The 72,089-nt window shown below is 40.8% G+C and overlaps 2 protein-coding genes across 2 annotated transcripts; both read left to right on the forward strand.

Annotated features, from left to right (window-relative positions):
* The first annotated feature begins 40,019 nt into the window (after positions 1–40,019).
* On the forward strand, positions 40,020–46,059 carry LOC110724380 (protein sym-1-like). The gene is made up of 5 exons (XM_021903799.1): positions 40,020–40,028; positions 42,676–42,930; positions 44,817–45,045; positions 45,418–45,542; positions 45,764–46,059. Exons 1-5 carry the CDS (start codon positions 40,020–40,022, stop codon positions 45,845–45,847), a joined length of 702 nt encoding a protein of 233 aa, XP_021759491.1. The 3' UTR covers positions 45,848–46,059.
* Positions 46,060–53,372: 7,313 nt separating this feature from the next.
* Positions 53,373–54,732, forward strand: LOC110724381. The gene is made up of 2 exons (XM_021903800.1): positions 53,373–54,570; positions 54,725–54,732. The coding sequence occupies exons 1-2, from the start codon at positions 53,373–53,375 to the stop codon at positions 54,730–54,732; spliced, it is 1,206 nt and encodes a 401-aa protein (XP_021759492.1).
* Positions 54,733–72,089: the final 17,357 nt, after the last annotated feature.

Here is a 72,089-nt window from a genome sequence, read left to right on the forward strand (position 1 = left end):
TAACAATGGAGCTATTGCTCAGGCCAGGGAGCCAAGGGAACATGAGAAGGTCAAACATGTCAAGCGGCGATTTCACATGATAAGGAAATGGAAATCCGAGGGTGAAATAATAATTTGTAAGATTGGAACGGACGACAATGTAGCTGATCCTCTGACTAAACCTTTGTCTCAAGTGAAGAAAAACAAGCACCTTGAGGCAATGGGAATGAAGCATATTGGAGATTGGCTTTGATTTCCCTGTATAGATGTTTTAATTAAAACTCGATGTCTTAATGTAAAACACTATGTTGAACCATTCAATTATGGAGCAATTAAATTTTCTACAAATTTATGATTACTCTATATCTATTTAATTGTGGTTTAAAATTAAATAATGAATCCATTCAATTTCTGAGAATATTTAAAACACGGTATCAAGACCATGTCTTGGATAAAGAAACACCTGTTAAGTGAACATTGAGTATTTTAATCGAAAATTATCCCTAATCGAGGTCATTTAAACGATGGACGATTAATGACCACTTGAGATTAGTGTGTAGTATGATTTATAGCACCGTTTCTTGTGCTACAAGGACATGATAGTCATAAATAATTTGCACAGGTACTAGTTTGGAACTGTACCGGATAGACCTATGAGAGTACTTTAAGAGATATCAAATCGTCATAAGTATATTTCTCATTATAGCTATCGGAACTTTTTTCCTTGACCATGAGTATTGCAAGTTCTCTTGTTTGAGTACTTGTCGTTTTGATGTTGTCAAACGACTGCCGTAAATGGGGATTATAACGGCAACACTCAGGCGACTAGGTCCTCTTAGTGAGGGAAGCTTACATTACAAGACTGGGAATATCCCCCTATTAACAATAGGGAACATGTCTTTGTTGTTTACAACGCCTCTCGAAGAGCGAGACTATGAAAATGCATGGTCATGCTCAGATGGATTTTAGAAATCATCTGTTTCTTGATAGTCAAACTCAGGAATCGAGAAACACTTTTGGACGTAATAAGGACGACGAAGAATCTTACCTTATAGTTCATGAAGAGACATTAAGCGACATAGGAAAAGGGCTATACTCAAATTGCACACTTCTCAGAAAGGACAAGTGGGAGATTGAAAGGAATGGGGTCCTTCCAATGAGTGTATTATTTTGGTAGAGGGTTCAAAATTATTAGAAAGCTATTTCTTCAATAAGGGCAAGTGATTGGAATGCCTAGGTGGAGGCCGCTTCCGATCAGTAATATTAATGTATAATTAATATTGCAGCTTAATCTTGACTAAACAAACCCTTCGGGTCGAACCCAATCGAATGACCATTCCGAGACGACGAATTAATCCGAATGATTTGATGAGTCGTCAGAGTTTTACGAACAAAGACGTCAAATATCGAGCTTAGAGCGTCGAGACCGAGCGTCGCAAGTCGAGTCGAATTTAGAATTCGACGAGACGTGAAATCAATCAAGTTACAAGTTCGAGTTAGGTCGTAGCCTCGCATTGTCCTAGCCATGCGAGGGCTAGGCTATCTCGAGCTAGCTTGTGCATCGCAATGGTAGCCGCAAGCCTAGCATGCTAGGCGTGCTAGGGCCATGCATACTAGCTAGCCATCGCAAGCATCATAGCCTTGCGTGCATGCTAGCATGCCATGCGCCCAGCCATCTCAAGGCTAGGCCTTGCTAGCATTCTAGGCGCTGGCGCACAGCTAGCCAAGCAAGCATCGACATGATAGGCCTTGCTAGCATGCCAGGCGGTGGCAGCAGCAGCATCGCAAAACACCACGCACCAGCCAGCAGCGTGCTAGGCATGCTGGGTTGTGCGTTTGCTTCGCATAGCAGCGCCCAGCATTGATGCACCAAGCAGAACGCTATGCTTTGCCTAGCAGCAGCGCCCAGCATGCGTGGCTCGCTAGCAGCACACATGCATTGGCTGGTTGCGTATGCTTGCAACTGGCTGTGCGTGTGTGCTTCCTGGCTGGCCAGGCTACCCAGCCTTGGTGCTAGGTGCCAGCTGGCAGCCTTGCCAGCCAATACAGGATGCCAACCAGCCACTTGGCATGGTGGTCTGGTTTTGCTAAGTGAGGACCAAGGCTTAGTCATTGCCTTGGGGAGAAAGGTGGGTTGGTCTACTCCCTTGGTGGTCCTCACCTTCTCCTTCTCCTCCTATTTCCACTTGTAACTTGGTGATTGAATTGCAATTTTTTTATAAAAATAAAATGGGAAAATTGCAAATCTCCCACGTTGATTGAGAATGGGAAATCAAGGTTCATTTCCCTATAAATACCATGGTTTTGGGATTTGGGAAGAACACTTTAGTGGAACTAAAAAGGCATCTCCTTAGAAAAGTTAGAAAACCTTAAGTTGGTAAAACTCTAGTTTTTATTGGCCTAGTCCCGACTAAGATAGCCGTAGAGTTTAATTAAGAACCTAAGGCCATAGATGATTCACACAAGAGTATCATTCATCCTCACACTGATAGAGTTGGATTGAGAAAGATAGTTTCTCTATCGACCTCAACTTCCTTACAGAATTCAAGGAGCAACATTAATAGGAACATCCCCATGTCAAGTCCCAGAACAAGATCACAATCTGCATTTAAGACAGAACCAGAATTAGAAACTACTAATATCCCTCTTACCAGTAAGTGCATTAGCTCCAATTCATCCAAGCTTCTTTTAAATTGTACTCACTATAACTTCCTTCATATTAGGTCTGGCTCCCAATATTTAAAAAAAAAAAAAAAAAAAAAAGTCCCTAGAGAAGACCACGCCTTCTAACCCTGTTTCGATTGAAAGTGATGAAAAAGAGTTAGGAAATACAATAAGCCATCCAAATTTCTTAGAGAAAACTAATGCCTCTAGCTTGCTGTCATTAGAGAAGTCACCACCTCGTGATCCTGCACCTTCCTCTCTAACAAATCATGGGCCTGATACGAAGAGGAAGAAAGGTAATGTGGATTCTACTAAGAATCAAGATGTTGCTTCAATTCAACAGCCATTAGGGTGTAGTTCATTATGTGGTGGTGAACCTAGGGTTTCGCACACTAAAAGTGGTTTGGGTACACAAACAAATCCTTGTCAATCAAACCTTGAAGCCTCCATTTCAATAGCGGCTCCAACTTCTTCTCACAACTCAAAACAATCCAAAGTACCTGTTTCCTAACAAACAGCCCAACCTACCCAAACTGTCGATGCTAGTGTTAACGTTGACTCCCCCCTAGCTTCTAACCCGTCGCTTGTGACATCAAAGTCCACACTGGAGCCGGAACAACCTTATTTAATGACCATCTCTCCCTCCTTTAATGATCTCTAATATATCCCAGCAAGTGTCCTAATTAAGTTTTTCAACAACGAGATCTTTTAAGGAAGAAAGACCTTGGACTAGATGTGGAGATGGATCACTTGCGAACTGAGATTGATGAGCTTATGGAAGAAGAGAAGAAACTTCAGGCCAAGAGAGCTTTGGAAAAACAAAAGCTCTTGGATCGCAGAAGAGAGAAGAAACAATTGAAGTGCCAGATATCTAAAAGTGCTTCAATTGTTCGAGAAACTTTGTCGCAGTTTGATCACCATGACAATCAAATGGCGTGAATGAACAAATGCAAGATTCTACTAGCTGAGGTCAAACATAAAGCAATTGCTGAAAAGTCTCTTCGTCTGTGAACAATATATTTCATTCATCAAAAGCCTCTAATGATGGATGATTCTGTTGAAAATTCTTAAGTTGTTCCCATATACTTTAGTTGTATTGTTTTAAGAACTTTCCATTAAGTGCTTTTGGAAATATTTCCCCATCCTACTCTTACAACAGGTAGGCATACCTTGATATGACTTTATGAACTCTAAATGGACCATCCCATTTGGAAAACTATTTACCAAAGATATGATCTGTATAGTCATGCTCTGGAAGTTTCATCTTCCACACTAATCTCCTTCCAAAAAGATTTTATGTTTTACCTTTTGTTATAAGTTTTTGCTACTTGTCTTTTTTGGGCTTTGATTTTAGCTACCTCTTGGAGCCTTTCACCCTCAACGTCCATCAATTCAATGGAAATATAGTGTTGATAGTCTTCCAGGCTTATACCCATCTGTTTAGCTATCTTGGTGGACTTAGCACTTAGTTCTGCTGGTACAACAGGCTCATGTCCATACACTAGTTGGTAAGGAGTAGTGCTATTACATCTCTCTTTGATGTTCTATATTCTCATCTACCATCTTAGCAATCCCTTTAGAAATCACTTTATTAGTGGCTTCGCCTTGTCCATTTGCCTGGGAAAAATAAGGGGTTGAGTAAATCTTTTGGATCTCGATTTTCTTCAAATAGGAATTGAACTCATGTCCTGTAAACATGGTTGCTTGATCCACATCTATAGATTCTGAAATCCTGTATCCTGTAAAGATTTTCTCTTCAAGGAACAAGATCACTACTCTTGTATTTAAGCTTTTTAAAGCTTGGACCTCAATCCAGTTAGTTAAGTAATCTGTAGCTATCAGGATATACTCATGGTGAGCTGATGAGGGAGGCTTAATGGCCCAATTGCATCCATTGACAAACCTCTGAAAGGCTAGGGCTTGATAGTGGGGTGCAATTCTGTCGCTGGTGTCCTACTTAATGTTCTAAAGCGTTGACATTGTTTACAACCTTTTGCATATTACAAACAATCTTGTCTAATTAAAGGCCAATAAAATTCCATGTGATGGATTAACCACCTCATCTTAGTCCCTGCTTGATGTGACCCACAGATTCCATGATGAACCTTAGCTAAAATGGTTAATCACAAGCCTAAAGAAACAAAGAAAATAAACAAATAAGATTAACTTGAGAATCGACGAAAAATCAAAACATAAAAAAAACAACACATACTTCAAGAATACGACCATGCCATGAAATAGAGATCTGAGGCACCTTAGTAGCTGCCGCGGAATCCATCACTCTTGTCGCCTTGCCCAAAGAAGTAAGAATACAAGCATACAACACCTCCTCCTAACTTAAGTTACCCATCTATCCTAACTTACTAAGGCATATGAGAAACCTGATCGCGAAACATTCTTCCTCGATCACCCAAAACAGTGACGGAAAGAACGTGAACAATGTATATCCGAGCCAGCTGCTCAGGAGTACACTGTCGATCCACCTCATCAGCCAATAACTCGTTGGCAAAAACAGAGTAAGGACAAGACTGCGCATACACGTGTAGGGTCGTCGCAAGACGATCCCCCACGAGATCAAGCATTCTTTCGTCTAACCCTCTTACGTTCCCCAAAACCATAGGCTTGCCTCCAAAAGGAAAACCTGTGATCATGGAGAAATAGTAATGGGTAACTGTCACCTCTCCCTACGGAAAGTGAAAAGTGTTGGTAGAATCCTACCAAAACTCCAACAACCCACGAAGGAAAGCCAGTGATGTAAATTGACTCGATAGATCCCGAAGAGCTGCTAGGAGAGGACCGAGCCCCGAAAACTTGATTACCTCCTTCACCACCTTGGGTAGAGAGTTATACCGACCTCTCAAGTTGCCACAACTATATAGGCGCATGCAGAGCTCACTCTCAAAAAAGAGAGAACGAGAGAAAAACTCGATCATGACAGGAAAGAAAGAATCTAAAGATAAAACAAACAGACCTAAAGAAACTCACTATGCTGTGCTAACCCCGAATCGAGGGATGGTGATCCTAATCCCATTTAAGGACTTGTGGAACCCCTGTTGGGAGTAGGGATGTTCAAAAATACCCGACATGTTGACCCGTTAACCCGCAGAATATCCGACGGGTATTTTTTAAAATTTTCCAATATTTGAGGGTCGGGTACCTAGCCCGTTAAAAAGTTAGAATTGCGAGTTGGGTAATGGGCCACGCTATGAGTGCAACGGGTACCCGCTTAATACCCGAAAATTATTTTTCTATCTTTCTGGATGGCACTTTACTCCCTTTAGGGTTACAGCTCAATCATTCCCTTACTATGAGTAGCCGCATTCACTTCCTTTCTCTTTCTTTCTCTCTCTCTCTCATCCCAATCTAAAACACTCATACTCTCAACGCACCTCTTAGACCCTCACCGTACCACTCACTCTCTCAGAATCTCATCGCACCACTCACTCTCTCAGGCACCATCCCACCTATCCATTCTCATTTTCTGGCCATCTCTCACTGTCACTCTCCTCTCCACTCAATTTTTTTGGGTATATTTATTTGATTTTACGGGTCTCACCTCCTTGGATATGTTCAATTGTTCACTCATTCTCTCTTAATTTTTGTCCATCTCTCACTATCACTCTCTCACTCTCAGTTTATTAATTTTGCATTTTCTGGCTAACCCTTGTTCACTCTCTCACTCACCATATGCAAATATGCCGATGATTGTATATTTATTGTGATATGCATTCTTGAAATTGTGTTGTGCAATATGCATGTAGTTTATAGAACTTTGTGTTGAAGCTACTGTCTTACAAATTTAACTTCCAATTAACTTTAAATGCTTTTTTGGAATTTTATTGTTAATTGAGAATGTCACTGGAGCATATAAAATAAAAAACAGCAAATTTTCAATAAAAATAAGAAATATGCAGCACTACAACATGTTTTTTTTTTTTAAAGTAAAAGGCAAATTTTTTTTTTATTTGAAATATATATACATGAGTTTATATATAAATATAGCAGATTAGCAAATATATTACCTTGAGGAATAGCATATTAGCATGCAAACTAGCCTGGGATTTTAAGGAAAAAGTTATATAAAAAAAATATTAATATACCGAGTACCCGGTGACCCGACCCGGTAAAAACGGGTACCCTTTAGTCGGGTACTTAGTTTTACCGGGTCGGATAATGGGCCGCCTAATTCCTTACCTGCAATTTCGGGTACCCGCACTTCCGGGTATCCAAAAACCCAGGTACTCGATTATGAGCAACCCTAGTTGGGAGGAGCCTCCCAAACCAACTCTTCATAACGACGTCGCTTTGTACTGACATCTTGCTCCCACACTTCCTCATGAGCACATGTCATCCTGTTTCGAGGGCAAACCGCCTTGTCGGGAACCGACCCCTCCAAAATGTCGTTGGCATCCACGAACGGAGGAGAGTCCATGCCATAAATGACCAATTGATAAAACTTCAAAAAAAATATACGATTGAATGTGGCTCCTTAAATCCTAAAGTATTATCGAAAAAGAAAAGCTTGAGAATAATTTTGGACCCATTTTAGCAGCATAACGGCTGCAAAAGAGCCAAAACACTAAGTTAAATACCACCCAATACCTAGGGGCTACGCTATCTACAATTGAACTCAGTAACTGGGGGCTTGAATACCTAGAAAGTCAACCTATACCAATTCAACAAAAATTTTGATGACTCTTTAAGAGAATCTTACAATTTAACAGTTTATGGGTGAACAATAATTTAATAAACATAATTATCATCCATTAAACACCTATTTTATAAACTCGAAATGGCAAAAATAAGAACATAACACACTTTGTGTCATTTTCGAACTCAAAATTTTTCAAACAATGATTCATGTGCATAATTGTAGTCATCATGCTATAATTTATCTCATAATCAACAAGTATGATCAAGTGAGCAAGCAAAAACAGAAATTTAAACATGAAAATCAAAGAAAAAGTGCGAAAACGAATAAAAATCTAAACATGCTCATACAAGGTTCAATACTCAACCATTTTTCATAAAATTTGTAGCAAAACACTCCTTAAACATAGCATAACTACATGGAACAAACAATTTCTAGAATTCTGGACCGAATTTAAAACCCCCAAATTCGAAATTTAGGGTTTTTGGTTTGAAATTCCCCAATTTTGACCAAAATTAGCGAAAATAGCAAGAAAAACTCACTTTAGATTGTGGGAAAATGGAATTGGAGGCAATATTTCCTTTCTCTAGCTTCAAAAGGAGGCAAAAACCGAGCTTTGTAGGGAGACAAAGGGTCGATAATGGTGAAAATGGCGAAGAAGAGAAGTGAGCTGCATATCACAGTCTTCGCTTCTTTTTACTAATTTAAATGCCGCGCACAACTCTAAAGGTTGTGTGTAGCAGCTCAGGGAAACTCTGTCTCTTGCACGCGCCTAATCAATGCGATTTCTAGAGTTGTGCACGGATACTGGTCATTTCAAAGATTGGTATACGGATTTTGATCCATTTTAAAAATTTTCTAACGGTTTCGTGCGTTGTTAGACGTAATAATGCGCGGATATTCAAAATCCTTTCATTTTGTAGTTTATTTTCTTCTTTGATAGTTTTTTACATCATCCCGCATGCACACCGTGCTTTGTGCCTTTCCTAGTATACGTTTTGGATATTTTCTCTGAAGACAATGGAAAAATATCACGTAATGGAGCTTTACGTTAAAGCTCCCATAGATAGTTTGGCATTTTATTTGTACTGCCCTTTAAGAAATGACACGTTTTCGTATTTTTGTCATTACTTGACAAAAATACCGCGTAACATACTGCGTAAAATTGTATAGTGTAACATACAGCGTAAAATTATATCGCGTACATGTTGCGTAAAATTGCACTAGCAACGTGATCTGCCTCTCGTAAAAAATGGAAGAATCGTTTTAAGGTGTTAGCTTATGAGTCGACAAAGCGGCCGACTAACGGGGTAATGTCTACCCCCCGTTGGGCGAATTCGAAAATACGGTTAGCTTGAAAAAGATCTTGCTTCACCAGACAGTTAGGGTGTCCGTCCACCCCCTGTATAAAGAGTGGCCTATGTTGAAGCTACACCCATTTAGACACGTGCCCCAAATCTGAGATGGGTGTTTTCATCTTGTTGACAAAATTGCTGAGAGTGTTGTTGATTTTCATCTCGCGCACTGGAATTGGATACATGCCTCCAGTCCTAAGACTTGTATTTCTATCTTGGGACATCAAATCTTTGTTTTGACAACAAATGGCAATCTTTTATTCAAGTGTTAGGCTACGAATGCCGAATCACTACCCGTTTTATCAAATTTTTTCTTGTTAAAATCATGGACTAAAGTTTCAATGACAGATTGAGAGGCTTTACACCGCCAATGCCATAATGAGAGGGTATTATTCTTTTTTAATCTTTTTATACCTTAATACCTTTTCATGACATGATATCACCCAGGACAACCTTTACTTGTAAAGGGTCAATCTAGATTCTTTAGTACAAAAAATATTTTTTTACCTTAGTAGCTATTTGTCTCGAACATTTAGCGAACTAAGGATAGTACGTCTCGACACTCTCAACGCCACTAAAAGATTCCTTATCTCAAAGGAACTTCGCAAAATGAGTCTAGAATATATTTCCTTGACTACTTTGATCAATGTAGGGGCTAACTGTAGACATTTACTTTTGGTCCCGTGGCCTGTCCCGACCGAAAGTGCTATGACGATAAATAATACCATCTTTGTGCTGAATTGGAGTAAGGAATGCCATTGGACTACTGATTGAAGCCTAAATACATAAAAACAGACTAGGTTGACCCAAACGAAATGAACTAAAGCTCAATAAGACTAAGCCTAATCAGAAATTAGGCCTAATTTAAACCTAATTTTAGACGTATTTAGAGCGCCTAGGTTAAAATCTAGGGTTGCCGCAGGAAAATCTGCGTGCAACTCAAGAAGTCACGCTCGGCAGCCATACGCAACTTACATAGTTGCGCGCAACAGCCCAACGCAACTCTTAGTGTTGCGCTTGCGAAGATCTAGAATTTCAGAAAGATACTGAATCAAAACTTAGCATACAGCCACGCGCAAGACCAGAAGTCACGCCGCCCTGTGCAGTGCAACTCTCTGCTTGAGATAGAATCTCCGAAACCCTAATCTCAACCATTCCTATTAATAGAGTTTCAAAACAATCTTTGAACACACAGAAAAATAGCTACAAAGTCAGCAGTAATACTTTGTGAATTTATGCAATAATCAAACCCTCTTGTCCTAAACACTCACCCCTTTATTACTTTATTCTAAAGGTGGAGGTTCCCGAACAAGAAGGAGCCCATTTTCATTCTAAATGAAGATCTAGCAAAGAAAAGAGGTGATTCCCGAGAACTTAGATAAATCACCTTTCTTTTCTTGTCTTAAATCACTTAAATCGACTATTAGTGTTGCTTGGTCACTTAAAAGAAAATTTTAATTAATCGATTGACCATAGTTTTCTTTCGTTAAATAAGACTAGAATTGAAAAAATTAATTGAATGTTGTATCACTTAAGTTAAGGCGAATCTTGTTTATTTTGTTCTTTTTATGAATTTGAATTAAATAAGAAAAACGACATTCTTTGTAATGATCTTTTTGCGATTGGAAATGTAAATAAAATCAACTAATTTAACTTAGTTTTAGGTATCATGTTGCATATATTGCTTGGCAATGAAATTGTAAAAAAGGAAGATCAATCTAGTAGAGTCGGCACTAGGACTAGAATGGCGATTTCCCTTAAAAAGGAATGTTATCTTAGTACCCTCGCTCCCGAACCCATTTTTGGTACTAGTATACCAATTTGGGCATGAGAAACTTATGATTTGTGCTAAATTTTAGTTGAACTCTACTTGGGAGAAAGGCATAAACGAAGTTTAGGAGTTTTCCTAAAACTCATTGACGACTCTCTATTGGTTTCTAATAAAAAAAAAGGAATGATATACTTGTTGGGTTTTGCAGTGTCCGACACCGCGCGGAAACCAAACCCGCAAAAGGATCGCATACATAATAATTACTACATAATAATTACAACATAACAACATAGCATGCAATTAATGAAAGTATAAACACATAAAAGGAAGACAGAGAAAGTAAAGATAAGAGTATCTCACCCTTGATGCGTGCTTTGCTCATGTCACGAGATCGGACTTAGAAAACCTCGAGACTTTCAAGTGCAAGCCCTCCAATGTCTCACACTCTCGTGCCCGAACCGGCCCTTACCCCGTAGCTTAGACGGGGCTAAACCAAATAAAACTAGAGTATTACGAACTTAAAGGCTTTCTCACTTTAGGGAGATACCTTATTGAGTTTAACTCAAGTGAGAAATCCCACTACCCAAGGTGGGTATTTATTGGGAAATGCTCCCTAAAGTTTCCATCAATTTTCCATGAGGGAGATTTGTTGAAAAGAGAAAAATGAATTAATTAATTTAATTCTAAATTAAATTAAATGACACAAGTAATAAGCAAATGACAAGTGGCAATGCAAGGGAGGGGTTATGTAAGGACCACAACCCCTTACCTTGGAGAGCAAGCAAAAGCCAACTCACCAAAGTCGACAAAGAGAAGACCACCCACATGCCTTAGGCCTCAAGGCTAGCTGGCGGCCTTGCCCTAGGCTAAGCCTGCTAGGATGCCGCAAGCCCACGAGAGCTAGCGGGCTGCAGCTAGCCTACTCGCTTGCTTATGGGCTGATGCTAGCTCGCCCAGCAGAACCATGCTTGCGAGGCCTTGTGCTGCAAGCTAGCTAGCTCGGCCAGCATGCCTAGATAGCGCACATGCGTGGCTGCTGGGCTAACTGCTGAGGTTAGTCCATGGCTAGCAGCCATGCTAGCAAATGTGACCTAGTCCTCGGTTGGCAAGGCCAATCCGAGGCTAGGTCTGATGACTTGTCTTTTGACTTATTTTCTCGTCTCGTCGATTCCTCGAAACGACTCGACGTTCAATGCTCGGCTTCGACGCTCTAAGCTCAGAACTCGACGTCTTAGTTCGTAAAATCACTATCGACTTATTTAATCCTCTAGATTAATTCGTCACCTTAGTTTGGTTACACGATTGGGTGTGACCCGAAGGGTTCAATCAAGAGCAAGCTGTAATATAAATTATACATTAATATTATTGATAGGAAGCGGCCTCCAGCTAGGCGTTCCGATCACTTGACGTCACTGAATAATTAGCATTCCTAATTAGTTCCGAACCCTCTATCGGAATAATACACTTGTTCGAAGGACATCATTCCTTTCAATCTCCCACTTGTCCTTCTGGACAAGTGTGCTCTATGTGTATTGCCTTTTTCCTATGTCATTTAATGCCTCTTCATGAACCATAAGGTAAGATTCATCGTCATCCTTATTACGTCAAGAAGTGTTTCTCGTTTTCCGAGTTCGATTGTCAATAAGCAGATGATTTCTAAAATCCATGTGAGCATGGCCATGTATTTTCATAGTCTCGCTCTTTAAGAGGCCTTGTAGACGACAAAGACATGTTCCTTACTGTTAATAGGGGGACATTCCCAGTGTTACATTGTTAGTTTCCCTTACTAAGAGGCTCTAGCAACCTGAGTGATAGCTTTATAATCCCCTTTGTACGGCAGACGTTTGACAACATCAAAGCGGACTAGTACTTAAACAAGAGAACTAACAATACTCATGGTTGAGGAAAAAGGTTCTGATAGCCATAATGAGTAATATACTTATGACGATTGTTAAATCTCTTAAAGTATTCTCATAGGTCGATCCGGTTAGTTCCAAACTAATACTTGTGCCAATGATTTATGAAAATTTTATCTTTATAGCACAAGAAACAGTGCTATAAATCATACTACACACTAATCTCGCGCAGTCATTAGTCATCCAACTTTTAAATGATCTTGATGAGGGATAGTTTCAATATGATTTTCAATTTTCACTTAATAGGTGTTTCTTTATCCAAGACGTTGTCTTGATACCCTATTTTGAATATCATCAAATCTAATGGACTCATTTTTTAATTCTAAACCACAATAAAATAGTTTTTGGAATTAGTAAAAAATTTATTCCACTATGAAACTTTTCAACATTTCATTTTATGATAAATGGTTTTCCCAAATGTTTTAAAAGTAATACTCTTTACAAAAAATTTATAAAAATCACACCCATATCTAATATGCTTGATTTCTTTTGTGCAATTGTGAATGTTGTGGTTTACTTATTGCATAGGCTTAGTTATCATTACTTTGAAAATCTTAGCATCTTCATTATCGAACACTTTTATAATAAGATGATAATATTTGAGTGTGTTATGGATTACATGTGATATGGGATTTATTGCCCAAGTGATGGTTCCCACTCATTTTCATGATTTGAGACCTTCAACTTGGCAATCTATAATCATCAAAGTTCAACAACGAACTATCCATTGATCATTATCCCTTTTATTGCCTTTAAGGCAACAATGTTCTAAAGATATATATTTCAATAGATTTTCTAATGATGCTTTTCTTGGATTTTATTCCAATCAGTTCACAATGATTTGGGATCATTTGTGATTATGGAATTTTACTTGAAATTTCTACTCAATACACATGGACATAAGTCCATGTTGCCATTCTCAAGCCACGACGCATCTTTGCTCGTGCTTATAAATGGCTTCCTCATTAAGGTCTAATCTTTGTTAAGGTTGTGCTCGCAACATCAATACTCAAATTATATTTGTTTCCATGCATCAAGAACTCATCTTCTTACTTAAACAAGTACTTAAGATGTTCTTGATCATAATCTAACGATCCATTGCTTAGATTCAAGTTAATTGGTATTTTATACTTGTCATGTTCTAAGGATGCAAGTCATGTGACGATTCCATATCATAGCATACATGATGGATTCAATAGTAGAAATATTCCCAATTTCATCCCATTCATGTGACTTTTAGCTCATCCAGTTTCACTGAGTCTTGCTAAACTGTTAGCTATATGATACGATTGAAAGTCTCTACTAGAGTCTTTCATGCTTAATTTAGTATTTTCCTAGCTTATACTTACATCATATATTTACTTAGTCTTATACATATGGGTCAAAAGCCTTTTCAGGTCCTCCATGTTTAGCACGATAAATTCCTTTACCCGTTCAAACATTTCATTAAGTCTATTCAATAGATCTTAATTCCCACTATATACTAAGTGTCGCCTTTAGCTTGGTCCATTATTGAAAAATTATTTTCAAATCTAAGCATTTACCATTTGATAGTTATTTTACAAAGTGTTCGTAAACTTCTTATTGGACCTTGAAAAATTGAATTTAGCTCCCACTAAACTTCTTTATTCAAATAATTTCCATGTTTCTTAACAAGCCAAACCTTATATTAACTTTATGAGAAAACCCATTCCAATTCCTACATGCTTCCCTCAATCCATTAATGGATTTCTTGAGCTTGCTTTCAAATCTATCATTATTTAGATTTCAAAACCCTTACACTATATCCATATTCTTTTCCAAAATCCCATTTTTAGGAAGACGGTATCGATATCTATTTTGTCATATTTCATATGCGTAATTTTGCTAGAATAATCACGAAAAGACTTAAGCATTCTGATTAGTGAATAGGTTTTATTAAATCAACGCCGTGAATTTAATTGTAACTTTTCAACCAATCTAGCTATGCATGCAAATACATTTCCATATTTGTTAGTTTTTGCCTTGAAAACTTATTTGCGATTGATAGGCCTTTATCCTTCATGGAAATTAATCAAGTTTCAAACATGATTTTCAAACATGGAGTCTGTTTCGGATTTTATGGCCTCTAACCATTTCCAGAATTCGGATTAGTCGTATCTATCTTACAAGACACTATTCCCTTATCATCCAATAGTAAATAGTATACTTGTAATTTTTAGGTTCATTTCTAACTTAATAGAAACTTTATAGGATTCAATCCAAGCCTTTTGGTGAATTCTATACCTATACGGGGTAATTGCATCAAACACTAAGTTTCAAGGTGCTTCAAAAGCCCTTTGATTATTTTGATCTTACTCCAACACTTTTAAAGTTTTATAAGTAATGAATTCTCTTTAAGGCACTTGTAAAGTCCTTTGAGTATTCTTGATCAATCATTCTCATGAAGCCTTTCTAAAGTCTTATGAGATTCTCATTTCTGGTTTGTTGCTCGTCTCGATGGTCATCGAGTTCATTTTCCTCCCACTTCTCGTTTTGGATATGTGTTACCTTCTATAAAGACACCACTTAGAGAAACAAGTACTATGTTTCTCAATTTTGTTTGTGGAAGTAATGCCCCTAGTCTCACGTGAATGTTTATAAAGAGACTTGTATATTGTCTTTGGGTAAAATTTTGTTGTAAAACAAACAGTTAGCTCCCACTTGAGTTACCTTAGCCCTTATTGAGCCGCTTAGCTCCAACTGAGCCAATGAGCTTCCAATGAGGCTAAGATCCCTAGACATATACTTGAAAAAACGCTAGAAACTATTTCTATCCATAACTGAATATGGTGTCTTTTCTTAACTTTGACAATTTTTTTAGTATAACATTAGTCATCTGTGCATATCTCTAAGAACGTCATAGGAAGGGATGTGATTCATCATCGTTCGAGTCATTTCCAAATGGCTTCGAGATCTCCGTCAAGATATAATATATTCTTTGTGGAGCTGATTATGACATTCCAATTTCATAACCTTGAGATAATCACTCTTGGCTCAAGCAAACATCGCTCGATCTAATCTAGATGGTTTGATATCTTGCCAAGTTGATTTTGTACTTCACTGAACTTTTGAGCTATTCAAGATCCATTTTGTTCACATTTGATGTATATAGCCATGTTCTTTTAAATTCTTGTGAAAACGTTGAAGTAATGTAATTCTCTTTAGCTTTCGGAGTCAAATGTCTATACCAAGCACAATAGCTCCTTTCTTTATCGGTTTCAACAAGTAAGACTTCATTGCCTTAGAACGTTTCCGAATCGATCAACTTTCAAGAGTCTATCTAATAGAGCCTAGAGTATGTTCTTGTTCAGTATGTCCATTACTTGAACCTTGTGAGTTTATGTTAGGGAAATGTTTGTTTATAATCAAGCATTCGTGACTCATGGCTTAAACAACCATTCCATTCAAATAAAACCAAAAACTATTGTTCTTTTACTTTGAATGTGAGTCTTTCCGTGTGTAAACAAAATGTTTGCTAATTATGGAACATAATAACTTTTATTTGTTCCAGCCTTAACTTTAAAAGGTCTTTATAACAAAGCAGATGACCTTACAGCTGATGTAGCACCACTTGCTTTATTCCCATCTCATAAGTCAATAATTTATCTTAACTTCATTTGTTTTGAGGTCACTTCGGAAGTGAAACTCTCAAGCAGTATCTAATACTTGTGAAGATAATAAGTTGCTTAGTTAACTAAAGTAACATAAATTCTTAGGTAATATTGGAAACTCATATTCCTCTTTTATGTTCCATGTTTCCTATATTTCTTATCATACATCATCTCACAACTTTAAGAACCACTTCTTTAAGTGTTTTGACTTTTATACGTTGTTAGGCATAATTAAGCATTAATGCGCTGTAAAACAAAGTTCTTTTCTTTTAATTTGTGCTTGAATAATTACATTAATGAGTCCTACTCATTAGTGTATAGAGCGAAAAGATATGTTGGTTGTCAACCTTTGATAAATTGGCTTTTCCACTTAATACTTCATGTTTATCAAAACTACCTAGGATTTTGAATACATGATGTCCAACCTTCCGTTCAGACTTAGCCATAAAAGTCATTATGAGAAGTTCTATTTTAGAAATGCCTTTTCTATCTTTGAGAACTATTCTCAAAAGATTTCCTTTTACCAATCGTTGGAAACATTATAATTCGATTTTAGAATTCTACAAATATAAGTGCAAAGTATAACCATTTATCAAGATAAAATAATAAGCTTTGAAACACATGCAAACAAGCAATTCAATTAACTTATTAACGTTCCAATTACAAACTTATAAATTGTCCCAATTAGGCGAGAATAAAACGATTCCAAGATCCCAAAAATCAATAAGTGATTAAGCATGCTTTGGCTTATCTTAACACTTAATTACTAATAGCTCTAAACAATTCTTGGTTCGATAAATCGTCGCATCCAATGCTTCTTTAGCAAGCCCACCAACATACCTTACTTCCCTAGGAAAGTAGTTACGCCTTGCTTTGGAATAGCCCATTACTATTCTCATTAGTTCCGTTAGTGTCATTTTGAAATGACAATTTAACTCAATATTCTTTGGGACTTAGTGACAAGTGCACTTTAGGGCGCGCTTTAGAGCATATATTAGGATGATTTTGGATGTATTTGGGGCCGTTTTTGCCGATTATTACCTTGTTATGCTTATGTCCCCTATATTACGTGCTTCACGGGTTTTCATTTTGTTTTTTTAAGTGTTTTCAGGTAATATCAACCGAGTTTAGTCGGATCCCGAGCCCTTGATGCGTAACCGAGCTAGCCTTGACCGAAGTCCGAGGAGTTAAGGAAGTTCAAGTGTCGTGCATTGATTACATAGCACAGGCAGCACGGCCGTGTTACCATAGGCACACCCGTGCTGGCCTATGAGCAAGCAACCCCAGGCAAGGCAGCACGGCCGTGCAAGCCAATAGCACGGTCGTGTTAGTATCCACACACCAGCACGGCCGTGCCAGATGTTGCCCGTGCCCGTGTCAGCTTCACTATGAGCCTCGTGCTAGAGCATATTCAGCACGACCGTTTCATTTTTAGCACGGCCGTGCCAAATTGAAGAAGAAATCCGGTTTAGCTACTGACAAGCTAGCACGGCCGTGCCAAATATAGCACGGCCGTGCTGATCCAGGGTTGACTGCGCGCTTGACTTCTCCGAATTAGAAGACGTATATAAGGCCCGACTTTAAGGGGCGTTTTTAGACAGATTTAGGGACGTATTTTTCAGAAAGACTTTGTAGAGAGGTAGAGAGCACTTCCGTAGTTGAGATTCCATAGATTTGATCTAGTTAATCGTAGTTTTCCGGATTGATTCGAAGCAAGATTCGTTGGGATTATTTGTATTATTCATTGACATCGGATATCATAGTTCCAAACTTTGTCATTGGTTTGCATCAATACAATTGGTATTTTTCATTCTTGTTTATTAATCAAGCTTTATTATTCCTTAATCAGAATTCATGTTTAGATCTATTATGCTTTTGGAATTCATTATTGCTTTGATTATGAATATGTGTGAGTAGTCTCCTAGCTAGGGTTTTGGGATGAAACCCGGCCTAGGTAATCTATGTAATTGAGGGTTGATTTTGATAAACGGATTGTGATTAAATTGATTATCTGCGATTGCATGTTAATTCATTATAATAGGAGTAGCTAACCTAGAATCTTGAATTTGATTGCATGATATTCTTGATTTGAACAAGAGATTGTGAATTGAGTATTTCATTGTTGAATGTGGTTTGATTATGTATCGAGTAATGTTAAGTGCATGAGAAATCCAAGCTTAGTATTGCCGTTGTCTTCCTACCACATGATATAGATCTGACATGTAGTCTTTGCATATCCCGTTTGTCTCTGTGATTCCTTGTTGCTTAGTTACCAATGGTTAGGCGGATTCCCATTCTCCCTAATGTCTTAGTTTATTGATTATTTCATCTTATTAGTAGTATTTTAGAACACCATCTTCCATTGATTTCGAACTAGCTTAGGTTTTAGGATTGATTAGCAGTTACTCCCATTCTTCGTGGACCGAACCTTTATTTGCCATTATACTGGTTATAGGGTGTTCGTATAAGTATTGTTTGATTAAGAGTTAGATTGTAGAGACCGATTTAATGCTTGTCAAAATGGCGCCGTTGCCGGGGAACGGTGATTGATAATTGCTTTTTGATTTCTTGAGTCTAGTTCATCATAAAAAAAACACAAAAAGATTTTTCCCTTTTGGGTACACTTGTAGCCCTGCTATTTAATTTGTTTGGTTAGTGTGTATGCGCAGGTCTAAACAGAGAGAGTTAATACACTTCGATCCAGAAATCGAAAGAACTTTGAGAAGCAACCGCAAGTCCCGATCGAAGTCATCAAACTCTCACGGAAAGGAGACCGAGCCAGACAAAGAACCGATTCCAATGACGGATATGAAAAATCAGCGCCAACCTAATCGGCCAGCACCACGACCCCTTAAGGAGTTGGGAACTCCCGGGGCGTATAGAGCTTAAAGTGGGATTGCTCCACCCACTACAGAGGCCAATGATTTCGAGATCCGGCCGGCTATGATCACCCTCATCGAGAGAAGGCAGTTTAGTGGTGCCAAGCATGAGAGCCCTTTGGCTCATTTGAACGAATTTGAGAAGTACTGCAATACCATCAAGGTTAATGGGGTGAATCAAGTGTTCGTGAGATTGAAGCTTTTCCCCTTTTCACTTATTGGGAGATCTCTCGAATGGTTAGAGAAGGAGGTGAATCCGAACTCTCTACACACTTGGGATGATGTCACGACAGCATTCTTGGGAAGATTTTATTTCCAAAAGAAGACGGCCGATGCGAGAGCTTTGATCCAGGGATTTCGGCAAAGGAGTGGGGAGTCAATCTACGAAGCATGGGAAAGGTACAAGGAGTACCAAAGAGAGTGCCCACACCACGGAATCCCAACATACCAAGTTCTACAGATTTTCTATGGAGGATTGAGTCCTCAAGGTAAGACTAGTTTGGATGCAGGAGCAGGTGGCCCTATTATGAACAAGACCGAAGAAGAGGTCATTGATATCATAGAAGATGTGGTACGACACCACAAGGATTGGCAAGATGGAGAGCAAGAGGCCACGAGCAAGAGTGGAGGAGCGGTCTATTCGGTAGACCACCTTAATGCAATAGGGAATTTGACATCGCAAATTGCAAATCTAGGTAAGGAAATGTCAATTATCAAAGAGAAGCTCGATGCTCCACCGCATCAAAATCTTCCATCCCATTCTAAGGGAGCAGGTATGCACTCTAACTCTAATAATATGCCTGCTGGATGTATATTCTGTGAAAATTGTGGGTCTTATGACCATGATACCTCTACCTGCAACGTAGATTCCCAATTTCAATCTAACTATAATGATGGTAATGAGTGTGATAATGAACAAGTCAATACCTTGTCTTATGATAATAGACCTAGGAATGACAATAACAGATATTTACCACCTAATCAAAGAGGGAACAATTATAATCAACATGGTAATAATTCTGACTACCAACAACAAAACCAGTGGGGAAACAGGAACCAAAGGGACCAAAATCCCCAAGGGTCCTATAATCAACATGGTAATTTTGATAATCAGAATAATTACCAACAAAATGCAGGTAATCAAGGGCAATACAATCAGAACATGAATGCCAATAACAGGGAAAACTGGAATAACAATGGTAACAGGAACAACTTCCAAAATCAAAATCCCCAACAGTCTAATGCGCGTGGTTCCCGAGCCACTAATGACAACTACAATGCTCAAGGACCATCGCAAAGGACTAGTTTGGAGGAGATGATGGAAGCACAGACCAAAATGTTCAACACTTTCATGGCCACCAGTGACAAAAATTTAATGAAGTGATGACACATAATAAAATGCTTGAAACCCAGATTTCTCAGTTGGCTAGTGCTATAAAGGACGGGGTTGGAGTGTCAAAACTCCCACCTCAAGGTATTGACCCTAAAAACTCTGTAAATGCTATCACCACTAGGAGTGGAAAGACATTGAGGGGGAGCGATGAAGTAGTACCACCTAGGAGTCACTCTGTGACTACACCTACCACTGATACTGTTATAGAGAGTGAGGAGGAAAGGACCGGAGAGAATGATAAAACTGTTGAGGTCCTAAAAGAAAAGGAAGTAACACAAGTCAAAGAACCTAATCTATTGCAAAAACTTCCTTACCCCCATAAGTTTGTGAGACATAAGTTGGATGTTCAATTTGGTAAGTTTTTAGAGACTTTGAAGCAAATTCACCTTTCCATACCATTCACCGATGCTATAAAACAAATGCCTAACTATGCTAGGTTTTTGAAAGATATTTTGAGTGGCAAGAGAAATTGTGATGGGGTGGAAACTGATAACCTCACCGCGAATAGTAGTGCAATCATCATGAACAAGATGCCTCCCAAATTGGGAGATCCAGGTAATTTCTCAATCCCTTGTGCTATTAATAAAATGAAAATTGATAATGCATTATGTGATCTTGGGGCTAGTGTTAGTCTTATTCCATATTCTGTATATCAAAGATTAGGGGTAGGAGAAATTCTTCCTACCAACATTACCCTACAGTTAGCTGATCGTTCGATCAAATTTCCTAAGGGTAAGGTAGAAGATGTTCCCCTACGGATTGGGAAATTTGTGATACCTGTGGATTTTGTAGTTTTGGAAATGGATGAAGATAATCATATACCTATTATTCTTGGGCGAACTTTCCTAGCTACCTCTGGTGCTTTCATTGATGTGAAGAGTGTCAAGATTTCTTTAAAGGTAGGAGAGGAGGTCCCTGAATTTGATCTGAACAAAAGCATGCAATATACTTTGTCTACTTCCGAAAACTGCATGATGATTGACACTATTGATTCGATTGTCTTTAGTATGCATACACAATTGCTCTCTACTAACCATGATCTTGAGCCAAGTGATACCGATGAGAGCAGGTACATAGAGGAGCAAATGCTAGAGGAAGATGATGGTGATGACGGTTTCAAGGAAATTACACCCATGTATGCACTTGCTATGGCCACTACAAAAGAGGTAAATGAGGCCCCTAAGGTAGAATTGAAACCTCTACCATCACATCTAAGGTACGAATTTCTTGGTCCTAATTCAACTTATCCTGTCATTGTGAATTCTTCTTTAGATGCGGATCAAACTCGGAAGTTGTGTGATGTATTGAGAGAGCATCAAAGTGCCATAGGCTATACCATTGATAACCTTAAGGGTATTAGCCCCGCTATATGTATGCATCACATAACTCTCGAGGATGATGCGAGGCCTTCTATTGAGAGGCAGAGGAAACTCAATCCTCAAATGGGGGAGGTGTTGAAGAAAGAGATCACCAAACTCCTTGATGTAGGTATCATCTTCCCCATTTCAAGCTCTAGATGGGTTTCCCCTGTACATGTTGTCCCTAAGAAGGGGGGTATGACTATAGTTGAGAATGAGAATGGTGAGCTCATCTCAACTAGAACGGTGACCGGTTGGCGGATGTGCATAGACTATAGACATCTAAACGCATCTACCAAAAAGGACCATTTTCCCTCCCATTTATTGATAAAATGCTCGAAAGACTAACTAGGCACAAGTATTATTTCTTTCTTGACGGTTATTCGGGGTTTTTGCAAATACCTATAAACCCGGATGACCAAGAGAAGACGACTTTTACTTGTCTATATGGTACTTTTGCCTACAGGAGAATGCCTTTTGGACTTTGCAATGCATCGGGCACCTTTCAAAGGTTTATGATGAGCATTTTTGGGGACATGTTAGAGGCCGAGATGGAGGTTTTCATGGATGATTTTTCTGTTGGAGGAGCGTCCTTTGATGATTGCCTAGTAAACTTGGGGAAGTGCCTACAACGGTGTGAGAAGGTGAACTTAATCCTCAACTGGGAGAAGTGTAACTTCATGGTTGAAGAAGGTATTGTCCTCGGTCACAAGATCTCAAATGTCGGCATAGAGGTGGACAAAGCAAAGGTTGAAGTTATAGCAAAACTACCACCACCGGTCAATGCAAAAGGGGTAAGACAATTCCTAGGGCATGCGGGGTTCTACCGGCGATTCATAAAAGATTTCTCTCTTATAGCCAAGCCTTTGAATGCCTTATTGCAAAAGGAAGATGACTTCAAGTTCGATGAAGAGTGCCTACAAGCTTTTAACACACTTAAGGAAGCTTTGATTTCGGCCACGATTGTGCAAGGACCACGGTGGGATCTACCTTTTGAGTTGATGTGCGATGCTAGTGATACGGCTATTGGAAGTGTTCTTGGGCAACGAGTGGAGAAGAGGCTTCACGTGATCTATTACATGTCCAAGACCTTAAATGAAGCACAAAGGAACTACACCACCACAGAGAAAAAGTTCCTAGCCATTGTTCATGCATTTGAGAAATTTTGGGACTACCTCATTGGTTCCAAAACGATTGTCTACACCAATCATGCAGCCATCAAGTACCTCATTTCGAAGAAGGAATCCAAACCACGCCTCCTCCGATGGGTCCTCTCTTTACAACAATTTCATGTGGAGATCCGGGAGAAGAAGGGAGCCGAGAATGTGGTTGCGGATCACCTTTCGCGCATGGAGAGAGAGCAACAAGAAGATGATGGGATGCCCATTTATGATGAGTTGAAGGATGATGTGTTATACCTCCTCAAGGAGAAGATTCTACCATGGTTTACGGATATGGTAAACTACTTGGCTTGTGAGGAGTTTCCCCCCGATTACTCCAAGAACCAACGGAAGAAGATTAGGAGAGATGCAAGGCATTACATATGGGATGATCCAATTTTGTTCAAGAGAGGTGTAGATGGTCTCCTAAGAAGGTGCGTTCCGGAGAAAGAAGTTCATAGTGTGCTGAAAATGTGCCACTCCGACCCTTGCGGAGGTCACATGGGGGCTAATAAAACGGCCCAAAAGGTTTTGCAATGTGGGCTATGGTGGCCCCATATCTTTATGGCTGCGTGGGCATTTGTGAAGACTTGCGATGCTTGCCAACAAAGTGGAAACATTTCCAAGAAGAATGAAATGCCTCAACAACCCATACTTGAACTTGAGATCTTAGATGTGTGGGGCATAGACTTCATGGGACCTTTCCCTTCCTCCCGTGGGAACCAATACATAGTTGTGGCTGTGGATTACGTGTCTAAGTGGGTGGAAGCAATTGCCTCCCCAACAAATGATCACAAGGTGGTAGTGAAGCTCTTCAAGAAGATTATATTTCCAAGGTTCGGGGTTCCTAGAGCGGTTATAAGTGACAACGGGTCACACTTTGTGCATGGGGCCTTTCAAAGGATGCTTCGAAAGAATGGAGTACATCAAAGGTTCAGGACAACCTATCACCCTCAATCTAGTGGGCAAGCGGAAGTCTCCAATCGACAGATAAAGTCCATCCTTGAGAAGACAGTGGCGAAGAATAGGAAAGATTGGTCCGATAAGCTTGATGATGCACTTTGGGCATACCGGAATGCCCCCAATAGGCACCACCCCATACCGCTTGGTCTACGGGAAAGCATGTCACCTCCCGGTCGAACTAGAGCACCGCGCTCAATGGGCTATCAAGAAGATAAATTTTGATCTAGCAAGCGTGGGAGAGCAACAAATATTGGACCTTCATGAGTCGGAAGAGCTTCGGATGGACGCATATGACAGTGCGAGCCTATACAAGTCCCGATCTAAGGAGTTCCATGACCGGAAGATAGAGCGGAAGGTGTTCAATGTTGGTGACAAAGTCCTCTTGTATAACTCTAGTATGAAGCTCTTCCCCGGTAAGTTGATGTCAAGATGGAGGGGTCCTTTCACTGTCAAAGATGTTTTCCCTTCTGGTGCGGTTGAGCTTTATGATTCTAGTGGGTTACAATCCTTCATGGTTAATGGGTAAAGGTTGAATACATACTATGAGGGAGCCCATGTTGGTGAGATAGATGTGTTCAAATGCGGTCACAAGAGTTGAATGTGACCACGTCAAGCTATACTAGAGTAGTTTCTTTTGCTTTACTATTTTGTTGGTTTAGCTCCTAATTTGTGTGAGTTTTGTGTGCTCTTGTGTGTTTTTGTGTAGGTAGAAGATTGGTTAGAAGTTGGAATGAAGAGAGTGATGCGTGCTTTGAAGGAAAAGAAAGCCTGCAGACTGCAACAGTTAGCACGGTCGTGCCAGCATCCAACACGGCCGTGCCAAATTTTGCACGGCCGTGCCAAGCAACAGCACGGCCGTGCCAATTTCAGCACGGCCGTGCCATGATTCTGTGAAAATGTGCTAAGTACCCAGTTTAAGCACGGCCGTGCCAATTCTAGCACGGCCGTACCATCTGAAATTCGATTTTGCAAAGTAGCCTGCCAAGCCAACACGGCCGTGCCAAATTTGGCACGGCCGTGCCAAATTTCAGCACGGCCGTGCCAATTATAGCACGGTCGTGCAGCGTGGGTTCCGGACAATATTTCGACTCTTTTAAACACAATTTCACTCAAACTCTCTCTTTATTTCCCAACTCTCTAACACTCTTTCCTACCCTTTCCCTCTCTAAACAAACCCTAACTCCCAAATTCCTCCCCCAAATCCTTAAATCAAACCCTAATTCCCCAATTCTTCTTCATGATTTTGGCATCCCCCTTGCATTGGAGCATTTTTCAAGCGATTGGAAGCAAAATTCGGCCCTCTTTGAGCTTGACACAACTCCACTTCGTGGAGTCCTCGGTGAATTTGTTCTTAAACTCATTGATTTTCGCAATTTTTGTCCAATTTCATTAGTTTTATTGAATATTTTTTGTTGAATTGTGCTTTATTGTTGCAAGTTTGGGTGAATTAGTAGTGTTAGGGTAGTACATTACATGCTAGGATAGTTTCTTGCTTGTTAATTGGTATATTGTGCTTAATTTCTTGAATCAAACATGCCTAGAACAAAGACATCGACTAGGAGGCCGGGTCGGGACGATGCATCCTCATCCATGGCTCCACCCACGGTGGACACCATGGGTATTGTTTTTAATAACCCGTCCTTTTTGGACAAATTTGTAGGCTTATCCCACCGACCGATCCGGCCTAAAAAGTTCTACGACCCTTTAGCCTCTAGGGCTTTAGGGATCGAAAGTGACATGGTTCAACTATTTTCATATACCAACTTCGATTCTTTCCTTACCATGCATGCTCTCACTTAAAAGAGGCTTATCCTCGAATTTTTGTCTTCATTGTATGTGCACCGGGATGAGCATAACTCACCCCGGTACTTGTCTTTTCAACTGATGAACTCGGGCACCATTCAAATGTCGGTGGCCCAAGTTAATGCCACCTTTGGGTGGACATCCGACCTGAAATATGGTCATAAGGATGGCCACTCAAAACATTACAACTCCGGGTTGTTTTGGCGGCAAATCACAGGGAAGATGGATAGAGATCCCCGTAGGGATAAGGCGACTTCCATCGTTAATCCAGCCTTTTGGTTGTCCCACATGACCTTCTCCTCTACTTTATTTGCTAGAGGAGATAGTTCGGGTGTAGTCTCCATTAGGGAGCTATAGTTTATTTGGCACCTCACCCGTGGGGACGGGTGTCTAGACATGGGAGCGTGGTTAGTAGACCACCTCAACAGTGTAGCCCGAGGTAGGGGTGATATTACTATCGGAGGCATGATCACCATTCTTGCGCAATATAATGGGATTGATTTTTCTGACTTACAGGCTATCCAAGGCACTACGAGGCTTGATATGCGCACCCTGAGAGCCATGCAGTGGCTTGAAGGGACATCCCAGCCAGATTGCTATTTGTGGCTTGTCGCAGGCAAGCCATACGCCTACTTGCCCGATCCGGAGAGGATGGTGGTTTACAACAAGGACAACTGGATCTTCGACCCCGACTTCGCCTGGCACGAGGACGGGAGCACGGAGTATGTAGGCCGCAGCCCCCAGCCTCACCACGGGGATGAGCAGGCCCACGAGGGCCAAGGAGGTGATGATGCTGATGATGATGATGATGACGAGGAGGGTGGCCCGGATGCGGCCCAACAGATCCCGGCGCAAGACTTCGCTTGGCTCCGCCAAGGAATGGATGATTTGAGGCTCGAGGTAGCGGGTTTGCGCCGGTCGAATGAGGATATGACCTCCGCCTTCAGAGACCTGAGGAGGAGTGTTGATGATATGGCCTCCCGTTTCCCTTATGGCCCGGGCGGCCCTAGCTCGTGATCCCTTTCCCTTTCCCTTTAGTTACCTCCCTCTCCTTACTATTGTAAGTCCTTGATGTGTAAACATTGAGGAAAATGTTTGACTCTAGCTTGGGGGGGTCTTACTTGTATTTAGGGATTTGGATTTTTGGTAGTTTAGTTTTTATTTGCTTTCGAAAAATAAAACAAAAAAAAATACAAAAAGATTTACTGCTTTCCTAGACTAACTTGTTTGCTAGTATGTCTTTCCTTTTTGCAGATTGGGAACATTCGATATGCGGCATGAGTTTGAAGAACGATGCTATGGCCGTTAATTGGAGCTCCCGGGAAGCAAATTTGGTGAGATCTTTTCCCTTTTTTGTGTGCTTAGGATAGCTTAGTTTAGGAAGAAGTTGAATGGTTCGAGGATGTTTGATCGGTTCTAAGGAACCTGGGATCGTTGATGTTGATATCAATCGATCACTTGTTTGTCGATTGGGATTTTATGTGATTTTTATGCATTTTTATGTGCCTTTCAACTTATTTAGTTAGCTTAGTTGTACATATGTATGTGATAGATAGGAAAAGCTTCTGTTATGAGGATGTGTGGTTTAGCTTATTTGATATGCCTCATAGTCTTTTCCTATGTTTTTGGATCATAATAAACTTGTCTAATTGCAAAATTTTGAAATATTGTTCATGTTGGATTCGAAATGTGAATGAATGTGTATGGAATGTCTATTTCCACTTAAGTCAGTGATGAATACATAGTTTGAGTCTATTGTTGATCAATGTAGACGAGTCTAGGCGAAGGGTAGGTGGATAGAACACTTTTGTCATGTGAAACTCTAGGCCTTTGGACTGTGGTAAGATGGAGTCGTTTCCCGGTTGTGGATTTGATCCCCTTGATTGGTAGTTGCTTTATTTGTTAGATCATGTGAGGTTTATTTGTTCTAGCCTTCATCATTCTTGTTGAGTGGCATATTTGGATCCTTGATTACGCATTTTTCGATCTTTGTGTTGACTAGTAGCTCCTGAGACCGACTTGACACTTTTAAGGGAGGAAGAGGGCACCTTTTTCATTTTTCTTATTTTGTTCCTTTTGTTTTGTTACAAATTGATTTTCTTTTTACATCATCTTACTTTCTAACCATGTTGAGCTTTAATTCCATTCTTGGTTAACCGTGTTACAAACCCGATGGCCAATGTTTTACCAACCCTTAGTTGTGAAGCGTTTACCTAGATAGGTTTGTTGAGCTTATTGTTTACTAATCAAGAAATAATGATTGATAGTTGGTTTGAGCAAGTGTGTAAGTGAGCCTAATTGTAAATATGTAATGTGAAAGTCATTTTGCTAAAAAAGAAAAAAAAAAGAAAAAAAGAGAAAAAGAATTTAAAAAGAAGAAGAGAAAAGTCGTCCGAATTGTAAAAAAGGCAAGGACTCATAAATAATGTTTTGAAGTTTGAAAAAGGTCATTTGAGTGTGTATTATATAGATAATTTGGGATGTGTAAGAATGTGAATCAATGAGATTGTGGAACGTGAATTACATCTTTTGAACTTTTGTTTTTGAGAATTGTGATTCTTGCGCTTCATTTAGGAATTAACCCCACATTTTAAATTATTTTCACCTACCTTACCCATTGCCAGTACATTACAACCCTTTAAGACCCTTAGACTTTAGAGGTGTTGGGTTTCAAATGGAGGAGGGAGATGCTTTTCAACCCTATGGAAAGATTATGCGTGATTGAGATGTCGGGATACCTATTATTTCCTCAAAATATTACTTTTTCTGGTTCCTTCGAGGAATCATGAGGAGCCAATTAGGGTGGTGATTTGAAGCAAAAGAGGAGGAAGTGGCCGGTTTGGTTGGGTTTAGAGGAAAGCATGACTTCCTTGTTCTCTATGCTTGGTTTAGGTGTTGTTTGCATTTTGATCAACGATACCTTAGATTGTGTGTCTCGTTGCTTGTTTGAGTGATTTTTCATTCCGTGCATGGTTGTTCTAAGTAGGATCCATTGACTTCATTCCGTGCTTAATTTTATTTATATGCAATGCATAGTTCATTTGATCTTGTGTGTGTTTCCCTTGGTTTTTGCTCGAGGACTAGCAAAAGGGTAGCTGAGGGGTTTTGACAAGCGCACTTTAGGGCGCGCTTTAGAGCATATATTAGGATGATTTTGGATGTATTTGGGGCCGTTTTGGCCGATTATTACCTTGTTATGCTTATGTCCCCTATATTACGTGCTTCACGGGTTTTCAGTTTGTTTTTTATGTGTTTTCAGGTAATATCAACCGAGTTTAGTCGGATCCCGAGCCCTTGATGCGTAACCGAGCTAGCCTCGACCGAATTTCGAGGAGTTAAGGAAGTTCAAGTGTCGTGCATTGATACATAGCATAGGCAGCACGACCGTGTTACCATAGGCACACCCGTGCTGGCCTATGAGCAAGTAGCCCCAGGCAAGGCAGCACGGCCGTGCAAGCCAATAGCACGACCGTGTTAGTATCCACACACCAGCACGGCCTTGCAGGCCATTAGCACGGCCGTGCCAGATGTTGCCCGTGCCCGTGTCAGCTTCAGTATAAGCCCCGTGCTAGAGCATATTTAGCACGGCCGTGTCATTTTTAGCACGGTCGTGCCAGGCAGCTACACGGCCGTGCCAAATTGAAGAAGAAATCCGGTTTAGCTACTGACAAGCTAGCACGGCCGTGCCAAATATAGCACGGCCGTGCTGATCCGGGGTTGACTGCACGCTTGACTTCTCCGAATTAGAAGACGTATATAAGGCCTGGCTTTAAGGGGCGTTTTTAGACAGATTTAGGGACGTATTTTTCAGAAAGACTTTGTAGAGAGGTAGAGAGCACTTCCGTAGTTGAGATTCCATAGATTTGATCTAGTTAATCGTAGTTTTCCGGATTGATTCGAAGCAAGATTCGTTGGGATTCTTTGTATTATTCATTGACATCGGATATCATAGTTCTAAACTTTGTCATTGGTTCACATCAATACAATTGGTATTATTCATTCTTGTTTATTAATCAAGCTTTATTATTCCTTAATCAGAATTCATGTTTAGATCTATTATGCTTTTGGAATTCATTATTGCTTTGATTATGAATATGTGTGAGTGGTCTCCTAGCTAGGGTTTCGGGATGAAACCCGACCTAGGTAATCTATGTAATTGAGGGTTGATTTTGATAAACGGATTGTGATTAAATTGATTATATGCGATTGCATGTTAATTCATTATAATAGGAGTAGCTAACCTAGAATCTTGAATTTGATTGCATGATATTCTTGATTTGAACAAGAGATTGTGAATTGAGTATTTCATTGTTGAATGTGGTTTGATTATGTATCGAGTAATGTTAAGTGCATGAGAAATCCAAGCTTATTATTGCCCGTTGTTTTCCTACCACATGATATTGATCAGACATGTAGTCTTTGCATATCCCGTTTGTCTTTGTGATTCCTTGTTGCTTAGTTACCAATGGTTAGGCGGATTCCCGTTCTCCCTAGTGTCTTAGTTTATTGATTATTTCATCTTATTAGTAGTATTTTAGAACACCATCTTCCATTGATTTCGAACTAGCTTAGGTTTTAGGATTGATTAGCAGTTACTCCCGTTCTTCGTGGACCGAACCTTTATTTGCCATTATACTGGTTATAGGGTGTTCGTATAAGTATTGTTTGATTAAGAGTTAGATTGTAGCGACCGATTTAACGCTTGTCACTTAGGGTTTCTATGTTGGTGTATTTAAGTGAACTAAATTAATCATTCAAGATTCGAAATCCTAAACATGCATCTAATATCACAATTATATATTAGCAAAATATATAAGGCATAAATAAAGATGCATGATGCGGAAACTAAGTCTAGGTTAGGTGGTTTTTGGTTAGGATCAAGTGTTTAGGCTAGGGGTTAAGGTGGTTTGGTGTTTGGATATGTGTTTCGGTTTAGTATTAAGTAGTTCCTAGCTTACGTGAATAAACTAGGTTATTTAGGTATGGCTAGAGTTGAGCACTCACTATACTAGACACGGAAAATAATTTCACCCCGAACACTCCGAGTGAAACAAACAAACCCGAGTCCACGAGTTCAAGCTAACTTGAGTCCACAAGTTAAAATAAAGAAAATACTCAAAGTATATCTCAAATTGTTGTAGATTTTATTAAAAGTTGAATTATTACAACTAGAATAAAACTTCCTTTTATAGGCTTAGGAAGCTACTTACAATAATAAGCTAAGTAGTCTAAATTAATTAAACTAACTAAGGAGCACACCAAAAACCGTCAAAATGAACAACCCTCCACGAGTAATGATCCCTTGAAAGCTGTTGCACATTAAAGGTTTTCAACCAGCTGCAAAAACTGAACGTTTGCTGCAATTAATAGGCAGCAGTTTTTAAGGAGAACCGCTGCAAATGCATTGAATAGGCTTGTTCCCCTGCTTGTTCCCCTGCTTTCCCAGTTCAGCGCTTGCGGTTACACCCTTTTATTACAACTTTTAACTTAGCTATTTAAATACTAATAAACTTAAATTAAACATAAAAATAAGTAGTAATAACATGTAATTAAGTTAAGGAAGTTACACTCCCAAAGCGGCGTCCAAAGAGGTGTTTAACTCCCCCTTTAAATGCTCATAAAATCGAATGTATCCTCCCCTTGATTCTCTTGTCTTGGCTGCCTTCTAAACAGCATGTATCCAAGAAGATTCTTTCCCCAAAGTAAGGAAAGAATCCAAGGCATCCAAGCAAGCATACTCCACGCCTAATCATCATTCCAAGTCAAGCATGACTTGTATAACGACGAAGCAATATTAAAGCCTATGCGTGGCACTTTGTTTAACTTGGACCCATGAATGAACTAACCGTGAACCAATGGAACTTGAAATTTTAGTACCATGGACCGTGTAGTTTGACCCTTTGAACCATTAGGCTCGTTAGGTTGTACTTCGTTTTGAACAAGGTCCAATTCCGGATCAATGCATTGGCAAACTAGCACGAGCCCTTGAAACTTGAAGCATCCAATCTTCAAAGGCCTTCATTGCAACTTCTTGGCTTTGTCTTCTTAGAAACGCCGTCTTTGAGACATCACCACCAATTATGAAACTACTAGAAAAACTAGGACTAATCTAAATAATTTTAGTACAAAAATATTTAACGGCACGCAGTCCGTATTTAAATTTACAAAAATACGAAACGAAACGCAGTCTGTATTTACTATCCTAGTCGGGCCATACTAGTTGCCTTTTGTAAAACTTTCATAAGAACATTTATAATATTTCTTTCAATCCAATCACTTCTAAAGTAAATGGCCCATGCATATTTACAAATATTTCAAGCAACTATACAAAAACATTATATCAAACGAGCGCGTACTAGTTACTAACTTAGGTAGTTAATCCAATTAACAAGCCTAATTAAACCTTGTTAAGTGTTTATCTGATTATGTGAACAAACTCAATTTCAAAAGCACAATAAAGGCTTAATTAAGCTCAAAACGATTAATAAAGCTTCTACTAAATTCCACATCAAAATTAATTAAAGTTAATCCAATTAAAATTAATTATGCGGATCAAAATAAAATTTTGTCAAAATTTTGCAAGTGCGTGAAAAACCGAGGCCTAGCCTCGTTTTAAACAAAAAACGTAAAACGCAAAAACGAGCCAAGTGCCTAGCTCCCAAGCCAATGGCTAGGGGCTTCTAGGCACCATGGCTAGCGTTGGCTGCACGGCCCTAGCAGTGCACCAAGGCAGGTGCCTGCCTTGCGGCTGCCCAGCCATTGGCGCGTGCTAGCGCTGGCACCATGGTGCTGCTCCACAACCTTAGTCTTGCGCTTGGTGCTGGGTGGGGAGTAGCTCATGCCCACCACACTGCTAGGCACTGCTAAGGCAAGCCCAACAATTTTTTCGCGTGAGCTGGTTGCTGCCCACCACTAGCATGCACGCACACAGCCTATGCTAGCCCTCCCCACACCTAACATGCTTGTCGCCACACTCTCACGCATACACTCGCACGCACCTAGCCTCGGCAGCAACATGTTAGACTGTGCCAGTAACCCATGCTAGCCGAGCTTGATGCTCGAAGCTTAAAGCTTCGATTTTTGTGCTCATGCTTCGGGATTTTATTCCGATTTTTGTGTGACTCTAATTAATTCTGAATTGGATTTTAGAACTAATATTTGAGCAATATTGAAATTAAAACAAGTCTAACTTAATTAAATTCAATTTTAGAGCATAAACCAAAATCAATTCAGAAACCATTCTTTTAAATTTTTTGGCTCAACTTGATGCAACAAAAATTGAGGGCTAGTCTCATAATTAATTTAACCAACATAAATTAATAATGAAATTTGACAAAATTAGTTGAATAAATAATCAATCATCCAATGAAATAATTTATCCAACATTTACTCATGCATTTTTGAATATTACAACCTTCCAATAAGAAGAATAATATTTTAAGAACAAATATAAACGTTTAAGATTTTAATCAACTTCCAACATGATTAAAACCAAAATTTGTTCATTATGGAATTTAGCAAGTTAAGATTCAACCATTTAAACCATTAAAGATGAATCTTTAACTCTTTTAAGGGCTTCAAAATCATATTCACCAAAAACTTACACACTCCAAGCAATTTGTTTGCAAGAATGAGAAATTCCAAGTTAATGTGAAATTAAGAGCTATCCAAATTAAGCAACCAATTTACAACATAAACATGCTTAATAAGGAGTAAAATTGCAGAAGATTAATGGTATAATCAAACACATAATCCAACAACTGCATGCCATAATCAATCAAGGTTTAAATATTTAAATTTTTTCGTTCCAAATGATAAACCACTCGAAAAACCACTTTATGGGCAGATTTTAGCCTCCAGAAGCCATTTTTTAAACACGATGTGTGAAAGGTTTATTTAGAACATCGATTCAACCCAAATTCACTATTCCTGAGTCAAAATCTGGGTTTGTAGTCATAAACTAACAATAATACGATTTTAATCCAATTAAAACCGAGGTCCTAATCTAATTAGGTTGCTAATCCAGATATTTAAATCTATTTTAAATCACCTTAATTAATTTTTAGTTGCAAAAATTAAATGCAAGAGGCTCTTATACCGCTGTTGGATTTTGCAGTGTCTGACACCGCGCGAACAAAACCCGCAAAAGTATCGCATGCATAATAATTACAACATAACATGCAGTTAATGAAAGTATAAACACATAAAAGGAAGAGAGATAAAGTAAGGATAAGAGCAGCTCACCCTTGACGTGTGCTTCGCTCGTGTCACGAGATCGGACCTAGAAAACCTAGAGACTTACAAGTGCAAGCCCTCTAATGTCTCACACTCTCGTGCCCGAACCGGCCCCTACCCCATAGCTTAAACAGGGCTAGACCAAATAAAACTAGAGTATTACAAACTTAAAGGCTTTCTCACTTTAGGGAAATACCTTATTGAGTTTAACTTAAGTGAGAAATCCCATCACCCAAGGTGGGTATTTATAGGGAAATGCTCCCTAAAGTTTCCATCAACTTTCCATGTGGGAGAGTTGTTGAAATGAGAAAAATTAATGAATTAATTTAATAAACAAATGACAAATGGCAATGCAAGGGAGGGGTTAGGTAAGGACCACAACCCCTTCCCTTGGAGAGCAAGCAAAATCCAACTCACCATAGTCAACCAAGAGAAGACTTGCCACATGCCTTAGGCCTCAAGGCTCGCCTAGCTGCCAGCCTTTCCCTCAGCTGGGCCGGCTACCATGCCGCAAGTCCACGAGAGCTAGAGGGCTTCAGCTAGGCCTGCTCACGTGCTTACGGGTTTATGCTACCGCTGCTAGCATCGGCTTGCTCGCTTGCTTACGGGCTGATGCTAGCGCTGCTAGCTCACCCAGAACAGCCATGCTTGAGTGTCTTTGTGCTGCTAGCTAGCTAGCTTGGCCACCATGCCCGGCCAGCGCACATGCATGGCTGTTGGGCTTGCTGCTAAGGCTAGTCCATGGCTAGCAGCCATGTAGCTAATGTGGCCTAGTCCTCGGTTGGCTAGGCCAATCCGAGGCTAGGTCTGATGACTTGTCTTTTGACTTATTTTCTCGTCTCGTGGATTCCTTGAAATGACTCGATGTTCGACGCTTGGATTTAATGCTCTAAGCCCGGAACCCGATGTCTTAGTTCGTAAAATCTCTATCGACTTATTTAATCCTCCGGATTAATTTGTCGCCTTGGTTCGATTACACGATTGGGTGTGACCCGAAGGGTTCAGTCAAGAGCAAGCTGTAATATAAATTATACATTAATATTATTGATCGGAAGCGGCCTCTAACTAGGCATTCCAATCACTTGACGTCACTAAATAATTAGCTTTCTTAATTAGTTCCAATCCCTCTATTGGAATAATACACTTGTTCGAAGGACACCATTCCATTCAATACTCAATTCTAATTCAAGGTCCCCCAAATAGTAAGGAATTCAAATCCTAAACACACTCTAAAAAGTGTAAAGTCCTAGGCTTTTAAAAGGCCAGAGACATAGAGGAATTGGGATCCCCAACGACGGGCTACCCTCTTCACAAATTCCATCATATTTTATTACATTCTACTATTACTCTTAAAACTATCGCATGGAAAAATGGAGCAAGTAATAAGATATGGAGGGAGTATATTGAAAAAAAAATAGATTTAATGGAAAAATTTTAATGTCATCGTAAAATTCACCTTTAGTATAAAGTTATTGATGCGTTGAACTGTTTGCTTGTATTTTTTTAAATCAAAGATTTTATGTATTTACTTCCACGGTGTTTAAATAAATGAAACGTTTTGACTTTCATGGAGTTTTAAGAATACGAGTTAAATTAATTAAAATAATAGGTAGTGGGAGTATAAATTGAGGAGAGCGAAGAGAGTAAGGTTTTGTGGGGACCATTAGTTAGTAGGATGTTTGTAGACGCCTAATTGTGTCTCCCTGAAAACCAAACCAAGTGATGAGTACCTTTTATGTCTTTGATTTTCAAGTTAGGTGAAGATTTGAAGAGTCTCGTGAATTCCCCTTAAGCCTTAACCATTTCTAACCTTTCCTAAAATGTTTTAAGCCAAAATCATTCATTTCGTTTCCTCTTTATAAAACATCCAAAACAGTCTATTTTGGTCCATGATTCTGGTCCAATTATTATATAGTTTTATGGGGCTTGAAAAGAGCTTTCCAACGATATATTATAAACCCAAATCCGAAATATAACAAAGAAGTTATGGCCAAAATACTAAACTGAGCCTGAACCAAGCCTTACTAGCGACCCAATGATCATGTGGAAGGTCCATTAACCTTAACCTCATTCTTAAACCAATTAGGATTTACTAAAAGATTCTAGAATCATCTAAAAGGTTGTTTTCGATCCTAAATCCATTAGGATTTATTGTGAGCTTCTAGAATCCTCTGGAAGGTTCTAATTTAACCTGTTTTCGAAAAAATAAAGATTTAAGGATTTTACTTTGGGTAAAACATCTATTTTTCAATGATCCTAATCCCGTTCAAATTAGAATACGTACAAAAATTTGATTAACTGAATCCGATTGGAAATCGAATTATGTACAAATTCAATCTTTCCAAAACCATCGCTGCGATGGAACTATTTTACTTTGATTCGGATTTTGACTCTTTTCTGATCCCTCGACCCTCTTTTTTCTTATAAATAGAGGTCGTATCACCCCGTTTTCAATCACCAACAATCATTATCTAATCCCCTCTCTAATACTTTCTCTCTCTTGATTCTTTTCAAGCCTTAGCCTAAACACAGCCTAAACACATCCTAAACATGCCTTAATACATCCTTGATACTTTTCCCCAATTACACACCATACCTCCTTCACGAACTTTGAATACTCCTAGCCAATCCCAAATTTGCCTTCGACCTCGACGTGAAAGGTTAATAGTTCTGAGAGTTTGGTCCCAAATCTATATTTCAATTCTTATTTGATTTATTTCTTTCTTGAAGTTACTAACGTGTGTATTGTTTTGATAGAAAAAGATACGAGGCATCAAAGTAAGTAATTCGATTACTTAATCGTTCTTTTAATGTAGAAATCATGCTTAGAATATTATTTTTAATTCCTAGTATCATGTTAGGATGTTGATTTTAATTCCTAGTGTCATGTTAGGGTGTTGATTTTGATTCCTAGTATCATATTTAGGGTGTTAATTAATTTTTTTAATATCATGTTGGTTCCTAGTATCATGTTTAGGCTATATCTTTGATCTATATTATTAGTGACATGCTAGGGTTTGTTATAGATAGGTTGTCGTACACCTGTCAAAAATAAATTCTTAACAAAACCAACTAGCAATGTAGTAGGGTAAGTAAGGTCGAATCCACATTGAGATGGTTATTCAATCTAACTTCTAAGGATTGGAGAAACTAAATTATGTCACGTGATCGAGATAGAAAGGTAATCTAAATAAATATATGAATAAAAATAATAAAAATGCCTAGGGTTGTGGTTCAGCATATTTATAGTTCCAAATCAATCAAAATATCATTAATAATTCAAATAATCAAGTATCTAGAGCAATTGCTAAGCCTACGGTTGGGTCTTAACACTCTCAATTCAACATATATAGTACGGTCGCTAATATAATCAGAATTGCCAATTGTAGGTAAGCCTCTAAAAGTAAGATCTTGTGATTCAAACTCTTATTAATAATAATTAATCAAACAATTGATCAGATTGCAAGATTAACAATAAAACTCTATCAATTAGAGAAATCAATAATCAAAATATCAATAACATTAATCAAGATTTATAGTATAATTATGGATTCCTAAACCCTAGAAATAAACTACTTAAAGATGAAATAAATAATTAAAACTAAATCTAATAATGAAAGCATAATTAAATGAAAGAAATAATTAAATGAAAGAAATAAAATACCTTAATGAATTAATGTAACAAATTTAAGAGTAATCCATGGAGGAATCCATGGAATTTTCCAAGAGAGACTATGGCTAGAGGAAAACTAAAACGAACGTAAAACAATAGTAAAAAGCGTAAGGAGAAAAAAAATCTCCTTGAGTATTTATAATTTCAAAAATTCTAATCTAAAAATAAATAAAGAAAAGAAATGAGAAAATATAAATTACACAAGTTGTCAAACGATTGGATGATAGAAGATGATGTGGCACGAAGATGCTCGATGAAGACGGCCAACTGACCCAAGAACCAAGCCTTTCTTAACGAGTAGCCATGATGGTGCGTATATGTTGGCACGTTGGACTTCAATAAGGCATCACTGCATATATAAGCTATCGCTCAGTGCTTGCGTGAAGGAGTGTAGGGGCGAGCTATAGCTTGATGGCGAGTGAGCTCTCGCTCAGGGCTGCTGTTACTTTCGGCATATGCGAGTTAGCTCGCGAGCTCTCGCTCCCTCGCTACTGGGCATAGCATCAACTTCACAGGCTTGTAAATTCTGATTCCTAAGTTGTATATAGGCGTGTGACTTACCTTTGGAAAGATCTTCAAGTCTAGTTTCTAATGCAACTTGAATCACTTCATCAGATCTGTAAAACTCAAGTTATGATCAAAAGAGTGAACAAAGGTTAGTTTAGACATATCGTTCATCATCGTTTAACTTCGTTTCAAATCAAATTCAATTCAAAAAGGCACATAGTGACCCTTGTGAATGCTACGTTCATTTTCCCATTTTCCATGCACATAATAATCAAAATCAACATCCACGTAAATGGGATCTTCGATTAATAAACTCAATTCATCGACTTCCATCCAAATATCATCTGAATCAACTCCAAACACTTTGAAAGCGTCTAAATGACTATGAAATCAACTGGAACATTAAGAAAAAACACAAACGGAGTGTAATATAGTACAAAACAAACAACTTTTGCATTTACAACATAAAAAGCAACTAAGAGACCTTAAAAGCAACTACAAAACTAGCATAAACGTTCCTATAAATCCTATATAAATGTGATTCACCAGTTATTAATCCGTTTAGTACCATGCCTAGGATGTTGCTAATTATGTTTTAATGATGTTTTGATGATTTTGATTATGATGATGATCTGTTGTGTCCATTAATTATTACATTGCTTGATTATTCATGATTATTATTATTGCTTGATCATGTCCTTTCTTGCAAGTTTAAAGGGAATTGGTATTTGAAATCACGCCTAATAATATAATTAATAACTTGATTTAGGCTAATATGATTTTAATTCAAGTGATCACGAATAATAGATTTGATTGTGCATTAATAATCAACCAACGTAGATTAAACAGGTTTAGAGCTAACTTGATGTATGTATGTTGATCGGAAAGCGCACATGAATATCATAAGAATTAAGTAGAGGTTGATTTAAGGCGGGTTCAATCTCTTTTAGGTTGGATTCGTACCATCATCCCCGAATGTCCAGTCATGGTTCCGGACCACAATGGAGTTAGCTATCTCCGTGATCGTGAATGGGGTGTAACCTTCACACCCGTGAACGGTTTACAAGTTCCTAAAACTTGTTGGCGGCTCTTTTATCTCTAGCTTCTTTCCCTTTGGACGCCACCATGCTTAAAAGCATTGATCACAGTGGAGCTCAAAAGGTTGAGTTAGAAAAATTCCCTACAATGTTATAAAAAAAAGTAGAGAGAATATGATTAAAAATTAGAGAGAAGTTACTAAAAAAGAAATGTTTCATTTATTTAAACACGACCGGAAAAAGGAAAACATTTCATTTATTTAAACAAGGACGGAGTATATGATAAAGTTAATGATTTTATTCGCTATTTATTACTTGAATTTTTATTATAAAATAAATTGTATATTTTTTTATTCATTATTATATAGATAAAAATTTTAATATAAAAAAAATAATACTTCATCTGTTTTTAATTAGATGTATCACTTTCTAAAAATAGAAGTTTCAATAGGATGTATCACTTTTTCTTTCAATTAATAAATTCTCTATCCCTCTCATATTACATAAGCCTTTTTTTTTTCTCTCACTATCTCTCTATTCCGAAAATTACCTAAAAGTCAACAATAACAAAGTTGATGCAACTAAAAAAACTAGAAAAATATTTTGTTTTTTTATTAAGCTAAAACACAAATCTCGTTTGTTAATTTTATTTTGTGACAATTGAATTATTTAATTTTAAAGGAAAATGCAATTTTTTTTGTTGGCTAAAATTAACTAATTTCTCAAGTGACGCTCTTAAAACTCGGGGAAAATAATTTTAAAAAGATACTCCCTCCGTAATTAATTACTTGCTCTGCTTTTCATTTGCGGCCGTATCTTATTACTTACTCTATTTTCTTTTTTTGGAAACTTTTAACAATATTTTACTATTTTTCACCCCACTAGTGGTCCCCTCATATCATATGTTAACATATTTCTTATTCTCTCTCCTCCCCGCTTATACTCATTTTCGCTTTTTCTAGATTTTTTATACGTCATTCAACCTCACTTCCCTCATATTTTATTATTTTCTACTATTTCTCTTGAAACTCCTACATTGAGAAATGGGGCAAGTAATAAAATAAGGAGGGAGTATTTTTTTTTAATAGAATTACGGAGGGGGTATATAGAAAATAAAAACACATTTGTTGGAAAAAATTTAATGACATCGTAAAATTTGCCTTTAGTATAAAGTTATTGATAAACTAGATTTAAATCTGTGTGTTGCACTGTTTAATTGCTTACATTTTTGTAAATCAAAGATTTTATGTATTAATATGATAAAGTTTATGATTTTATTCGTTGTTTATTACTTGAATTTTTATTATAAAATAACTTGTATTTTTTTATTCATTAGTATTTAGTATATAGATAAAAAATTTAATATATATATATTAAAAAAAAAAAAACTTTCTTTGTTTCTAGTTAGATGCATCACTTTATAAAAATGGAAGTTTCACTAAGAGCATCACCTTTTCTTTTAGTTAATAAATTTTCAATCTCTCTCCTATCACATGACCCCTCTTTATTTTTTCTCTCTATCTCTCTCCTATAGTCCTATCATATCGATCCTCTTCATTTTTTCTCTCTATCTCGTTGTTCCAAAAATTACTTAAAAGTCCACAATTACACAACTGATGCAATTAAAAAAAAATCGGAAAAATATATTATTTTTTCATTCCAGTTAAAATCCCAAATCTCATTTGTTAATTTTATCTATGTGCCAATTGATTATTTAATTGTAAATGAAATTGGATTTATTTATTTTATTAACTATAATTGTTTCGGGGTTTTCTGATGTCCTGCGGGAGAGTTACAATTCCGAGACTGGAACCGGACGCCTGTACCTGCAAAATAACGGAGACTCCTGAGAGCTCCGCCTCCAACGGTCAAGTTAGTACCTGATTAAGGAGTAATTAATACAGAAATTAAAGTAATGAGATCTCTCTAGGTGAGAGTGCTTAGTGTTGGCAATCTGCGTCGTTAGCGAGATTAGCCGGTTGTTAATAACTCTGTTCTTCTCTGCTTGATTTCTTGATTATTCGATTACCCAACTAATGAGGATTAATTGAGTATTTATAGCCTTGAGAAGCGTGTCACTCTCTAGGTTTAAGGTAAACCTAGGGCTGATCGGGCCTCTAGACTGAATTGGGCCTTGATGGCCGGTTTTCCCATTTGGCATGGGTGGACACGTGGCGTGTCTAAATTGGTCCGTAGAGGACGTATCTGTGATTGACACGTGGCAGGCTCCTGTTGGCCTTCGTGAAGGACACGTGGCGGAACCTGGTTGGTCCACTTGTCAGACGGTGATTGGTGGATAAAAATCCCCTAATCAATAATCAACTATTTTTTATATGATTTGGGAAAAAACTCCCCTTTGTGTATCAAGCCAATAATGGAATATGTGGCAAATGAGTCCCAAGACTTAAGTACTATGTGCAAATTAGTCACCTTACTATTATTTGCAGCAAATTAAACCCACTACTTTGAAAATTGTGCAATTCAATTACTGGTAGCAGTTATCTAATCTAAATGAACAAATTCCACCAGAAAACAACCATCATTTTAATTAGCAATAAATAAATAATACACAAATAGATTATTATGTCTCTGCATATCAAAGTAGACTTGTTTTTTGAGGGGAAACAACCATCATTTTAATTAGCAATAAATTTGCTTTGCTAATCCTTGCTCTACTCTGCTCTGCCCAGAAGCTCAAAAGAACAGGGCCTAACTCTACTTTATTTATTTATTTTTTTAAGATTTTTGTAGAAGTATTAATCTGCTAAGAACTTTATCATTTAATTATTTATTGTTAAAATGGATTTTTGAATTACATTTTTTAGATAATATATTTAAATTTCAATTATCATTAATTTTAAAAACTGAGCATGGCTCGGGAACTATTTAATATTACTGTATGCTACTAAAAATAATCCATCTTTAAAATATAATATTCCATCAACCATATGGTCTTCTCAATCTCACACCATTTTCTCTCTTATCTCACCATCTCTGTCTCAATTCATAAAAAAAATTACTTCTCCATCTTCCACCATTCAAACAAGCTCAAATTAATGTTTAATAGAAGAATAATTAAGTAGTAGACAGAGAGATTAAAGAAGAGGGGAAAAAACTCAGTTGTGTTAATGTAATTATGAGGTATTCATCTTACACAAATTAAGAGGATGAAGATCTTAGACTATAACAGTACTGCGACTGCTGCGTGGCTACTCTTGCAAAATTTTATTTGATGCCAGTATAAATTGTTTTGTATTCAATGATGTTTTATTTATAATGAAGTTTACATGTATGTACTAAGTATATAAATTCTTCGTAGTTCAAATGTATAAGAGTTGTATTAAATAGTGGTAAATATATAGTTGTAATTCGGTTGAATTAAAAATTACAGATTGGATGTGGTCGGAAAAACGTCTATAGATATTGATTGCACATATTGCAAAATATATAAGTTTAATTTACAACAATTAATAATAAGGAGGTTAATTTACACATGAGACTTAAGTCTTGGGGCTTATTTGCCACAAATGCACCCCTTTGTAGTATTAGATTTGCCGGTTCTCTCCATGAGCTTAATTACATCTTAAAATTCCAGAAAATCCATAAAAATGGTAATTTCTATTGGAAGAACAATTAGAAGGGGATGCACCCTGCAAATGCTGCAATTCTCTAAATTTGGTCACGAAATTTCATTATTAGTATCCCACCACCGCCAATACCACCAGAAACGCCTCACATTTTGTCGGAAAACTCACCAGTAATTCTAAATTGCCTACTTCTGGCGTATACTTTCCGCATTCTTATAGAACCTTTTCTTCTTCATCATCATATACATCTGGGTCCAAGTATGGTGGTTTTCTACAATGGTATTTGAGTATGCTTGAAACTCGTCCGTATATCACCAAGGCCTTCTCTTCTTCCCTTATTTTTGCTGCTGCTGATTTTACCTCTCAGGTAATTCTTAGTTTGTAGTGTAATTACATTTTCATTTTGCAATTATTGTTTATATTTTTTTTTATTATTGTTGCAGTGTTGTGTTTTGTTTTTTTGTTATTTTTTTTTTTTTACTTTTTGTGGGCAAGAGAGTAAAGGGTGTTTGTTAAAACTAGCATAATTCAAAGTGTTAAAACTTATAAAAACTAATCAAAATGGAAAAGATGAATACAGATATGCCTAACTATAATTATTAGTAAGCCACTATGCCAAGAGAGAGTATGCAATTGAACAACATTTCATTGGAAGCAGATTTCCTTTTTAAATTTTATTGAAGGCTTGCAATCATGAGTAAGTTAAGTGATTTATTAACCTCGCATTGTTCTAGTGATTTTGAGAAAATTAAACCTGTACTGTTTGTCTTTGTGTTGACAATATTGGGGTGAATCACACGACCATGTGTTTACACTGGTTTGGAGCTCTTGCATTTTACAATTTTGAGGAATTCCTGGTGTTGATCATATTAAATTGAGCATTTCAATGTTAAGAGTGACTGTTGTAGTTGTTTCCATCGTCAAATAATGTTCTTAGGCTAACCAGGAGGTGAGAGGGCGTAAAGAAAGACTATTCTGATGATCAATACAGATTTATTATCTAATCAGAATGTGGAAATTTATAAGAAGGGAATAAAAAAAATAAAAAAACAGGCAACAAGCAGCTAGCCGTGGGCAGGCCTGCGGACATGAGCGTGGCCACCTGGGTTCGTCCAGGTGCAGCTCAACCGCGCTGCTGTCACGCTATGTTGCTGCAGTGCTGCTATCTTGCTGCTACTTTGTGGAGGTTGTTGGCTGCACATGGGAGCATTAGGTGAGGGCTTTTTTTTTGGTGATGGTTAGGCTGCCAAAAGGTGCTACAAATTGCTGCAATGCTGCCGCCTTTTGTTGTCCATTGTGAATTTGTGAGGGCTTGAAACTTGGGACTGCTAGGATTGGAGCTGCTGCGATTTCGCTGCTCTGGGGCTTGCTTTGAGCATGGAAAGGGGGTAATATAGAGGGTGCTAGGATGTGCAAAGCTTCCTTGGAGCTGCGGCTGCAAAGGCTGCTGTTCGATATGCTTGCGCTTTGTGCGGGGAAGCTAGGAGGTTGGATGCTTGTTGCCTTGGTGCATTGTCAATGTTGGGGCCGTGGCACCTATGAGGCCGCGCCCACGCTGCCCTTGTTTGCCCTACACAGTGGCAAACCTCCTTAAACTTGCACAAGGCCATGACCACGGCCCTTGCATGGCATATACACGGCATAGCTTCTTTCTCCCTTCACCCTTCCTTTCTTCAATGCTTCTACAAGCTTCCTTCCTTGAAATTTATTTGAACAAATCACCATGGAAAAACCTCCAAACCTACACATAAACAACCAAACAAAGCATGGGTGAAAGAACAAGGGAAAATGCGTCAAAAGAATAAGGAATTCGAGAATAAACGTGCATTCCTCTTAACTATCACTCAAGCATGCACACATTTGTTTATTGAACTAGAAGGCCACAAAACAAATTAAAAAGAACCAAAACTAAGCAAGAAACCTACGCATCATCATTGTGGTATAAAAATCCTGTCTCTTTTTCTGTGTACCATAATAGTAGATTCATAGCTCCAAGTCTCTTTTTCCATAACACTCCAACACCTAACTTGGAAAACATCTTGTCCTCTTGCTTCTGCTTGGATAACATCTTGTCCTGTTGCTTGTTCTATAATATGAAAGTTTAGTAATTTGAGTTCATTATAACTTGAGTTGAATGTGTTATCTTTACTTCTTTTTAGCATTAGCTTGGGTTTCGTAGCTCTGCTATTTATCTTTCAGAATTGTTAGCAATTGTCATTTAGTTCAACTGATTCATGCTTTTAATTTTGCTAGATCATTACATTGCCACCATCTGGGTCATTTGACTTACTCCGGACGTTGCGTATAGCTGGATATGGATTGATAATTATGGGACCATCTCAACATCTATGGTTCAATTTTCTCTCAAGGATTTTGCCTGGACAAGATGTATTTACTACATTGAAAAAGATATTTATGGGACAAGCTATTTATGGACCTATTATGAACAGCATTTTCTTCTCCTATAATGCAGCTCTTCAAGGTAGAGTCCTTGACATCCTCTGAAAGCCATTGTAAAATGGTTAATCTGTAGATGAGATTTGGTAGCCCGATTTTTCTGTACTTCTTTTCCTACAGAGACCATTATGCCGTTCCTTGTGCTCAGGAGAGGCTCCTTTCTTCTAACTTCAGTCCTTGTGTCATAGTTTTAGCTTGAAGAGGCTCCTCATCTAAACCCTTTCAATTAAACTCATATTTATTGAATGGTTTGTTAATGTTCCCAAAGTCACTCATGGATGAACAAAATATACAAGTTTTCATTTTCTTCGCTTCTCACTCCATTATGACCCAACAAATTTTCGTTGCTCTTGTAATCCTTTTCTTATGCATGACTGGTATTATGTTATAATTTCAGGTGAAACTAGAGAAGTGATTTTTGCAAGACTGAAGAGAGACCTTCTCCCAACTTTGATGAAGGGTCTTATGTATTGGCCATTGTGTGATTTTCTTACATTTAAATTCATACCTGTCCATCTGCAGGTACCCTTTACAACTTTCAACCCTTTTTTCTATCATTTAGGACAGATATCTGTCAAATATATGAAATGAACAATGCAATGGTCTATGTGGCTGTTTAGTTTGAATTTAGGTGCAATAGTTACGGAGTCAGATGAATTTTATGCATGGTGAATTTTATGTAAAAAGCTTTTATTTGTCTACACGTCTAATATACGTTGCATTTTTACCCTGTTTGCTTGCAGCCATTGGTAAATAGTTCTTTCGCCTACCTGTGGACGATTTATTTAACGTACATGGCAAGCTTGAAGAAAGTTGGCGAGGATTGATTACACAGTTTGTCTTAGAAGTGGTATTTACGATACATGGCTTGTTACTGGAGTGAATTTTGATCAATATTTGAGTTTTCAGGTTTAATATTTCAGACTTCAGAGTTGCATTCAGTGTTTGAATGGATGCGTAATATTTTTGGATTATTATAGAAGAAATATAGGAAGAATGATTTGATTGACAATTCACAAAGGAGATTACATCCATATTTATACAGAAACTATACTAGCCTAATAACAACATAGCCTATATTCTCTATAACAATATGAAGAGATAATTATGGAATATAATAATATTAACAAACTTAAAAGATATCTTAATATCTTGGACAGTAATGTTTGAAATTGAGCTCGAGCTAGAGGCTTTGTTAGTGTATCAGCAAGTTGCTCTTTAGTTGAGATGTATGAGACACGTAACTTGCCACTTTGCACATTCTCTCACGAACAAAGTGGTAATCTAGAGCAAGGTGCTTCATCTTGGAGTGAAACTTTGGATTTGCCGCAACATATGTAGCACCCATGTTGTCACAAAATATAGTAGATTGAGTATGTGAGGAGACACCAAGTTCAATAAGAAGATTAATAACCAAAGTACTTTAGCAGAAGCTGCAGCAAGAGCACGATACTTGGCTTCCGTAGAAGAGCGAGCTAGTGTTCGTTGTTTGGTGGAACTCCATGAGATTGGATTGCGACTAAGATAGACTATTTATCCAGTAGTGGAGATATAGTCATCTTTGTTTCCTGCCAGTCAGCATCGGTAAAAGCATGCAAGCATGTTGGCGAGTTCCGATGTAACAAAACCCCTCTATTCAAGGAACCTGCAAGGAATATGAGGAGTCGTTTTAAAGCATTCCAATGCTTGTTCGTGGGACGATGCATATATTGAGATAACCTGTTGACACAAAAGGCAATATCAGGTCTTGTTAGTGATAAGTATTGTAAGCTCCCAACAAGACCTCGGTATTGTTTTGGGTTGGAGAGAGGGGAACCAGACTCAAGTATTAAGGAGCAGTAGTGGCCATAAGAGTGGGCAAAGGTTTTGCTTCAGTCATATGAGCTTTGTCAAGCACAACCTGGATGTATTTTTGTTGACTTAGGAAGATGCCTTGTGGGTGAGGAATGACCTCAACGCCAAGAAAATAAGATAAAGTTCCCAAATCCTTTAAAGCAAAACGTGAGGAAAATTTTGAGATGAAGATATCAAGGAGGCTAGGGTCTGAGCCGGTGACAATAATGTCATCGACGTAGACTAGAAGATAAATGAGGTGTTGATTTTGACGAAGGATAAAGAGGAAGGAGTCAGATATTGTGTAAACAAAGCCGAGACTCGGTAGGTAGTGTTTGAGTTCAGTGTACCAAGCTCTAGGAACTTGTTTGAGACCATAGAGAGCTTTTCATAGCTTGCACACAAGAGTGGGTTGGGATTTGTCAATGAAACCCGGAGGTTGTTTCATATACACGTCCTCCATGAGAGTGCCTTGGAGGAACGCATTATTGATGTCAAGTTGGCGAAGAGGCCAACCATGGGAAATAGCAAGAGATAGGATGACTCGTACTGTGGGGGCCTTGACAACCGGACTAAAGGTCTCCCAATAATCAAGTCCTAGACGTTGATGAAACCCCTTTGCAACGAGGCGTGCTTTGGGACGTTTAATTGAGCCATCAGGTTTGTACTTTGTGCGAAAAAAACCATTTGCACCCAACAAGATTTTGAGATGAAGAGGGAGGTACAAGCTCCCAAGTATGATTTCGAAGAAGAGCAACTTATTCGGCTTGCATGGCATTTTTCCATGTGGGACTTTGTAAAGCTTGAGTGATTGTGGTTGGTTCAAATGATGTATTGGTAGTGAGGGTGTGAGCATTGTACTTTGGATTTGGTTTTGTGATGTTGTTTTTCAAACGGGTGTTGATAGTGCTAGAAGGAGGAGGTGAAGGGGGTGGGGGTGGAGGAGGACTGGGAGATGGAGAGGAAATAGGAGAATGTGGCTGTTTTGAAGGTGAGGTAGTCACTATAGAAGTGTCAGACGAGGAGGGAGATTGGATGAGGATTGGTAATGACATTTGGCACCAAGTGTCTGCATTCATAGATGATGTCGGCATGGTAGTATGTGCGGAAAAGGGGAAGGTTTGCTCAACAAACTTCACATGCCTAGAGACATAAATTTTGTTAGAGTTAACATCAAGGCAATAATATGCACTTTGCGTTGGCGAGTATCCAACAAAGATACATGGTTTTGACCGTAAATCAAGTTTATATGATGTGTATGGACGAAGCCAAGGGTAACACAAGCAACCAAAGCTTTGGAGTTTAAGGTAATTAGTGGATATGCCAAAAATAGTATAGAAGGGATATTGGAGAGATAAAGTTGGTGTAGGCATATATGAGGTTGATTAAATAAATCGCGGCGGCAAAAGCAAGTGGCCAATACTTGACGGGCATGGAGGCATGAGATAAGAGAGAGAGACCCGTCTCAACAATGTGTTTTATGACGCCTTTCAGAGTATCCATTATGTTGAGGGGTATGAGGAGGAGAGGTCAAGTGGGTGACTCCATTGGTTTCTAGGAAAGGAGTGAGCTTTCTATATTCACCACCATTATCAGAATATAGTGTAATTATGGGTCTATTGAAGTACTTTTCAACCAAAGCCTTGAATCGAATAAAAACAATTTTAGTTTCAGATTTATATTTCAAGGGATAAAGCCATACATACTTTGAGTAATGATCAACAAAGATAACAAAGTACTTAAATCCATCATATGAATGAATAGGAGAGGTCCAAACATCACTATAAATAACGTCCAATGGACCATTTGAAGTAATAGTAGGTTGAGAAAATGGCAATTTGTGGCTTTTATTGCAATCACACGCATTACATTGAAGAGAAATAGAATTGGGAATAGGGAGATTAAACATAGTACTAATTTGCTTAAGAATAGAATAAGAGGGATGACCTAGGTGGTGATGTCAATCTAGAGTTGTTGATGAGGAGGCAGAGTTGACGATGGGGCTGATGGAGTGAGGACTGGGTTGCCATTCATATATTCTTGACTTAGTTGGACCTTGAAGAAATGTGTTCCCCGTTTGAATATCCTTCACAAGAAAAGAATTAGATGAGAAAGTGATGGATACATTATTATCACGACAAAATTGAGATATAGAGGTAATATTTCTTGAAGCAGGTGGAACATGTAGAACATTAGTAAGATGAATTTAGTAGAAAAAAGGAGAAAAGAAAGGGAACTAGTATTAGCGATTGGGAGACCGGAGCCGTCACCAATGATGAGCTCATCACTACCATTATAAGGAGCATGAAGAGATATATTTTCTATATCATTTGTCACATGATGCGATGCACCACTATCTAAAAGCCAGCCAAAAGATGGAGCTATTGGTGCACTGTGTAGGCACGAGGAGTGTGAAGTGGTTGATAGCCCTTAGCAACATAGCGGTTGGGTTGAGGGAGAGTTAGAACAGTTGGATTAGATGGCTGAGTTGGTTGAATAACATTGGGGAATTGTTGACGAAAAATAGGACATTGTGTAACATAATGACCTTGTTGCCGGCACTGTTTGGGGGTTTTTTATGTGTCTTGCGAGAAAGTTACAATTTCCTACTATGCTCCTTCCTTCGCCTGTACCTGCACAAATAACGGAGACTCCTGATGGGGGGGGTGGGAGTTCTGCCTCCGAAGATCAAGTTAGAATCTTTCTTAAAGAGGTATAAAGAAAAATAAATGCTTCTCGATTAGAGAGCATTTTGCAATGGGTTTTGTGTTTTGTTGGTGTTGGAATTGTTCTCAATCCCCATAAATGAGGTCTACCCCTACTATTTATAGTAGGGGAGAACTGTACCTCAATTAGGGAACATTGGACACGTGTCGTAAAGGGATTGGGCCTTTGCGGACCGTTGCAAGCTTGACACGTGGCAAGCCTTTATAGGGCCACGTGTCTAGGGGTATTTTTACCCTAAACATTTTCCCCTCACAGGTGTGACGTGGCATAGCCCCGTGTCACCTGTGACAGGCGTCAGAAGAATGGGAGGTGACGGTTCGCCTACTTCCCTCCTTTTTTTGAGTTTTTCAATTTTTAAGGCAGAAAGTGTTGATTCACCTTCTGCCCCTCTCCTATAAATAGGAGACATCACCTCTCTCCTCCACACTTTACAAAATTTCAAAAAAATTTCTGAGAGCTCTGATACTGGCTACTTCATTTCCTCAAGAATTCTTCCATCCGGCATTTGTAGATCAATCACATCCGGCTACCGGTTGAGTATATTTTGCTCAATTTCAACAAGGTAACGGTTGCCCCTTTCTCTTCACTTTTAACTTCTGATTGACTGATTTTCCCATCCGGGTTGCATGCCGCCTGGGGGGGTGATAAGTGGCTTTTATGCCACTAATCGGGATCCTTTTTCCTATCATTTCCCTCCATTTATCGCTTGTTTAGCCCTATTTTATCGCGTTTCTCCATATATTGCACAACAATGCTATCTCCCTCGTACTTCCCCTCTACTTTACCTTTTCGTGCTATTTTTGGGTGTTTTCCTATGTTTTGCAGGTAAACCAATCGATACGCGAAGTAGAAGAAAGTTCAGGATAGTTTCGAGAGCTGGTTTCAATAGCAAATCAAGTGAGGAGCTTTAATCAGGCTGTGCGCCCAGGAGACCCCTCTTTCCCGCTCTGCGCTGGCGCGCAACCCAAGGGAGAAGGCGCGCATTCAAGGACAAATCAGGATGTAAAGCGCTACTCATCCTGCGCGGGCGCAATAATTCCTGGAGAGGGCGCGATACTCATCATGCGCGGGCGCGATGATTCCAGGAGAGGGCGCGCATATTAGCTTGAGCTCTTGAAGAAAGAAGGCGACTTTCTGTAGATGCCAAGTGCGCTCAGTAGAGGGCGCGCATGTATTAGTAGAGGGCGCGCACACGGAAGTTCGCGGGCGCGCACACTTTAGTAGAGGGCGCGCACATCATCCTGCGCGGGCGCGCAAATAATTGTAGCGGGCGCGCACGCCGTCAGCCCAGCCCGTTTTTATTTCCTTACTTAAAAGCTGATTTGAAAAGGGAATGAAGGCAGCTATTCCACTTAGGGTAATATGCTTAGAACATTTCTAGAGAGAAAATAGCCTCCATTGATGCTTGTATAAGTTTTAGAGAGAGAAAATTCAGATTCTTAGTCTTTTATCACCCAAACTTTAATCTTTAATCTAGATTTGTGCTTTGATCATCCTTGTAATCAATATTGGAGCAATCTATTGGATTTTTGATGGTTCACCATTGAAGATTCAAAGACCCATTTTCTTATTTCAATACAAGATTGAAGCTTTGTGAGATCTTTCTATCTTAATCCCTTTTATTTTTGTTTATTTACATATTTCAAGTATTTTTGATTGTTATGTTGATGATTTTGATTATGGCCAATATTTTGGGTATCGTTGATATGAGTAGTTTCTCTCTCCTAGGCTAGACTTTTAGCTAGGGGAAGGGGAATGGATGACTCGGTTGTTATTTGATTAAATACTTGATTTTTGGGGATTTAAACCCTTGTTGTATGAACTTGAGCTTATTGTTATATGGTTGATGATGTGCACCATTGACTATATTATTACATGTCCTAATTGATGCGCGGGAGTGGTCATGTTAGGATAGATCGTGGTTTATACATTGCTTAATCAATTGCATGGGAATGAATTGTGTTAAGTAGGATCCTTGCTCCCTTGGTTGCGAATCCTTGATTATCTATGTGTTTAGCTCTTAATCTCCAAGTTTGGTGTTCCCCGATCCCCCTAGCGTTTTTAATATCATAGTTTCCAACTTGTTAGTCTATGTTAATTGTTAGAGTAATTTTGGTAGCCTTAGTTTATTTATTGTCTTGTCTTCCACCACTCTTATTCATATACACCCCTTTTAAAACTCTATTGTTAGCACTTAGCGTTGCAATCTCCCGTTTCTCCTTGGATCTCGACCCTTGCTTGCCTCTATACTCATTTAGGTAATCTAGGATTAATTTTATAGGAAAGTGTATTGACGACGACATTTCGTTCCTCATCAAATTTTGGCGCCGTTGCCGGGGAAACGGTCAATTTTGTTTTGCTTTTGTGTTATTTTAGAATTTTATTTTCTTTTGTTTTTGTCCATTTGATTGTGCTAGTCATTTCTAATCGTTTGCTTAGCTTTGGTGGATGCAAAGGAGATCTCAAGGACCACCTTCTCACTACATTGATCACGAAATAGGCCGTACCTTGAGACAAGTCCGTAGACTTTATCAAGAAGAAGGAAGAGGTTTTGGAGCTATTTTTGATAGTGAGAGTGATTCTTGCTCTTCACACTCTCAAGGCGAAGAAATGGCTGGGCAACAAGCGGACGTTTTATTTCGTGAGTTCGGTAATCCGGAGGATTATGAGCTCACCGGTGGGATATTGCTACCTGCCATGGAAACTAACTTCACCATCCATCCTCAATATACAAGAATGGTACAAGAGGAGCAATTTTCGGGTTCTCCAAGTGAAGATCCCATTGAGCATCTTGATAGATTTCTTGAGCTTTGTGCCATGATACAAACCAACCAAGTTTCTCAAGAATACATTCGGATGCACCTATACCGACAGTCTCTTGTGGGGAGAGCAAAGAAGTGGATCAAGCAAGTCAAGCCTAATTCTCTCACAACATGGAGGGAAATTGTCCAAGCATTATTGAAAAGGTTCATCTCCGAAGAGAAAACCGCCGATATGAGGAGGAAGATTGCATCTTTTGAACAAGAGGCGGAGGAAAGCCTTAGTGAAGCTTGGGAGAGGTTTAAAGAGTTGGTGCAAGCATGTCCTCACCATGAATACAATCAAAACCTACTCATGAGATTCTTCTACGATGGATTGGAGCCAATGTCTAGAGCCAACTTGGACGCGGGGGCGGGTGGACAATTGATCAAAGTCCCTCAAAACCAAGTTGAAGCAACAATTGAAGAGGTGGTGAAGAACTATTCTTGGGGAAGTATAAGGAGGAATGCACCTAGAAAGGGTGGAAAGTATGAGTTGGAGAAAGTTGATCAATTACAACATTAAATTGAGACGTTGACAAAAGGGCTTGCAAAGTTGAATACAAATATCAATAGTGGTGCAAGCTCCTCCCAAGTTAACTCTTTCTCTTGTCAAAATTGTGGTGGTACAAACCACGATAAATCTTATTGTGGAGGTTTGAGCCCGGAGCATGTCGCGGATTACAACACAAGGCAAGATGGGTATAGGGGAAGTGGTGGAGGAGTAGCTTGGAGACAACCACCACCCGGATTTGCAAACCAACCCCAACAATGGAACCAACAAGCTCAACAACCATACAATTCCAACCCACAATACCAAAACCACAACCCTCCTACATACCAAAACTAAAACTCAAAAGGAAACTACCCAAGGAACCATCAACAAAATAGCCAACACCAATACCAAAATCAAAATCAAGCAACTCAAAGGAGTCAAGAGCAAGTGTCTCAACCCGATTCTACTCAAACCCAAATTCTCCAACAACTCCAAGCCATGAATCAACAAATCCAAGAGCTTAAGGCTCACAACAAGATGGTTGATTCTCAATTAGCTCAAGTGGCCATAAATTCTTCCTTAAACTCTTCTTCTAAACTACCCGGACAACCAAACACAAAACCATCCCACAACCTCAAACAACCCGACACATGCAAGGCGATCACCTTGAGATCGGGAGCTTCTTATGAGGGCCCAAAAGGGAGTGAGGAGGTAGAGAAGGAAGGGGAAGATAAGAAGGGAGATGAGGAGGTAAATGTTGAGAAAGAAGTTGGAGACAAGAAGTCCAAGGGTAAGGACCCCATTGACACTAGAAAGTATGATAATCCGGTACCTTATCCCGGGAGGGTTGCGGAGCGAAGGTTGAATGACAAATTTGCAAAGTTTCTTGATGTGATGAAAGGGTTACACATCAACCTACCTTTCCTTGAAGTGGTGACACAAATGCCATCTTATGCGAAGTTCCTCAAAGATATCCAATCGAACAAAAGGAAGCTCAAGGATGAATTTATTACACTTCCACATCAAGTGAGTGCGCTTGTTCAACATAAGATGCCAAAGAAGCAAAGAGACCCCGGAAGTTTCACATTGTCGGTCAAGATTGGCAACTTGGGGCCCAAAGGAGCTCTAGCCGACCTTGGGGCTAGTGTTAGCCTAATGCCGTTGTCCATTGCTCAACAATTGAATATCGAGATGATACCCACAAGTAAGACCATTCAACTAGCCGACCGATCGGTTAAGTTGCCTTGTGGAGAAATTGAAGATGTCCCCATTCAAGTGGGACAAATCTATGTACCTTGTGATTTTGTTGTAATGGATATGGAGGAGGATGAGAACACTACTTTGATTTTTGGAAGGGAAACATTGAAGACATTGGGGGCCGTCATTAATTGCAAAAACAATACCATTACTTGTGAAGTAGCCGATGAAAAGATTGTTTTTGAATTCTCTAAGCTACTCAAGACCCCCATGGTTGAGAAGTGTTATAGGGTTGATGTGGTAGGTGAGAAGTTGGATTGTTTGGGAAGAGTTATGATGAGCCCTCAAGATCCAATAGTTGAGGCTCTTACATGCGAGGAAGAGTACTACTCTCACGAGGCAAAGGAGTTTGTCATGACTATTGAAGAAGCCAAAAGAGAGGAAGAGAACGATCCTAAGCATGAAGAGCTAGCACAAGAAGAGGAGAAATTGGAGGAGAGTTCTAAGCCTCCTCCCAAGGTATAACTCAAACCCCTTCCCCCCTCTTTGAAATATGCTTACCTTGGAAATGAAGGGGAATACCCGGTTATTGTCAATGCTATCCTTCATGGGCATGATTTGGAAAAATTGCTTGACGTTTTGACAAAATATAGAAGTGTGATAGGGTATATCATTAATGATATCAAAGGTGATTAGGGGATTTTTCCCCACCAATCACCATCTGACAAGTGGAACAATCAGGTTCCGCCATGTGTCCGTCACATGGGCCAATAGGAGCCTGCCACGTGTCAAGCAATGATCCGTCCACTATGGACCAATTACGACACGACACGTGTCCTTCCCATGACACCTGGGATAACCGGACACCTAGGCCCAACTTCCGAGGGAAGCCCAATCAGTCCAAGGTTAACCTAAACCTAGATTGACACGTTTCCCGAGGTTATAAATACCTCCCTTAATCCTCATTAAGGGAGATTACGCTAAAAACGCAGATTACACACATTAAACACTCTCACCTAGAGAGACCCAATCACTTTAATTTCCGCATTAATTACTCCTTAATCAAGTACTAACTTGACCGTCGGAGGCGGATCTCCAATCATCCGGAGCATCCTTTTGTTTTGCAGGTACAGGCGTCTGGTTCCAGTCTCGGAATTGTAACTCTCCCGCAGGACATCAGAAAACCCCGAAACATCTTGGCGCCCTCTATGGGGAGAGTACTTCTGAGATGGCATCCACGTTTGTACCGGCTCCTGAAGAGAGACGTCCCCTGGACGACCCTCTAGTTCAGTCGGACCACGATACTGAGAATGAATTTGAAGTTGCAGCTCACACAGCTTCAGACGGGACCCTAAGGGCCCGACGTTCCCGTCATACCGAAAGGAGGGAACGGGAACATCTTCAAACTAGAAGCGAGCCAGCAGGCGCACCCCCTGTTCGGCAACAGCCGACTGATGGGTCTGCTCCCATCACAAGGAACGAACTCATGACCTTCATGAGGGACTTCAAGGGAGAAATTCAAGAGTTGATCAACAAGAAGCCGCCTGCTCTGGACAAGGAGCAGTCGGCTAAGAAACCCTCCACTTCACGGAAGAGGAAACCAGTTCAAGGGCGAGAGGCGACCCCTCATCCTAAATCTAGGAAGTGGGAGCCACCTGCCCTTGATTTCACAAAATACCGTTTTCCTACTCCAGGAAATAGGAAACCAGTTCGTCATATTCAGGCGAACGGGTCGAGGAAAACATACACAGACGCTCGGCTACTGGTAGAGCAGAAGAAGAGTGACCGATTGTCAGAGTCGGCCTCTACTTCAAACTTCCAAGACAGTCTGCGAAATACCTCGATGAGGCATACTCAGTCGTATCATGAGAGTCAGTCAGGCGACACCTCCCGTCAGTCCGGCTTTCATAGCGACCAGGCGGTACCAAACTTACCGTTTGTACCGCAACAACAATATTTTTTACAGCCACCTCCGTTTGGTGGACATGCAGCAAAAAATGTCCAACCTATGGACTGGCAGCTACGGTTGCTTAGACTTGGTGAACAGCCGTCGGCCTTCTCCAAGGAAATTACTGAAGCCGCTCAGCCGGCCAAAGTGAAAAATGTATTAGTGGGCGCCTATGACGGCACTACTAACCCAGAAGACCATCTGATGGCATTCACCAACCTGATGTACCTTCAAGGGTTGGATGATCCCACTTGGTGCAAGTGTTTCCCAGCGACTCTCAAAGGAATCGCACAACAATGGTTCGGCAACCTGCCGACTGGTTGTGTAAATAACTTCAAGACGCTTGCTTACTTATTCGCCTCCAACTTCGCCATGAACATCCCTGCGAAGAAGACGACCCTTGATTTAGGAACAATTCAGCAGGGCGAGAAGGAGGGGCTTCGTTCTTACATCAGGCGGTTTAACCTGATGAGAATACAGATTCAAGGGTTACCAGATGAAGTAGCCTATACTGACTTTTTCAGAGGTCTCAAAGACGGGTCGACCTTCAAATTTTATTTGGTCCGAAAGAGGGTGGCGACTCTTCAAGAGGCCTTGATTGAAGCGGAAGCCTATATACAGACGACTGATCTTTGTAGTACGGTAAAACAGTCAGACGGGAAAAGGTCCGACAAAAGAGAAGGACGATAGAAGCAGTCGTCAAACAAAGACGAGAAGAGAAAAGAGGTCTGGGCAACTGATTCCTCTAAACAGCCGTCCCAGAAGAAGAAAAAAGAATTCAAACCATACTCCCCAAAGTATGTGTTTAACAAGGATAACCAATTTATCCTAAAGGAAATCAAGGGACGGATCTCAATTGAGAAGCCGGTCCCCATGAAGGGTTCTGCAAACAATCGGAACCAAGAAAAATTCTATGATTATCATGAAGATGTTGGTCATCACACCAATGAATGCATCAGTCTCATGCGGTATCTGGACCGCCTGGCTGAGCAAGGTGATCTTGACACTTATGTCAAGAAATCTACGGGGAACACTTCCTCAAAAAAGCAGTAGACCAAAAAGAATCAACAGGCCGACAGCTCCGATACAGATGATGCAGTCGTCCACACCATTGCAGGCGGCTTCTCAGGAGGCGGCCCCACTATTAGGGGCAACAAAGACAATATCAGACGGTTAGATGTAAATTCCGTTCACCAAGAACGACCCTCCAAATATTCATTTCCTGAGATTGTCATCACTGAAGAAGATCTAGGAGGGGTAAGAGGGCCGCATGACGACCCTATCGTTATTGAATGTAAAGTGGCCAACCAGAGAGTTGGCCGAATCCTCATAGATACCGGAAGCTCCTCAGATCTCATCAGTAGCAAATGTCTGTCGAAACTAAAATATCAGACTGATTGCATACATCCGGCATCCCACCCTTTAGTAGGGTTTGGAGGAGGAGTCGTCCACCCACTGGGACGAGTGGATTTACCCATCCGCCTGGGCGAAAAAGGGGAAGGACGACACATGGTAGTCCGGTTCCTGGTAGTAGAAGAACTCTCGGCCTACAACATGATTTTGGGACGACCAACCCTTAATAATTCCAAGGTTGTTATAATCCCATCTCTTATGTTGCTCAAGTTTGAGAGGGATAATGGAACAGTCGGGTCCCTAAGGGGAGATCAGAGGATGGCCTGAGAGTGCTATCTCTCGGATGTCAAGCCCAATGTTATGGCCACTGGGTCGAGTGGTGGAAAAATAGACCTTGACAATGTCAAGGAGAGTGCGCCTGTTCAAGAACCAGGCGGCAAGAAAAGAAAGGCTGCCCAGATGGGGGCCGCAAGAAAAGAGAAACAATAGCAATCATTGGCAGAGGAGCAGTCATATGAATTCCGCCCTCAGCCGACTGGTGAGCATACGGACCTCATCCTAGACGACTCGCGCCCTGGCCGAACAATCAAGGTTGGGACGACTTCTCTAAGGGACCTAGGTGACGACTTTCACAAACTATTGAATGAATACAAGGACATCTTTGCATTCGAAGTCCATGAAATGCCAGGCATTAGTCCTGATCTGGCGGTACATAAACTGGTCGTGGATCCGAAAAAGAAGCCGGTACGGCAAAAGAAGCGGAACCATGGCGAAGAAAGAAGTCAGGCGGCAACCGCCGAAGTTAAAAAATTACTTGATGCAGGGTTCATTCGGCAATGTTACTTCCCAGACTGGGTTGCAAATGTGGTTCTTGTTAAAAAGTCGAATGACACCTGGCGAATGTGTGTAGATTGCATAGACTTAAACAAGGCGTGCCCCAAAGACAGTTACCCTCTGCCTAATATTGATAACCTGGTCGACTCAACAGCCGGCCATGCTTTGATGAGCTTTATGGACGCCTACTCTGGTTTCCATCAAATTCCTTTATGGAAGAAAGATCAGGAGAAGACGACCTTCGTCACTGATCAGGGGTTATACTGTTACACGGTCATGCCGTTTGGTCTTAAGAATGCCCCGGCCACTTTCCAGCGAATGATAAACACTGTGTTCTTTGATCAAATTGGGAGAAATGTCGAGGCATATATTGATGATATGATTGTCAAGTCTAAACTTCAGAAAGATCATCTGACGGACCTCCGAGAAACTTTCGCCACACTCAGGCGGCACCATGTCATGCTCAATCCCAAGAAATGTGTCTTTGGAGTTGAGTCTGGGAAATTTCTCGGATTCCTTATCAATCATAGAGGAATAGAGGCGAACCCCGAGAAGGTGCAGGCGGTCATTGACATGCAGTCGCCTCGTACCATCCGAGAGGTTCAGAAGTTAACAGGTTGTCTGGCGGCCTTGGGAAGATTTCTAAGCCGATCAGGCGACAAATGCCTATACTTTTTCCAGGCAATTAAGAAAAAGTCAAGGTTTGAATGGGGGCCGGATGCTGAGGCGGCCTTCCAGAAATCGAAAGTTCACTTGCATTCCTTGCCGAGGCTGGTCAGCCCTTTTCCCAAAGAAGTACTCTACATGTACCTGGCCGTCTCTGATCATGTGTTAAGCGCTGTTCTCCTTGCTGAAAGAGACGGCTGTCAGCTCCCGGTCTACTTTGTCAGTCATGTACTGAAAAATGCCGAGTTGAGGTATCCCTTAGTGGAGAAATTTGGTCTTGCACTCTTCATGGCTGTTAAAAAACTGAAGCCCTACTTTTTTGCACATGCAGTCGTCGTGTATACAGACCAACCTATCAAGCGGCCACTGACCATCATGGAGTCGTTAGGCCGAATGATCAAATGGGCCATAGAAATACAGAGCCTCGAAGTACTTTCGAGCCTAGAAAAGCAGTGAAGGGGCAAGCCTTTGCTGACTTTATTGTTGAGATGACTCGTCCTCCGGACTCTCAAGTTACAGACCAAGTCTGGAAGGTATATGTGGATGGAAGCTCTACTTAATATGGTTGTGGAGCAGGAGTCATATGTCAGTCGCCAGAGGGCGACAGGTACGAGTATGCTTTACGCTTCAGTTTCCAGGCCTCAAACAATGAGGCAGAATATGAAGCTTTACTAGCCGGAATCCGCATGTGCAAGGCGGCAGGAGCAAGAAAAATAGACGCCTGTTCCGATTCACAATTGATAGTGAGTCAGTACAATGGCGAATACGAAGCAACCCATCCGGTTATGATCAAGTATTTACAGGCGGTCCGACAAGCAGTCGGCTCCCTTGAGGATTTCCATCTGACCCAAGTGCCGAGATCAGAAAACAACCAGGCGGATGCACTTTCAAAATTAGCATCATCCGCCTCCTGTGATACTCCTCGAACTGTTTTTTGGGAAGTAATGGAGAGGAGAAGCATTGAGGAAGAATCTATTGGAATCTTAGACAGAAGCTCAACCTGGATGGATCCAATCAGGGCATATCTGACAAATGGTACCCTGCCGGATGATCATCAACAGGCGGCAGCACTGAAAAAACGAGCAACCAGTTTTGAAATAATAAAGGGAGAACTTCACAAAAGGGGGTACCTTCAACCCTTCTTAAAGTGTGTTACTCCAGAAAAGGGGCGAGAGATACTGGACGATCTTCACTCTGGTTACTGTGCTTCCCATATAGGCGGTAGGACGCTTGCTCAACGGGCAAGGCGGCAGGGCTACTTTTGGCCTACTTTAGAAGCAGATGCGATGGTGATGGTGAAAAAATGTGACAAGTGCCAAAGGTTTGGCAAACTAATTCACCGTCCGGCTACTGACCTCACTACCATTCATAGCCCACTACCGTTTGCTAAGTGGGGCATGGATATTCTGGATCCATATACGCCTGCTACAGGCGGAAGGAGGTACATACTTGTTGCCGTCGACTACTTCACTAAATGGGTAGAGGCGGAGGCTGTAAAGGGAATCAAGACGAAGGATGTAATTTCATTCATTTGGAAAAATGTCATCACTCGGTTCGGGGTTCCCATGTCTATGGTTTTTGATAATGGTCCCCAATTTGAGACGTCTGTTCTCAAAAGCTGGTTGGGTGACCAAGGAATTGCACACTACTTTGCATCTGTCGGCCGTCCACAAGCAAACGGCCAGGTAGAAGCCTTTAATAAAATCATCTCAGACGGTCTCAAGAAAAAGATTGAACGAGCAGGCGGCCTATGGGCGGATGAATTACCACATGTTCTCTGGGCCATTAGGACGACTGAAAAAGGGGCGACTGGAGAAACTCCATTCCTCCTAACTTATGGTGCGGAAGCTGTTCTTCCAATAGAACACTACGAGCCGACTCTTCGAGTAATGCTATATGACGAAGAGGAAAACTGGGAAGCCATGCGCCTGGCATTAGACTCACTTCCTGAAAGGAGGGGCAATCCTGTCTTGCGCCATGAAATATACCGCCTGAGAATGACTAGATCATACAACAAAAAAGTACACAGGCGTCCACTCAAAGTGGGGGACTTTGTACTTAGAAAAATGGAAGCAGTTGGTAGGGCTAATGAGTCTGGAAAACTAACTCCCAACTGGGAAGGACCCTACCGAATCTGTGAAGAGGTCAGGGATGGTACCTACCGTCTGGGAACACCAGACGGACAACCGTTGCCTCGAACTTGGAATGTAGATAATCTTAAGAAATATTTCTTTTGAATGATGTAAATAGTCAAGGGCTACTTAATAAAAGTTTGCATACTTAATATTCAATTTTGTACTAAGAGGGGCACGCCTACTAACAAACAGTCGGCTACTCTCCATACTCAGTTTTTATTCTTACTTAAGAGGGGCATGCCTGCTGACAAACAGTCGGCTACTCTCCATGTTTAATTTTTATTCTTACTTAAGAGGGGCAGGCCGCCTATACATTTACAGTCGGCTACTCTCCATTGAGTACTTTACTCTATCTTCAGAGGGGCATGCCGTCTGTACCTTTACAGTCGGCTACTCTCCATTGAGTATTTTACTCTATCTTCAGAGGGGCATGCCGCCTGTACCTTTACAGTCGGCTACTCTCCATTGAATATTTTACTCTATCACCATAGGGGCATGCCGTCTGGACATATAGTCGGCTACTCTCCATAGAAGAGGGCCGACTGGTTCCAAACACACAGCCACCCCCCTTATACTTAACTAAAAATGATCAGGGCCTGGCCGACCCTGTGCCTAAACAGGCGGCTACCCTCCTTTTACTTAGCACCTACGTTCACCAAGAACTAACCAAGGCCATAGGCCGAATGATCAGACCAGGCGCCAAGCCAACTGATCCAATCTTCAAAACTAATACGACCTGTCCTAACATCATAGCAGGCGTCCGGCGGCATCCCTCCGGATGAAATTCGTCGCAGAGAGCAGCTCCCTTTTGGGTGGAACATTGCTCTATAAACTAATTACACGGCACCTATACGACTGTCCCCAAGGGCAACCACGTAGCCGTTTTTGAGACAAGGATAACTCTATCACTAACCAAACCAGTGGTAGCAATTGACATCTGAGTCAGATGACCGCCTGTATTACTTGGGATAAATGCAGGGGGTACCTCTTGAGTTAATAGCCAACAAACATTGGCGAATCAAAAGGTTCAGCCGGCCTCCGCCGCCTGGTACCTTTACTACTCAAGCAGGAATGACGGCGACTGAGTAACACCAAAGTTAACTCATAGTCACTCTCTCAAACTTAGTATGGAGCCTAAAAGGTATGAGTCGTCCGCCTGTTTTTAGCAAACAGGGGCTCTCAACCACTACTCCTGCTAGGTTAAAAACCTATGAGTTAAAAGCCAACAAACATTGGCGAATAAAGGGGAACAACCGGTACCCACCGCTTGATACCTCTACTACTCAGTTACTTGGCGACTAGGTAACAATCATGTTTACTTGGTCACTCCTTAAAAATTTAGTATGAAACTAAAAAGGTGTTCATACAGCACCGGCTCACACTAGATTAAATATGGCGGGGAACAGTCGGCCTAGACGGCCTAAAGTCTCTAGCCTAAAAACATGACAAGTAGGAAACCACTTTCCTACTTGGTTAATTTTATATGACAGAACCGCCTGCCTAAAGGGGATCCAGTCTTTGAAATGGTTCGAATACCGATTGGATAAATGGCCGACTGATTGGCTAGCTTGGAAACAGACGACCAGTTGTCCAGGGGCATAGGCGGCGTGACTAACTATCTGTACCTGTCTACAACTATCGGCCATGTAAAACAGTCGGTATAGTGTACAATTGGATATCAGAATATTCAATACTTGAACAAGTTTGAAGCAAAACAAAAATATTCATTAAAAGGAAGCCGGTCATTAAAGACCGGCAAAATATTCAGAGCCCCGGCCCCCTGGCCGGGTAAATACAAACAAACGGCACGCAGGCCGTGGGAAGAAGACATAAAGCTTAAGAAGGGGGCAGATCTTCAATATCAGCAGCTGCCGCCTGGTCAGCACTCTTCTTGCTGGACTCGGCTTTTGCTGCATCCTTCTTTGATGCATTACCCCCAAGCGGCACAAGCGCCACTACCGGCTGCTCCTCCTCCTCCAACGCCTCTTCCTCAGCAGCCGCCAGGATCTCTTGATTATATCTATCAGAACACTGGCGGTACGTTTTTTCCCATGAGGCAAAGTCGGCATTGGGGAAGAGGCGGCCCCAAGTCATGCGCTGGATTTGAGCAGAGTCTTCCATCATCTCCCGGACCAGCTCTTTCTTTTCTTGCTCGGCCTTTTCCGAGAGCTCCTGAGTAAGACTCTTCTCCTGGGTCACCAGGCGTTCCTTTACGCTCGCCAAGGATTTCTCCAAGGTTTCGTATGAGGACATCTTTTGGCGAAGAGGTCTCAGCTCGGCCTTGAGGTTGTTGATGGTCGCCTCCAGCTCGCTATTCCTCTTCTGGGCCGCCTCTAACTGAGCCCGGATAGCGGCGGTAGCCTGCGCCTGATAATAAAGAATATCAATGGTCAGAACTTCATTTTGGGCAATTTGAAACATTGCCTTATCACAGTCAGAGGCGGCCATAGCTTTTGCAGCCTTTACCTCTTTGTTCTTCCGGTCAAGCGGCTTGCGAAGGCCGTTCACTCGGAGCAGGGCCTTAGTAAAAAGGGGAACAGGCGTCAGTTTTCAAACAAAAAGAAAACAGGCGTCCTGGAATTCAAATACTCAAAAATATGCTAAGTATACCTCAGCAAGGACCCCTGCAATCCCGTCTAGGTCAAGGGTGCCAACACCCCTGACCGCCTCCCTTTCAGCTGGAGGAACGGCCTTGATCATAGACTTGGCCACCTCGACCAAGTCAGGCTCCTGAGGGTCGGCTTCATCAAGCATAAACAAACGGATTAGACCTAGTAAAGAAGGGAGCAAGTCTAAAATTTACAAGGACAATTTCATACTTCTAGGTGGCCCAGCTGGAGTTTTAGAAGAAGTGGTCGGCTGTTTCTCAGCCGCCGCATGTTTCCTGGCAGAACCAGGAGAGCTCGCAACAGTCGTCCTCCGGGCCTTGGGGTCCGGCTGTTGGGAAGAAGAAGCTCTTGGAGCGCCCGTCTAAAAAAGAAGAAAAGAGTCAGTATATGCATAAACACAACTCCAAAAAGAGGGTGAAAGGTTCGAAGCCCACCAAGGGTGCCCCCTTGTTGGGGGAGTCGGTTGAAGACTGTTGCATGATGGAGGCCCGCAACATGGCCGCCGCAGTCTAGGAGGCGGTAATTTTGCTCATGGCGTCCGCTGCAAAAACAAATAGCAAAGTTAATAAAAGTCATAACAAGAAATGCACGGAACAGCATAGTATTCGACAGGCCGGCTACCTCTTGAGCACCGACTGCTGAGGCCACAGGCGGCCATAAAGTACTCGTCGTAGAGCCATTTGAAGCTCGGGACGCAGTGCAGGGGTACTTGCTCTCGTACCCCTGAAGTAGAGTTCACCTTCGACTCTACTTTGAAGAGTCCTTTATCTAGGATCTCTTTCTTAGCCTTGGGGGAACAGGCGGCATGCTGCGGCCACCTGCAAGAAGGGGCGGATTCCAGTTCCACCTGTTGAAGCGCTTGTTCAGCTCTGTGTCTGAACTCTCAATGATGAGGAAGGTGCTCCGCCAGTCCTTCCATTTGTTTGCTTTACCTCTCGTCATGAGGTAGCCCCTGTGGCTCATCAATTGATACCAGCCGGTACCGCCTGCCTTAGGGGTCCGGCTGAGGTAGTTCATGTGGGCGAAAGCCTCGAAGCTCGGCTCCACCCCGTGCAGTACGCACCCGGCCACATAGCCGAGTACGTTGACCCAGGAGTTCGGGGCTAACTGCCATAACCCCAACTCATACCCATCCAAGATCCGCTGAACAGCTGGATGTAGTGGGAAGCGCAGCCCAGCCTTGATGGCCGCCTCGTAGCAGCCAAAGCAGGCGCCATCATAACTGGTACCAGCCGGCCATACGACTGTGTCTTCTGGATCCGACACGAACACTAAAAAGTCGGGGCCCATTGTGTGGTTTTCGATAAAGCTCTCCACTTTCTCTTGCATGGCCGTGATCCGGCCCCGAGGTACCGTGCAATAGTAGGGGGTATTTTGCTCTCGGTGAGAGGCGGATGGCTCCGCCCAATCGTCCCCCTTCTCAACCGCGTGAGAAAGCCTCGCCTCTTGTAGGTGACTGTTTTTCTCTTCTGTGTCCAGGGAAGCATGGCCAGAAGAGCTAGACTCGGAATCGTCCTCTAACGAGTCCGAAGAGGACGACTCTTCCCCTCTCCCGGAGGGGCCCGCCTCCTCTCCTTTAAAAGGAGAAGGAGAGAATGTAGAATTGTCAACTGTAAAATGGGAAGGGGTCACTTTGACTCCTCCCTCAGAACTGCCGGCTTTCAAGCCGCTTTGTTTCACTTCCACATCTGGCGCCTGGTCAGATGTTTCACTAACCGGCACCCTGTGGGAGGAGTCGCCTGAGTTTGAGATCCTGGCAGTCTTTTTTGTTCTGGCCATCATGCTCTGCATAGACACAGATACAGTCGGACTTTGTATAAAGGGCAAAGATGGGTCCAGAAAAGGGCAGGCGGCACTCCTAGTCCTAGATTCAGCCGTCCCCGGTGACCGGCTGATCACTAACCTAGGTCGTGTCGTGTGCTTCCGTGGTGCCATTTCAAAAAAGAATAAAGTAAAGAGAAAATTAAGAGTAAGAGAACCGACGGTTACCTGAACGAGTGACGATTGATGAAGTTCTGAAAATCCTTTGCAGTCGGCTTGTCAGAGCAGGCGGTAGGCAGAAAGGGTCCAAAATGTCAGAGGAAGTTCAGGGGTCCGAATGTTCTCTCACAAAGTTTTCAAGTGTGAAAATGACCGAAGTCAACACTCCTTTATATAGGCGAAGTGAGAAGGCGAAGGGTCACTTCCAGAATTCAAAATTTTGGCGGGAGAATCTCTCAGCCTCTCGCCGAGTGACACCTGTAGCAGGCCGTCGCCTGTTACAGGGCGATACCTGTCACAGGTAACACGTGACCAATCACGTGCCACCTGTGAGGGGCAAATGATTAGGGGATTTTTCCCCACCAATCACCATCTGACAAGTGGACCAATCAGGTTCCGCCATGTGTCTGTCACATGGGCCAATAGGAGCCTGCCACGTGTCAAGCAATGATCTGTCCACTATGGACCAATTACGACACGACACGTGTCCTTCCCATGAAACTTGGGATAACCGGTCACCTAGGCCCAACTTCCGAGGGAAGCCCAATCAGTCCAAGGTTAACCTAAACCTAGATTGACACGTTTCCCGAGGTTATAAATACCTCCCTTAATCCTCATTAAGGGAGATTACGCTAAAAACGCAGATTACACACATTAAACACTCTCACCTAGAGAGACCCAATCACTTTAATTTCCGCATTAATTACTCCTTAATCAAGTACTAACTTGACCGTCGGAGGCGGATCTCCAATCATCCGGAGCATCCGTTTGTTTTGCAGGTACAGGCGTCCGGTTCCAGTCTCGGAATTGTAACTCTCCCGCAGGACATCAGAAAACCCCGAAACAAATTGTATTAGCCCTTCGTTGTGCATGCATCGAATCCATCTTGAGAATGATGATGCCACCTCCATTGAGCCTCAAAGAAGGTTAAATCCTAACCTTAAAGAGGTAGTAAAAAAGGAGATTTTGAAACTACGTGAAGCGGGGATTATCTACGCTATCTCCGATAGCAAATGGGTAAGCCCGGTTCACGTAGTTCCTAAGAAAGGTGGCATGACCATACTCAAGAATGAGAAGGGTGAGGACATCTCCACCCGAACGGTGACCGGGTGGAGAATGTGCATTGATTATCGAAAGTTGAATAAAAATACAAAGAAAGATCACTTCCCTCTCCCTTTCATCGACCAAATGTTGGAAAGGTTATCAAAACATGTCGTCTATTGCTTCTTGGATGGATACTCGGGATTTTTCCAAATCCCAATCCACCCTGAGGATCAAGAAAAGACCACTTTCACTTGTCCTTATGGGACATTCGCATACCGAAGGATGCCCTTCGGCCTATGCAACGCCCCATCGACTTTCCAACGACGCATGACCTCCATTTTCTCTGAAATGTTGGAGAATGAAATTGAAGTATTCATGGATGATTTCAGTGTAGGCGGATCCTCTTTTGACATGTGCTTATTTAACCTCGAAAAAGTCTTGAAGCGATGTCAAGAGACGAGCCTTGTTTTGAATTGGGAAAAATGCCATTTTATGGTTGAGGAGGGGATTGTCCTCTGCCATAAGGTGTCAAAAAGAGGGATTGAAGTTGATCCGGCTAAGGTGTCGGTAATAACCAAGCTACCCCCGCCTACTTCCATTACGGGAGTAAGGGCTTTCTTGGGGCACACGGGTTTTTACCGGAGGTTTATCAAAGATTTCTCCACTATATCTGAACCTTTAACCGGATTGCTTCAAAAGGATAAAGATTTTTGTTTTGATGATAGTTGCCTTCGAGCCTTCAATAAGCTCAAGGAAGCTCTCACATCTGCTCTTGTAGTGCAAGCTCCAGATTGGAGCTTGCCAATTGAACTAATGTGTGATGCTAGTGACTTCGCAGTGGGAGCCGCATTAGGTCAAAGAGCAGGAGGCAAGATGAATGTTATTTCCTATGCTAGTAGAATCTTGGATGATGCCCAAAAGAATTATACTACTACAGAAAAGGAGATGCTTGCAATTGTGTTTGCTATGGACAAGTTTCGGCCCTATCTTGTTTGTTCCAAAGTGATAGTGTACACGGACCATGCTGCGGTTCGATACTTAATGAACAAGAAGGATGCAAAGCCTAGGCTAATACGATGGGTCCTCCTCCTTCAAGATTTCGACATTGAAATGAGGGATAAGAAGGGGGCCGAAAACCATGTTGCCGATCACTTGTCTAGATTACCTCATAATGACGTTGAAAGTGTTCCGATAAATGAGGATATGGGTGTTGAGACTCTTATGGCTATTGCCTCTTCTCCTTGTCCGTGGTTTGCATATTTCGCAAATTACCTAGCTAGTGGAATTATCCCATACCAATGCTCATCTCAGCAAAAGAAGAGGTTTTTCAAGGAAGTAAGGCGGTATTTTTGGGACGACCCATTATTATTCAAACAATGTGGGGATGGTATATTCCGGAGGTGTGTCCCGGACCATGAAATTGAGGGTGTGCTCGAAAATTTCCATTCACTACCGTGTGGAGGACATGGTGGTGTGACTAAAACTGTGGCTAAAATCTCTCAATCCCTTCTATGGTGGCCTACCATGCATCGTGATTCCCAACGATACATATCTAGGTGTGATAGGTGCCAAAGAGCGGGAGGCATCACAAAACGGGATGAAATGCCTCAATTGGGTATCCTTGAAGTTGAACCATTTGATGTTTGGGGGGTTGATTTCATGGGTCCATTCGTGTCCTCATGTGGAAATGCTTATATATGTGTTGCGATTGACTACGTGACCAAGTGGATAGAGGCTATTCCATCGCCAACCAACGACCACAAAGTAGTCCTCAAGCTTCTAAGGAAGATTATTTTTCCAAGATTTGGGGTGCCCCGGACTCTCATTAGTGATGGTGGATCGCACTTTGCCAAGAAGCAGCTTGAAGCCTTCCTCAAAAAATATAGTGTCCACCATAAAGTAGGGCTCCCATATCATCCCCAAACCCAAGGCCAAGTTGAGGTATCGAACCGAGAGATCAAGAACCTACTTGAGAAGATGGTGAACCAGACTCGAAAGGATTGGTCCCTCAAACTTGATGATACTCTATGGGCCCTTAGAACGGCCTACAAAGCCCCGATAGGAACTACTCCATACCGGTTGGTTTATGGCAAGGCTTGCCATCTCCCGGTAGAGTTGGAACATAAGGCTTGGTGGGCCATCAAGGAGCTTATTATGGACCTTGGGGAAGCCGGAAAGAAAAGGTTGATGAAATTGAATGAACTAGAAGAGCTTCGTTTCGATGCATACGAGAATTCAAGGCTTTATGAGGAGCAAACAAAGAAGTGGCACGATCAAAGGATAAGGTTCAAGGAATTCAAGGTTGGAGATGAAGTTCTACTTTTCAACTCTAGACTTCGTCTTTTCCCCGGAAAACTGAAATCCAAATGGTTCGGTCCTTTCAAGATTTCTAATGTCACTCCTTATGGGTCCTTCGAGCTAGATGCGGGCGATCACAAGTTTTGGGTTAATGGACACCGCATCAAACTCTATCATTCAGGGAATGAAGTTGGTCGTATTGAGTGCCTTAGGCTTGGTCCTATAGATTACAAGCCTTCTCTTGTTGAACCTTAATGAATCGGAACAATGGTCAAGCTAATGACCTTAAAAAGAAGCGCTTCTCGGGAGGCAACCCGAGCCCCTTTCTCCCTTCTATTCTTTGAATTTTTAATTTTCGTACCTAGATTTCATGATTGGATCTAATCCATAGTTGTTTTTATTGTAGGTAAAGTAGGCCCGAGGAAGGAGCACAATGAACAGAATTAACGACATTCACGCGATTTTGATGATCTCGGGATGGGAGCTCTCGAAGCCAAATCCGTAATGTAGGAATATTGTCGCTCTGAACTTGAACTTTTGTATGCTTTTGATGGGGTTGTAATATTTGATAAACATTTTAGTTTTATGTGTTAGGGATTTTTAGTAGAGTAGAGAACTTTTTAAATCGAAGAAGTTTGAGAGTTTCCTGTAGATGCCTTGAAAGGGCTCAACAGGACGCTCAAGAGGTCTGCGCGGGCGCGCAGAGTCCCTAGCGCGGGCGCGCACTTTCTGAAATAAAGGGGGGCAATGTTTTTGTAGATGGCATTCGCGCCCGTGAGAGGGCTCTCACAGGTCTGCGCGGGCGCGCAGGTAGTGTGCGCGGGCGCGCATGACTCCAGTTCAGGAAACGCAGGTACGCCTCTTTCATCTTCATTTTCATTTTCATGCTCTCACTCCTCTCTCTCTCTCCCAACCCCTAACCTCCATTACAAACCTCCATCATACCTCAAAATCTTCACTTTTCCTCCCCAATTCTCCCTCAAAATTCATCAAACACTCACCAAAACCTCACTTTGCACACTTTTTCTCATCAAAAACCCTTGAATCTCACCCAAGAAATTTCAAGAAAACCCCCCCAAAAAAAAAATAAAAAAAATAAAAATAAAACCCCAATCTCCTATTGCACGAAGCTAGCCCCCTCGGTGAAGTTTTCGTTCGAATTTTCATCGTCAAGAAGGTATATCTAACTCCCTAAGCCTAATTTATACTACATTTTGATAGAATTCATGATAGACTTCTTGAATTTGTGATGTTTGTGGGAGAAATTTTGACTCAATTGAAATACATGTGATATTTTTGCAATTCTTATGATTATATTGACATGTATATGAGTATTCTTTCAAATTTGTGATTCTAATGAAATACTTGTGAATGATTTGCAATTCTTGGGATTCTCTTGAAATAGTTAGGGATTTGTGAATTGTTAGATATAGGTATTTGTGGGTTTATGATATGTAGATTGTTGGCCATGAATTTCAAGATGAGTGTGGGTAATTTGGGAATTTTGAGAATTGTTTGGGTGATGTATACATCTCATGAGCTCCTTGCCTATTGACTAACTTTGTTACGTTGTTGTTGTATTTATTCTGCTAATTGTTGTTTTGTAGGATTCCGCTTGATAGTGCGATTGAATTTTTGGTTGATACTCTTCGAATTGTAGTTTGGGTTGATATTTTCGGTGTTTTGGTGTGAAATTCTTTGTAGTATAAACTTTTGAGAAGTGGTTGGGGCGAAGATGTTGAAATTCAGTAGGAAACGAAAAAAGAGTGGGACGGAATTACAACCCTCCCAACCTTCCCAATCCCAACAAAATCAACCAACTTTACCCCCTCTTACCTTCCAAAGTAACAACCACGAAGCCAACTACAAAAAAATGAAAGAGAGGAAGCTTAGACCCTCCAAGCACTATCACCGTCCTACCACCACAAGCTTGGGTGTTGACGAAGACATTTGGGTACTCTTTGAGAACCTCAATTTGGGTACATTTGTGAGCTCGTCATTCAACACCTACCTTGAGCCAACCCTTGAATTCTTTTCCACTTTCTCCAGTGAAGCTGTGACGGATAACGACTTTAGAGTAACCTTCCAGCTTTTCAACAAATCTCATTCGCTATCCTTGAGGGAGCTCAACATTGCCCTAGACTTTAATCCAGTTGCCAACCTTGTTGCTCCCTAGTACTCCTCCTTCGAAGGTTATAATGAAAGACATTGGTGGAGGGGGATCACGGGAAAAGAAGAGTTCAACACCCGCTACTCCTTAGCCAGTAAAATCGCTCACCCGGCCCTAAGAATCCTGCACCGTATACTTGGATACGCTATTTTCAACAAGCAGGATTTAGGGAAGATGTCTAGGGAGGATATTCTCACTCTGTGGTTCGCCACTCAGCCGACCATAGGCAGACGACTGAACCTGGGCTACTTCTTCATCAAAAATTGCTTATCAATCGCCAAGGGGAAGAAGACCGGCGAAATTTCCTGTGGGAGTATGGTAACAAGGTAAGCCCTGAAGCTTGGGCATGGGGACCTCCTCCCCTCTTGTAATATGGTTGGGAATAGCAGTAACATCTTTCTCAATCTTGAACAAATTAAAAGGTTGGGATTCATTGCCTTCAACCCTAGAGAGGGAGTTTATGATTGGTTGGTGTCTCATGCACACCGTTGCTTTCTCCCAAACCCGGATCTTACCTCCTTCCAAAGGGAGTCCAGAAACATCTACTGGGTTAGGAGGGACAATGGTGTCCTTCCTGGAGCCGATCGGGGAGAGGGCCTTTTATTTGAGCAGGATGATGAGGAGATGGTGGAACAACAACAACATCAACAACAACATCAACACCAACAGCAACAACATCAGCAGTTCTTCCAAAGCCAAGGCTTGGAAAGCCTTAAGCAACGAATGGGGAGCCTCCAGTTGGGTGTTCAAAGCCTTTTTGAAACCCAACAAGGTATGTTTCTCCAACAGCAGTCTATTTATGATATGCATGTAGATAGAGGAGATGTCACGCCTCCGGTCAATTATCCATATTGGCCTCCCCAGCATGGTCCAGTGCCATCGTGGGGGGGTAACAACGCCCCTACCTACCCCTATTGGCAAGGACCTTCCGAGCCAAATAGGGTGCATGATTTCCCTGACGCATCCGGGTCCTATGATTAT

Source organism: Chenopodium quinoa, unplaced genomic scaffold, assembly GCF_001683475.1.
Source record: "Chenopodium quinoa cultivar QQ74 unplaced genomic scaffold, ASM168347v1, whole genome shotgun sequence".
NCBI classification, from domain to species: domain Eukaryota; kingdom Viridiplantae; phylum Streptophyta; class Magnoliopsida; order Caryophyllales; family Amaranthaceae; genus Chenopodium; species Chenopodium quinoa.

Bases quoted from the DNA above. Each gene is read 5' to 3' on its own strand.
- LOC110724381 (XM_021903800.1), top strand. From the start codon at position 53,373: ATGAATCAACAAATCCAAGAGCTTAAGGCTCACAACAAGATGGTTGAT.
- LOC110724380 (XM_021903799.1), top strand. The intron at 42,931-44,816 runs GTAATTCTTAGT...TAATTTTGCTAG, and splicing joins CTGCTGATTTTACCTCTCAG to ATCATTACATTGCCACCATC. The intron at 45,543-45,763 runs GTACCCTTTACA...GTTTGCTTGCAG, and splicing joins TCATACCTGTCCATCTGCAG to CCATTGGTAAATAGTTCTTT.